The 72,089-nt window shown below is 39.2% G+C and overlaps 1 protein-coding gene across 6 annotated transcripts; it reads right to left on the bottom strand.

The window, feature by feature from the left end:
• Positions 1-25,534: 25,534 nt before the first annotated feature.
• On the bottom strand, positions 25,535-70,581 carry SS18 (SS18, nBAF chromatin remodeling complex subunit). 6 transcript variants are annotated; one of them, XM_017833220.1, is made up of 11 exons: positions 70,563-70,581; positions 66,643-66,719; positions 65,263-65,347; positions 51,314-51,467; positions 45,565-45,786; positions 36,482-36,649; positions 35,665-35,769; positions 33,405-33,497; positions 32,556-32,678; positions 29,790-29,923; positions 25,535-27,634 (listed from the first exon to the last, which is right to left on the bottom strand). In XM_017833220.1, exons 2-11 carry the CDS (start codon positions 66,717-66,719, stop codon positions 27,608-27,610), a joined length of 1,188 nt encoding a protein of 395 aa, XP_017688709.1. In that variant the 5' UTR covers positions 70,563-70,581; the 3' UTR covers positions 25,535-27,607. The 6 variants fall into 6 exon arrangements, with proteins under 6 accessions (XP_017688709.1, XP_017688700.1, XP_017688719.1 ...); XM_017833211.1 differs by lacking the exon at positions 70,563-70,581 and adding an exon at positions 70,174-70,317; XM_017833230.1 differs by lacking the exons at positions 33,405-33,497; positions 70,563-70,581 and adding an exon at positions 70,174-70,314.
• Between the last annotated feature and the right edge of the window lie 1,508 nt (positions 70,582-72,089).

Here is a 72,089-nt window from a genome sequence, read left to right as displayed (position 1 = left end):
CATAAATTTGCTGTTTCTAAAACCACAAGGCTTGCTCTTCTTCCCTGGAAGAGGAGAAGGGATATGAAGGCCAGTCCACTCCTTTTGGAAACACCTGTGTGAAACTTGTCTATTTTCTTCCAGTCTTGTTGGGCTCAATTCATTCATTGAACATCAGCCATGCAACAGAAAGGTAGGAAAATTCTATTAAAGAGTTTATTAATAATATATAAGAATATTTTCTTATGAAGGTAGAATAATCTTTCTTCCTTCCAGGAGAAGCACAGTTCTGAAAAATGCTGAGAACATTTTGGTGTCTTCATTAAAAAATGTGAAGGTAAGTATGTAAGTTCCTCACCATAGTGAGTTTTCTTAAGAAGTGAAAGGGAATTGAAACTGTTTTTCAGAAGACAGTTATTCAATATGTCTTATGGTAACGGTTTGCTGTTCCAGAGGAAGTCTTTGGAGAAAAGAGTGGAGCAAAAAGACCAACAGCAGAGGCACCAGCAGCAACAGGCTCCTTATGTCTAACTGACAGTTTTGGCAAAGCAGAAGACCGACTGGGGTTAGATGTCATCAGCTATTTTAGGGGATTTGTGTGTTTATTTATTTCATTTTTGCATTTTGAAGGGGGAGAGCCGTGCTGCTGCTCTATTAATGGCAGTATGCACTTTTTAAAAAGCCCTGGCAAATTTTAATACCCACAACCCAAGCTAACAATTAATAGGAGCCACATGCATAAATTCTTATCCTCATTCCCCATTCAGATTCCTTCCTTCCCACAAGAAATGTGATTGCTGAGAGGTAAGTACTTATCTTTCCAGGGAACAGAAAAGAAATCGCCTGACCTGCCGGTTGACTGGCATTGCCTGACCTCTCATTGACCTCGCTGCAATTGCATACCCACAGCTTAGACAAACAAAGCCACCTTTCAAAACAGGCCACTTTAACACTGTGCTTGCGGAAGGCGGTGGGGAAGGGAAGCACTACCTGTTCAGTTTTAACATTTTAATAACTTGACAAAATACACAGAGAGAAGAGACAAAGTTCTGGGAATGACATGGGCTGTTTTCTCTCCATTGCCAACATTCTTTCTCTTGTTCTTCCATGAGTCTCTCATCCACCTATTCCAAAAGTAAGAATAAACACAAGAAAATAGGAGAATTCTCTAGCTGTTGTCTATTTGATCACTTTCAGAAAGTACAGAGAAAACTCTTAAGATAAGTCATTAACATTTTTCATAATGAAGTTTGCAAAATCAGATGCCTTTAGGAAACGTCTGGGCAGGTGGGTCACACAGACCAAGCTCTTCAGACAGCAAAAGACAAATTCCTTTGGACCTCCTTTGTTCACTGGAGCTCTGTCAGGATTAATTTAGCTCTCTGGATCTTGATGCTTCTTTTCCTCTCTTCCGTTAGTAGTAGAGCGGCACTCTCCAGTTGTCTATATTTCAACGCCATTTCCAGAGAAGGCAATATGAACAATACGATCTTGTGGTACCTCTGATGGGTTCCCCCACCTTCTCCATTCACAGACCCATGGGCCCTCTTTCGGGTAGCCAGGGACAAATGCACGGGGTGTATGTAAGCCCAGGAAATAGTTTCTATAGCAACAGCAACTACATTTAAGCATTTTCAAATTTCTTCCTACTCATCAAGCTTTAAGGTTTCAAATATTGTAGGGACTCTGATCAGGCAATTGCTATTTCCTTTCCAGTGATCTCTACCCTGCTCTCATCAAAACAAGTTTTGTGTTGAGGGGAATTCTACTTGGGACATTCAAAAAAAGATGTAGCACAACAGCAATAAATAAGCAGTTGAGAACAATGTTCACTGGCCAGGGGAGGAGTGGACTAGGATGACCCAGTAGATTTAGGCCACTTTTAGGATCTCTGGTTCACCTGTATTTTGCTTTTTAAAAACTCATGTTACATGCAAGTGCTTCCTCCTGTAGTCTTCAAAGAAGAGAGAGTTTGTGTAACTTAATGTCTTATATTTCATTACATTGTTCCTTATTTAAATGTTGCCTTGTTCTGTCTGCTTAGTAGCTACACTGTGTGAAGGACTAATAAACGCAAAATAATACAAAAATGGGTATTTTATGTGGTATCTTCCTCCTTCAAAATCTTGCAGATGTTTGGGTCCCAGTGATATTTCTTAGAAGATGGAGTTTGCAACTGCTATAATTAAGCAATACAGTACCATTAAGTCACTTGAGAGGAAATTAGGAACTAAACTAGCGCTATGTGCCAAGGAAGCCAAAATTGTGAGCTGAGATCTTTATTCAGTGCATGAAAGTCTGCCTTTTTTCTAGTTTACTTTAAAAGAGGTGTTATTCCTATTATACACCGTCAGAAGATGTAAAAAGCGAATTAAATCTGTATTCAATGTTTATTTTACATGTAAACTGGGATTTCAAATTGTGGGAAAAATATGTTTTTGTCACCAGTGTTTTCTGTTTTGGTAGTACTGTATTATTTTTTAATGAGAAGGAGAAATGTGCCGATTTGGAGGCTTTCCAGGGGTTTGGCAGTATTCCACTGTGTCAGCACTGAGTAAAAAAGATGTTATTCCTTCTTGTTACAATAAGAACTGGGTAAAGGTAATGTCACTTCACTGAGCCATCCTGGCAGAGTTCCACCTACGGAGAGGCGGTGAGACCAAAACAACTGCAGTGTGAGACAGGGAAATGCTATGTGGTAGGATAACCTATAACCTGTTTGGAACTGTGCTTATACACATTGGCTTCTGCTGCAAATAGTCCAGTGGAGTCAGGAGTGTCGTATTTAATGGAGGAGACAACTGTCTCCCAGACAACACTGAAGGGTTAGAGCATGGATAATCCATTTTCGCAAGAGCCTTACATCAGAGGTCCTGTTAGCTCATACAGAGATTTACAAAGCAAAGGAAATCTCTTCTGATTGCATTCTAAGACATTGATTTTAAGACACGCAACGTGGCCCATCTTCATGCAGCTTGGTTTGGGCACTCACCTCTGCTTCCTACTAGCAGATCTGCATCTCTGCCAGATCACCATCTTCTTGGTTATCTGCTATGTGCATCCCCACAAGAAGTGTTGTTTTGTATTTGACAGGCAACTTCTCAACTGGATTCTTGACTTTGAAGATCTGACTGTCCCCCAAAGCACCACAGCATTTGCCTGTATCAAAGTCTTTGTAGACCCTGAACTTGTCAAAAAGTATTGTCCTTTCTCTTCCCTTTTCAGGTAATGTGCTTTTACTCAGCTATATATAGAAAGACCAACAAGATATTGATGTACATTTTCACTTTAGTTCTTGGACTGATACTTCTGCCCCTAAATTGCCACTTCAACAAATTGCTCTTCTCACTGGTCTTGACATACATCTCCCCTGATCTTGCACTAGTCTAGAGTTTGACAGCTTTCATAGATACTGTTATCTATTCCTCTTTTGTTTTCCAGGCCCACAGACACTCTTCATTCCTCTCTACTTACCTACCTTTCCTGAATGGGATTTAAGTAAAGGGAAGCTCTTTGTTTGCATACAAGCAAATAAATAATTCCACCATAGCCTAAGTGATACCAAAGTCTTGCTGCTCTCTCACAAGGCCATTCATGAATGTGTCAAAAGAAGCCGTCAATGTGCCACTTCCCTGTCACGCCAAGGTAAAAGCATCCTGAGGTCAGATTTCAAGCTTGGCCACTCTGGAGTGAGCTATTAACTTCATTGCAGCAGCAATATCCAGTGATGACAAATATTACCCTGTTGTGTACACCGTTGTGCAAAAACAGAAAACGTAAAGAGGGAGTCCTCTTCTGCAGTGCCTGGCAAAGAAGTTTTATACAGTGGTTGAACCCACAAACAGGGTAACATTTATTCTGCCCTGTTTTTCCTCAGTGTGAGGCAGCACTGTCATTTTGATGTGCTACAGTGGCATAATACTCAATCATATTAATTATCCCCCTTTTGTGGTTGGAAAAGTAAGGAAAGGCTTCAGAAGGAGAGGGGAAGGACCCTAACCTATCTCCAAAAGATATTCCTGTGAGGTCCCTCTGCAGTCCTCCAGATGTACATCTTATTTTAAAAGATGCTGCTCCTGCTCAGGGGTGTACAAGCCCTCCTTGGGTTCTTTAGAGGTGCCAGGGAATGAGCTTAGCTCAGACCCATGGCTCTTCACTAGCTTTACTGAAAGACAAATCTCACCGTGTGTGACTTGAGAGCAAGTCTGTGGCAGTGCTGGAAATGAGTCTTTTCTGAGCCCTTGTGTCCTAGGAGGACATGTTCATTTCTCTAGAAGGAAATAAGTCTCTGAGGGTTATATATAAGGTATGGCAGGATACAAAATACCCCGTTACTTGGTGAATTCAAGTTTATCATGCTAGTTATTGGAATGCCAGACATTGCTCAAAGAGTTTTGAAAGGTGAAAATCGGCTTTGTCTTATACCAAGTCTCTACATAACAAGAAAAAAAAACCTGTTTGTCAGCTGCCTCCTTGATTATGTTCAATAAGAATACACAGGGCTGTTTTTATTTTCACTTGGCAATTTCTGTGTTGCTATGACTTCACTAATCTCCAGTCCATAAATCATTTGAGTAAACAACACACCAACAAGCTCAAATCCAGAGGAAATTTCTGCAAGGCAAGTCTTTATTCATCTTTCTGTTTTAAAGGGAGAACTTGAGAGATTCTGCCTACATGGGATGCCACCATGAGAAAAAAACTCCTGACATTCCTGAGGTTTAGCTTTAAAGCATATCATTACATGTAGGTATTAAAGTGAATAGAGAATAGCACAGTATGGTCAGCTGAATTTTTTCTCTTTCTGAGTTCTGCTCCCTCTTGACCCTTACATGAAGATCCTTCTGTTGACTAGAGGGTCTCTGCTTCTCCTCCCACTTCAAAACCCTTCCTCCTAGCAACAGAAAAACCATCGATGTGTGGAGGCTTTCAAGGCAGCCCATAGCTGTGCTCCCTTGAATGTCAAAAGGGGATGGTCTCACAGCTACAAATCAAATGTCGTTTTACTTAATAATATATTTCGTAGTGGTCTGTATCTCATCTGAGTTGTTTAGTTGCACATCTACCCTTTGAGTTTTCTCTATAGCCGAAACCCAGTGCAAATAACCTGGGGTTAGGGGAAACGTGCATCAGCTTTATAACACAACTTAAAATATAATTCCACAGGGAAAAAGCACTTTATAGGAATCAGAGGCAGAAAAAGCAACATGCAGAGATGCACTTACATGAACAGGTTGGTCTAAGTCTCTGCTGCCTTGTATCTTGCTATTAACACAGTGTAAAATGAGTTCAAAACACAAGGAAAACAGTGAAAGATCCAGAAAGTAATATTCCCTCCATTGCCCACTTTGTGCAAACATTAGTAGCCACACAATGTGAAAAGCAAAAACAGATGGTATACCCACAGTTTCCTTCATGAGGGGGGATACAAAACAAGATAACTCTGGGATACAAACAGAATTTTTAAAATCTCTTTTGCAGGCTGTGAATAAAGACTTCACATGGCAGACTTTGGGAAGTCCTTGCCTAGATAGACTGATGTTGCCATCAACCGGCTAGAGAAGGATGCCATGGGTGCCTTGCAGTCATCTTTGGCAGAGTGAATTGTACAGTCCTTCATTGTAATCAAAGTATTTGCTTAGAAGCTGACACACAAATTGACAGGTGAATGACCTGATCCATGCCTAGGTATGAGTCAGATATATTGTGTGATGACAGCAAGAAAATTGATTCACTTGGCAATTACTTTACCTCTCTGTAAAATGGTACTATTATTTTTCTCATAGTAATGAAGAAGCCTAAGGAGTTCTAGACACATACTATATTTCCTTTCTGCTCACACAAATTAAATAGCTTTTATTTCTAGAGTAGGTACCCTGGCCTTTACTTTTATTCTCAGTCCTTTCAGTAGAAATATATCTGTGCATTATCATGTCAGGATTGGTATTTTCTTTCTGATCACCAGCTCACCTAATCCTCTTCCAATTAAGTATCTATCCTGAATTTTCCAGTGTATCATAATTTTTCTTAGCCATTTTTTGCCTCTTTGCTGCCACGAGAGACAGATACTGAAACAATATTTGAGAGGCTTTGTTTTTTGCTCATCTGCCCACATGTGTGGTTCGATTTCCTCCATTCTCTGGCTCTTGGCTCTCTTCAACATTGCTCCAGGTTCACCACCCACAGGAGCCATAGAGGCTTTCTGGTCTGTCAGTTTTTGAGAGTTTGCTCACACATATCCTTGTGAGAGTCTTCACTCGCATAACAGTAAGAAATCCCCAGTATGGAGCAATTTAAAGGATGGTAAGAGGGGAGAGACCTGCATCATAGAAGTCCTGGCACAGAAAAGAAAGTCCCAAGACACAAATCTCTCTTCTGTTCCTGTTAGGCGTATTTCCTCTTTGCTTCCACATTCCTTCTTTCACATGAGAAGATCTGCCAGAAAATATTTCAACTATCTTCAAATGTTCATCTTCTTTTGACTACCCCAAGGGCAAACTCAGTCCCTGTTTTATTTTCACCTTTTTTTTTTTTTTTTGCCACAGAGCCAGCATAGAGCAATCTCCAAATAAAAGCACTCTTTTTTTCATCCAAAGTTGTCAAAGTATTTTACAAAGGTTAACAGGCAATGAGGGTCCCTCTGCCTAGCAAGGCTAAGTGACCAGCCTGAGGCCACATAAAGGGATGTGGCATAGCTCACATTCAACTTGTGATTACCTCATCTCTGTCCCGTCAGAAAATGCTATTAAATCCATATATTAAGTAAGCATAAAGAGGATATCTAAGTAGTAAGGTGGAACCTGCCTGGGCAGATCACTTCAGAAAGTCCCCTAGGAAAAAACCCCAATGGTAATTAAGGAAGAGAAGTTCTCTCTAACAAATGTAAAACTGTCCAGAATGAGTTGTTTCTTCTGACTTTTAGAAAGAGATTACATTGATTTTTTTTTCCCCCTTTTCATGCCATCATCATATTTATCTGAAGACTCTCAGCAGCATCACCTATTTTCTGTATGGGGAGTCTTTATTTGTTTGTGCTTTATGCAGCTACTCTGTGCTACCTGCACCAGTAAAGCAAAAGGAGAAATTAAGTTATCAATGAAAACACCACATGTTATCATTTCTTTCTGATATTTTCTCCCCTTTTCTTTGAAAAGTTTCCCCTGCACACTCCTAGTCCTCTTACTCACCTGTCTCCCTCAATCCTCTGTCTCCCACCCATCAAAAAATCCACACCAAAAAACAGCTTATTACAAAAACAAAACAAAAAAAGTCAGGTATATAAAATTATTTGTTCTTTTAATGTAAGTGGGATGTGATTCTTCTTCCCAAAAGTTCTCTACTGGATGGAATTTCATTTCACTGAAAATTTTTGAGCATCACGAGAACTGTTAATAAAACATTTATTGATCTGCTGAGATAACATATTTTTAAGGTAAAATACATGTGGGAGGGTCATTCTTAAAAGAAAAATAACAAAACAAACATACACCAAAGTAATATATCCCTTTTTAATATTTAAAAAAAGAAACTATGGTAAATTAAATTTTTTTAAAGACAATTTTACAATTTGAAGTTTGCAAAATTTCAAAGATGTTCGTAGTGAAAATTCTTAATTAAAAAGACATCCTTTTGGCCAATTAGTCAAGTAGCATGACTGCTGACAGTGTGTATAACTGAAAAGTGCTAGTATATGAGTATGTCTGAGTCTTAAACATACTGCTGCTCACCATTTCTGTTTTCACTTGCAGTTTATTTGTGTTCATCTTGTACCTGTGGCTGCTTGGAATGTGCAAGAATTTAATACAGTCAAATGTTCCTGCAAAGAAGACGCCTGGTTGAAGTAGCTCACACATTGAGACCCAGAACCTCTTACTACCCAACAGCCACTATCAATTGTAGTTGCTCCTAAAACTAGTGAGTACTAATTTTAGTGGAGTCACCCAGAATAATAAGGTGTGGTGGGATCGTGGAGGTGGTGCCTCCACAGATGCAGCAGGGCGACCATTGCAGCAGCAACCACCACCTCCACATTAAGTGGGGCTGGGACCCTCACCCAGGCTCGGGGACCAGGAAGGATGCCCAGGCAGCCAGGGGGCAAAGGAAAGCTGGGACCCCATCCCAGTACCAGGGCAGTGGGGGAGAGGGACGATGGAGACTGAAAAAGAAAATGTTGCATTGGACAATTAATTGCCAGTTTTTAAAGTAACCAAATGTTGTATAATCACCAGCTAATTTAGATATTTGTGCAGTTGATTGAAAATATGCAAAGAAAGTGGCATTATTTAAAATTATTTTTAAATGTTTGGAACTTATTAGAGTTGACTATGGAAAAGAGATAATTAAGGATTCTAAATATAATTAATGTGCTGAATTATAAAAAGCACCGCTTAGGTTAGGGGTTTTCCAGCAGTTAGTGAGATGGTTGACACTGTAATGACAACTTTACATTTAAAGATGCTTGCAGTTCACATAAATATGTATTGAAAAATAATTTCGTGGTGCATAAAGAATATACTTCCGTCTTCATATTGGAACCATTACACAGGAGCAAGTATAGGGGAGAGATGAGGCTGTTGTAGAGAACAAAGTCCAAACTGCTGCATGATATGGATTTCCCTTGTCTTCAGCGTGTGCAGACTCCCTGCTTGAGCAGGCAAGGCGAGGTGCTAATTTCTGGATGTGTTAAATGTTGAGTTTTCAAATTACGTTGATGCACAGACAATGCAAAAGAAGGTGAGAAATGGTAAAGAATACAAAGGCACTTTTTTTTTTTTAATAATCTAACGACTGGAGTGGGGGAGGGCAGCCTTTTCACCTCGATTCTCTTGAGAGAATTTAGCTCATAGTTTTTGATTGCTGAAGGTTTACAGTCCTAGAGGCAAGGAGGGCATCCTTTAGCAAGAGGAGGTCCCGTTTGATGGCAGGTCCAAGCAAGATGGCAAAAGTCTACCTCTGAAGAAGTTTTGTTTCTGTGCCCACCATTGTAAAGAATAGTTGGTTTTCAGATCTTTTGTCAGCTTTACCTGTGCGTTACCCCAGTGTAACCAAAGTGGAAGGCTGAAACACTGGAATGTGAAGGAGATGGGGTTCTGGGAGGGGACAGCTCATGCTGCAGGGAGCTAACATCAATCCCAAGGGATCTATAGCAGTTTACCTGCAAAGCCCCTTTGCGAAGCCAATGCCAGGATGCATTGCAGGGAGCCCAAGAAGTGTGGGTGCTGTGGGTCACTCACACCCAGGGCATCAGCCTGAGGAGTGGTCCAGGCACTCAGACACAGAGGAGAAAGACATCCAAACTGCGTGACACACTGTATCAAACCATCACACACAAGCACCAGACATTATGGATCTTCTAGAAGGCTGTGAAGCTCAGCTGAAGGACTGCTGCAGATGAAAACAGCTTTAAGCTGGGCTTCCATGTCACCTGTTGGCAAAACAAACACTTAAAAAACAATTTTAAAAATGCCCAAAGAACTACAAGTTTTAAAATTGTATGGAAAGGCCAGACTTCTCTAACTAGGAGCTTGAGATTTAGCATGAAGAGACTTAGACACTTACTGATTCCCAATAAGTTATAGATGCTTGAAACTCTGTGCCACCATTTAAACTGGCATTTAACATCTAAATCTATCAAAATATGGAGTTTGCTGTTAGGTACAGTGAGATGTCATACTTCACCCAGCAGGAGGATGAGGCTTGCCAGATTCCCCTGCACTGTGCTATTTGATCTTTGTGCTCATTGATCCTTAGGAAGAGTAAATTCAGACTGTGCAAGGAAAAGCAAAGTGCAGATGACAAGATGGAGTCTGTAGAAGGAAATTCATAAAATCATAGAATGGCCTGAGTTGGAAGGGACCTTAAAGATCATCTCATTCCAACCCCCCTGCCATGGGCAGGGACACCTTCCACTAGACCAGGTTGCGAGAGCCTTGTTCAATCTGGCCTTGAAAACTGCCAGGGATGGGCAAACTTGCCTGGGCGAACTGGTCCAGTTCCTTACCACCATCACAGTATAGAATTTCTTCCTAACATCTACTCTAAACCTGTTCTCCCTAAGTGTGAAGGCTGTCACTCCAGGCTCTTGTAAATAGTCTCTCTCCATCTTTCCTGTAGGCTCCCTTTAGGTACTTCATTTGTCTCTGAAGGACAAATGATAGTATGGAAAACATTATTTCCACACATCAGGTCAGATAAAAGATAAAGTCTTATTTCTGGACAGGCCAGGACTGTGTTTCTTTGGGTTTTGTTTGTCTGTGTTTTAAGATCCTTACTGTATCTTTGCTATCTATCCTGAGTGGCTGCTGCACCTGGAGAGCCTCCCTCACATTTAAGATAAGCACTTAGCCTCCTGGAGAACAAGAGCAGTCAGGGTGAGACTTGTGTAACCTCAACAAACTGAAGCCAATCCCTCCTGTAACAGCTTTCCCAGCTTTTTGCTTTTGTTTTTCTTCAAGCCAAGGAGTATGTCTGAAACCAGTGAAAGAGGATATGATACACAGTTCCCCTCCATGGGCATTTCATTACTACCTTTAAAACTAAAACTTACAGTCACTATTTGAAAGTCAGATTTCCTTTTCTTTGGTGCTTTACATGTGAATTTGAGGCCATAACTTGGCATGGGCTTTAAATGAACTCGAGAGCACTCGATGCTCTGTGTTCAGTTTCAATGAACAGTTGAAACTGTGTGTTCAGTTTCTGTCCTCAGTCTAAAGTACTGAGGACAGAAAGTTCTTTGAATTGGTGTTTTCCACAGATATCTCAGACTTAAATACTATTACAAGCCAGTTATTGCATAAACTTCTACTGATTATAGCAACGTTCAGTGCCTGCTGTCTGCTGCCAAGCACTGTTACTCAGCTCCCTGCTGTAGGGAATCTTGACTTTGCATGGGCATAACGGCAGAAATCCCTCTGACACCCCAAAATGAGTTGAACATTGTGGGTATTTATTACTGAGCTATGTAAATGCCCCCTCCCTACTCTCTAAGATCCTAAAAAAAAAGTATTTGTCGCGTTGTGAGCAAATATAGAGCTGAGGCTGGAGAGCTCAGTGTCACCTGTCTTCTTTAATGTCATTTCCCCTCACTGAAAACAGGGTTTCTCGAGGGGACAGACCATGCTTACCTGTCTTTCTGCACAGTAGGATACTCATAAAATGAAAACACATCCCTAAAACATTATTACTACTAATGGAAGATAATACTGTGGAAAGGAGGAAAATAAAACTCCCAGATACATGTTGCCTGGTTTTAGGGCTTTAATGGGAAAGAAGAGACATCCTGAGGGGTTCATGATACTCAGCTTATTCTCCAGCTGCAGTCACATTCTCATTTAGGGTCCTGGTATTTGGCAGAGAAAATCCTTTTTCCAGAGATAGTGTCTCCCCCACTAGAATCTAATGAGATGCTGTTTTTAGAATAAAACATGGAGATCTAAGGGGTAACCACAGATCTCAAGAGGTCAGCTCTGGGATTGCTCCTGAGCCACCAGGGGAGCAGCAAGCACTGTCGAAGCCCATGGCTGAGCAGCCAGGGTGTGAGGACATCACAGCAAGCAGCTGCCAGCCCTGGGCAGGGCCTCCTTTCACCTGCCAGGTCTCCAGGACCCATGAGCAACTCGAGGGCTCCACTTCCCCATGTGCCATTCCATCAGTAGAAGACCACTACCCCGCTTTGCTCTTCAGCAGTGGATTGTGTGGTGGAATTTCCCTGGGCGCAAAGTGCTGCCGGCGCTGGCATGCTGTGCTTGGCGGCTGCCAGCCCTGCCACAGCAATGCCAGCAGCCCTGCTCGGGGAGGAGATGGGAGATGAGAACGCAAACCTTGAACGTCGTGCTCTTCCATTTCCCACAGAAGTGAGGAGTGTCTACACCGAGGGGAGAGCGAATGGCACTGGCACGACCCCACCAACCCTCCCTCCGCCACTCTCCCCACGTACACAGTTACTGGAATGCTTTGCTTTCCCAGGTCATAAACTGGTGTTTTTGCAGGGAAGGAGGTTCTGAGCTCAGCTGGGCTTTCTGTACTCCCCTGGCTTTGCTTTCCATCCTGATCGCTGCTATGATGTTACCTGTTTCCTCTCCCACATCTGATCAGACTAAAAATAACCCACAAAAAAACATGACAGCTCAGTTGGAAACAAAACAAGTTATTGTACCTCTTTGGAGCAGCTGTTCCTCTCTGCCTGCAAACCCCAGCTGGCAACTAAGCCCCATGCAGCCTCTCACTCAGTCCCCCTGTGGGATGGGGGGAAAAAATTGGGATGGTACAAGTGAGAAAACTCGTTGGTTGAGATAAAAGCAGTTTCATAGGTAAAGCAAAAGCCATGCACACAAGCAAAGCAACACAAGGAACTCATTCAGCACTTCCCATGGGCAGGCAGGTGTTCAGCCATTCCTAGGAAAGCCGGGCTCCATCACACCTAATAGTGACTCGGGAAGACAAACTGCATCACTCTGAACATCTTCCCTTTCTCCTACTTTCCCCAGCTCTACATGCTGACCATGATGCCATATGGTCTGGGATACCCTTCTGGTCAGCTGGCTGTGTCCCCTCCCAACTACTTGAGCACCCCCAGTCTGCTCACTGGTGGGTTGGGGTGAGAGGCAGAAAAGGCCTTGATTCTGTGTAAGAGCTCATCAATAGCTAAAACATCCCTGAGTTATCAACACTGTTTACAGCACAAATCCAAACCATAGCCCCTCACCAGCTACTGTGAAGAAAATTAACTCTACCCCAGCCAAAACCAGCACAGTGATTCATCAGACTGAAATGAAAACCTTGGAAGGTGGGGAGGGGAGCTGTTGTGAAACTCAATGCCACTGAAGAAAGGATGTGACAGGTCACACAGATATACCTGCTCCTTGGCTAGGGTTGGGGGCAGCTGAGTCTTAAAATGATAGATGTCTGGGCTTTTAAACCTGCCCAGCTCTATACTAGACAGGTTTCAGACATATGCCTCTGGCTTCCTAATTAAGGGAGAAGTCACTAGCCTGGCAGAGTCAATCTCTCGGACAGTTTCCCTCTTCTGCGGTTGCTTCTGTCAAAGGGAATGATTAAGATAACTATAAATGATATTAATGTTGTCCTTAAAAAGTCATAAGGAAATCTGCTGTGAGACAGGCTGCTGTTCACCTGGAATACGGAAATATGCCTGTTTGTTTCCCAAACAGTCATTTGCCACAGACAAACAGAGACTAAATGGAAATATATAGCGCCGTATGGTGATTTGAAAGATAGGAATGCTGGGAAGCACTACTGGAGCAGTATAGCCAGGGCTCTCCTGCAGTTCGATGTCCAATATCAGAGTGCACTAGGTGATTCTTGGATTTGTCATTTTGGAAAGATTTGGAAGAGTCACAACAAAATTTTCAGTTTAGAAATTATTTTGTTCCCATATCATATTAGCTCCATTTCCCTTCTGTCATTGTCATTTACAAGAATATTGACATATAAACCAATGTTTGTTTTGTTAAGCTCATTTTCTCTTCCTACCTATTTCCCCTCTGAAATCATGAGGTGAACTATTTGCAGAAACAATATATTTGATAAATAAACTCCTTTTCCTTTTCACAAATTATCTGGGAACAGACATTGATTTTTTTATTACTTTGTTCATTATCTAAAGTATTTGTCAAATTCTTTCCAATAAAATTCCAAACCATGCATTGCTGTCATAGCTATCATTAACAATTTGACTTTGTGATTTACTTTCTGGAGCCGAATCTTGAATAATTCTTCGTGTCATTTCCAAATCCCAAAGACACTGTTAATTTGCTTTGCAAGAGCATCTTCTAGTTCCTGCCATGCATCAGGATGACACTGTGCTAGGTGCTGCATAAAAGCAGATCAAAAAAATTCTTATTCCAATACCCAGTCTAAGTCAAGAAACAGCTGGATATTATAAAGAAAGCCAGAGCACAACAACAGGTGGGTAGGACAGACATTGGGCAGCATGCAAGCAGTCGGAGTTGTCAAATATTTTGCAGGCATTATAGCAAAAAAGCAGACTTTGGAAAAGCAATTAGGTACTTTACATAAATACTGAAATAAATTTGGTTTATTCATTGATCTGACAGTTATGGTGTCCTATATTATTTAATATTGCTTGAGTTCTTCCCAGACTTGGTAGGCTAGCTGCAGAAATGACTCTGGTATCAAAATGTCTAGAAAAACAGTATTTGTAAAGATATTTGTAATCTCCATTACCATTTCTTGTAATTACATTTTCAGAGAGTAAGAGCAAACATAGGAAAATGCACTTTCTCAACCTTTAGTTTAAAAGTCAATTTCCTAAGTTCAATAAGAATTTTCCCCATAATATTCCACAAGAAGCTCGCTTCTCTTTAAAACTAATAATCGCCATTTCATTATATAAAATCAAGCTTAAGCAGAATGAGGCAAGAGTATATCATATATGGCTGCTGGGATTATATAATGGGAAAGTTCTCATTGATTTTTATAAAGCGTTGGATCCCAGAGATTTTAAAATTAGGCATGGAAGCTGACCCAGTTTGGGTGGAAAAAGCTTACAGAATCCCAGGGAAGACCACAGCCCAGGGAAAAGTCTCAGGAGGTACAGTTATTTTTAACCTTTTGGACCTGCATGACAAAGAATGAATTCTGAAAACTCTAGGTAGAAAAGAAGTATTTAGTTTTGGAATTTTAGAATCCTCTACCCCCTCCCCTAGATCTTGACCCTGGCAGAAAACTTGCACAGCAAACTTCTTTTTAGATTAAGAAAAAATTTTGGAGTAGACTGAAGCTGCCATTTCACTCATGTCTCCACAAGCATGGAAGACAAAAGGAAAATATTTTCTAGGATGTGGTTCAATGGAAAGAACAGAATACGCAAGGTTAGACTGCCAAGACAGAAAGTGTTTTTGTTTTAGCTGAAATCAAGAAAGTTAAATTTGTAACCAAATATGGCATAGATATATTGTTGAGTATAAAGATGCACTTACACTCAGAATTAATATTTGAAAATTGCTCTAGGAAATGCTGCAATTTCCCAGCGATTAAGTGGGCCTCATTAGATGATTCAAAAAAACTTTGATCTGGACAAGTATTCTTTTGAAATTGTAATTGAATTTTCTTTCAACCTACTGCGGGTTTCAGCCCTTCTTATGAATATGATGGTACCATTAGCTGAATAATTTTATTATATGTGCTGAACAGCATTTCAGATATAAATTTATTTGCAGTGTAGTAAAATTAAACTGGTATTTGTGTTTCAAATCAGGTGAGGATAAGATGCTTGTATTGGTACCTGGTCTTATCATACCAGTGCATATATTTTTAGTTGCTCTGAGATGGGAAGAGGACCAAGTAGACATTATTTTGACAATCTAGTTATATAGTACTTGCCATTCATGGATTGAAAACCTCACTACTGCTTCAACTTCTTTATACCATATAAAAAGGCTAGCTTAGGTCTTTAACACACTCCCATTCCCATATCCCTAAGGAGAGAAAGGTAAGGATGTGCAAACAACAGAAGAAGCAGAACAAGGATGGATACTCTGGGTCTAATTTCCAAAGACCCTTCTAAACCCTTGGGGCACAAATTGGATGGGGAACCATCAGTGAGGCAGGGGAGTCCAAGATGGCTGGACATAGACTTGCTGGTTTATGACTTCTGTAGCATCCTTTTAAGGATGCCTTTTATTAGTCAGTATGGAAATTTTACATCATGGGACTTTGGAGAAGCTCACGAAACCAATGGTGTGATCAGCAACAGTCAGGAGAACATGTGGACACAGAGCTCACTCCTCCCTGATTCTTTCCAGTCCTGCCCACACTGGGATCTTCCCCAGGCAACCCCAGCATGCCGGGCCTTGCCCCACACAGGCAGGGCAGGCAGCTCCAGCCCCGTGAACCACCAGGCTCCAGCCCCAGCTGTTTGCTGCTGGCACTCGGGGAGCAGCAGCAGCTCAGCAAATAGGCAGTTTTGGGCAATCCTGTCTGGGTTACCCTTTACTGCTGCTCTCTCTCATTCCTGCCATTCTGTGCCTGTCAGGACAATACTTCTGGGACAGTGCTGGGAATAGCTTGGGGGATTTATCTTGTTGCTTTGTTTTGATTTGTTTTGGTTTTTTTAATGTTTTCTTATTTTTCTGCTCGAGCCAGATCAAATTCCAGATCATGTCCAAGCCTTGGCACAAATGTGAAGGCAATGCACTGCGGCACTGGCAGAAGGTGGCAATGCCTTAAGCTGGTATTGCCAGTGAGGACACGGGCAATTTCTCAGATGGAAATCACTGGCCTCACAGCCCTATTTTGTTAACAGAGCTGAACGTTTCTCATTCATTGCAAGCTGGCTTTGTTTGAGTCCTACTTCCAATTTTCAGTGTAAGAAAAATAATTCCAAGTCAGTGCCTTAGAAATTAATTTTTTATATATATATAATAATCTTCCCTAGCTCTTACAAACTTTTCCTTTTTCACTCACAAATTTCAGTGTTGTCACCTTAGCCCAGAAGTCAGCAGTGCAGTCCTGCCCTGTTGATCCTCAGCCATCTGCTGTTACAGACATAACACAAAAGCACACGACCACAGAAAAGAGCTTGGACAAACTTCATTCTAAGGCAAAGAAAGACTCAGATTTCATTGATCTACAATTTGACATTCAGTTCCTGCAACTGAATAGAAAAAAGGCATTTATAACCTATTAAAAACCCAAGGATGATTTTAGTCTTTTTTTTTTTTCTTGTTGTAGAAATCGGTCTTTGAGAATAGCCTGGGAGTTGTGAATAAAAAAGAACTTTGCTGTGTTTATTTAGAGAACCTAACCCCTTGGAGCCAGCATTTTCACTAATGCATTTTACATTAGTGTGCTGCATCAGGAAAGCCTGACTTTTGGTGCCAGGGGGGTAATTAATATCAGATCATGTTTGCAAAATGGTTGTGTTTATGTGGGAATGAGGACTGAGCTCTAACTGGTAGGGTTTGAAGTACTCAACTTTTGCTACGAAGTTTCAACAACTTGCTAGGGTGGGATGTTGAAATTAAAGGACTAGCTCTTGGTAACTTAGTAGAGCTGCAGCTGCTGAAGAGAGCTGCAGCCCTTAGGATTCTGTTCAGAAACCTTTAAGGAGAGTCTGAAGAGTTTTAAAAATGTGAGGAGATTGGAGGTAACATAGAAATAGTTGTTTTGCTCCTGCGGTCTCAGATGTTCCAGGAAGGGCCGAAATACACACAATGGGGTTGTCGTTCCCCAGTACATACACCCACCTCCATCACTCCCAAGTCCCTGTGCTTACTAGCTAGGAAATATCCCTAAGTGATGTAAAAGTATTTTTTCAGCACTCCTCAGTAAAGGTGCTTGCTTTAGTATACACATCAGATAGCATGGTCTAAAGCAGTAGGTGCAGGTCAATTAAGTAACACTGAAAACCAGTTTCTGGTGAGGTCTATGTCTTGCAGGGGCTCTACAGTGCCACTCCAATGCTCCCTACCATAGGAAGTGCATTCCCCCTGTACTTGGCACCAAGCTGCTCAGCAGACCTGCTTCTTCCTCCAGAGAAAGAGGAAGCATACAAGATCTTTATGTCCTCTTCCTTCGAACTCAAGCAAGGGTGTTTAGGGAATGGGAACTCCACTCGTGATGGTGATACAGCCTCATTCCCTTGCACAGGCACTGTCTGCAGCTCCAGCTGGGACATCTCCAGCTCTGCTGAAGGTGATGATGGAAGGATATCCTGAGCATCATTAAGTTCTCAGTATCAAAAAGAGAAGCAAATCATAAAAGATGGTTTGAGCAACCTGATCTAGCGGAAGGTGTCCCTGCCCACGGCAAGGGGCTTAGAACTAGATGATCTTTAAGGTCCCTTCCAACCCAAGCTATTCTTTAATTGTAAGGTGGTGCCTAAGAACAGCCTATTTAGTAGATGTTGTGGATTCTCATCTCCCCAAAAGCCACAGTTTCTTAGCATCAGTTAGGAAACCTGGAATGCTGCTTAATAATGTTGAAAATCACTCAGGAGCATGGGACCCACTGAATCATAACATCATGAATTGTAGGCAAAGTTTAAAATTAAAGGATGTTTTCTGAAGTTAAAAAGAGTAAGAGTGCAACCAAACAGCAGCAACAACTAATGTTCAAAATGAGAGTTTTACCGACTGGTTTCCCAGCATCCATTTCCATGAGATGTGGCAGCTGGCAAGTTCTCTGCAAGACCATTTATTTACTCCCTCCCCATCAGATCCTTTGTTGGAAGTTCATGACTCCCTCAGTGCTGGTGGGGATTAAAAGTAAAGGTGTAATCTATGTTAGAGCTAATATATGTTTTGTACTATAATGAGCCAATATACTATTATGGATCTTGTGGTCAGCTCACTGTGTTTGATAAATACGATCAATACATGTTATTCCCCTCTGAGATCCCCCCACCATCATCTTTTCATACTCACCTCTTGCCAGTAGTCATTTGGGGATAATTATCCCCGCCAAGAGCCTACCTCTAATGTGCCCACTGTCTTTGGTTCTGTCATAAATTGGTCTGATATGGGCACTAAGATAACAAACCTGAACTGTATTGCTATTATTGCTGTTATTTTACTAGTTCCTTGATCCTAGAATAGGGCTAGCAATCTAATAATTTGTATATATAATTTACTGTAGTAAAATTCTATGTACCTAACAAATTTCTCCTCATCAGATATTTGCGTAACCGATTATTCCTACCTAAGTTGAGGAACGATGTCCTAAGCTAGAATACTCGTCAGCAACACTGTCCACAGCTTTTGTTCTCTGTGAAGTAATGGACCACCTCTTCATTTTCTTTCCTATCAGTATCTCTGAATAATTATAGCTCATTTGGTGGCTTGCCTTAATTTAATTTCAATGTGTTCTACTATTATTTTAAGCTTTTTCCTAACAATGAGAGCTTTCAGTGCACTTTCTCCTTTGTTTGAAGGCACTGATGAGCTCTTGACCATCCACTGGGGTAATTTGTACATATACCATAGTATAATTTCTTTATAATAGTATAATTTTCTTTATAATTTCTTTAAGGACTTGCCAACTCTCCTGAAGTTCTTTTTTATCCTTTTTTTCCCACGTGAAAGTTTTTATTTTCTGAGATTACAGATGTCTTTTTTTTTTTTTGTGGAAGTTTGTTGTTTGTTAGGTTTCCTGAGGAAAAGTGAACTCCTTGACAAAATTCAGCCAAATTTGACAAATTTCATGTAACTCTGAGAGAGATGTTTCAAGACATTATACTCCTACTATCACCACGAAAGAACCCAGCTAGGAAAGAAATGAGATTTTATAAATACTTCAGTTCAGCAGAGTGTTGTTAGAGCTCAACCTGTTAGGCATCAGAGAATCCAAACATATATTTACTCTTGATAATACAATGCAAAAATGGCAAGGTTGTCTCTGGTTGTTCAAAACATTATTTGCTCCTCTCCTTCCTTCCTTTTCTAAAAGTAAAATCGTTCCACCTCATGATCCCTTACTTGAGGTGCCATTAAGCCCTGCATGGAGAGATGATTATTCACTGATGAAGGAACACAGAAGGCACCTTCCATGTGGCTCCTTTCCTCATGCCTTCTGTATCAAAACTCTCCTAGGAACCTGCCTGCATTCTGCTGCATCCTTTTCCCAAGACATGTTTCAGAGCTACCATTCCCCATTATCCTCAGCTCCTGCATTTCAGATGAGTCGGCTTGGTCAGTCAGAGAATGGCCATGTACATCTTAGGCAGATCTAAATTAGAGCCTATAATGAAATCTCACCACAATGACTGTATTTGCTCTCTTCCTACTTGGGAAGACCATTCAATTGGTCAACTTTTCATACCTCAGAGAAGACGTACTGCCTTATTCACTGACAAAGCATCTCCCCTCTTCAATTTGAAAAAAAGATGTGCATATGTTAATGTTCAAGACCAGTAAATAAATAAATAGAACTGTGTTTCTATTATGCCAATGCAGTTACAGCTTCAATCATACACTTAAGAATCTTTCTGTACATTTCTGTACTTACTGCACTTACACATAAACATCTGGAGTTTTAAGCTTATTGATTCAGTATCCTCATTCCTGTTCCTCCTCTGATCTTACAATATAAACCACCTCCTTTTATATAATCTTCAGTTCCTGACACTTTCTGTTTCTGGGCACTGACATCTTCAACTGGGGGGGGGACTGCCTGTACATCGGAAGTCGTGTGGACTTTGCAGTACTGTGTCCAGCCTTATCCCACCCCTCAGCAAAGAACCCGATGAACTGGAGCAAATTCAGTGGAGGGCCACCAGGCTGAAGCGCTTGCCCTTCCATGGAGAGGAGATTGTGAGCACAGGGCTTGTTCAGCTCAGATGAGATGGTTTGGGGTGGGACCTAAGAGCAGCCTCTAAGCATACAAAGGTAGGTCAGCAAGAAGACAAAGCCAGGTACTTCATGGCAGTGAACGGCTGGAGAACAAGAGCTAACAGGCATGGGCTGAAGCAAAAGAGGTTCAGACTTGCTAATAGAAGAAACTTTTTCATGTGGAGGAAAGTCAGGCAGGGGAACATGGTTCCAGAGAGGTTGTGCAGTCTCCATCCTTGGAGGATGATCAGCAACCTGAATCTGACCCAGTTTTGACCAGGAGGTTGGAGTAGAGACCTCCTTAGGTCCCTTCCAATGTGTATTAGTTTATTATCTGAATTGTTGCCTTCTGAAAATGCCATCAGTCATCAAAGTTGTTGTAAACCATCGAGTTTGTCCCTCTCCCCCCTGTGTTGCCACTGGTGCTACAGACCCTCACTTGTCCTTGCAAGTCTCCTGGGTTACATTAAAGAAGCCTTTATGCTTATTGATGTTTCTACGTTTCACCATCTATTCTTACTCCTAGTTATCTACACCCTCCCTTTACTCAAACATGATTTTTTTGCTTTGAAAGGTTACATTGCTCTCAGATTCATCAGTGTACAGTATGGTGGATAGATGGACCCTTTATACTCTCAGGCCCACAGATCTCAGGCCTGCCACATTTTAAACTCCAAATTTCTAAAGAGTCAAAGGAACTACTGAAGCAGGCAAATCAATCAGTCTCCATGTTCCTTGTCAGCAGAATCGGTGTCATATAAGATTCCTGCTTTTCTGCCTTCCCTGTTTCCTGCCAGAGAGCCAGAAAACCTGAAGCAATGAGAAACTGAAGAACACAGTAGAGGCAATTTAGAACTAAGCTTTTGAGGTAATAAAGTATCAGTGCTGTCTTTATAGCAAGACCACAGCAACAGTCGTAACAAGCACCAATGAACACCAGGCTCCATTAGACATGTTAGCATGCACGCCAGGTACTTGTAGTGGTGATAGATACCCTAGTACTCACCAAGCATCTATTTACGGTCCTAAGATCATCCACTTGCCATCAACCAAAAATATTCTGCGGGATACAACAGAAACCTTCATACCTGCCTCAGTTTTGCTATGTGCTTACCTTTCCTGAGCCTATGTGGACACAGGCTGATGATAAATCTGAAGCCAGTGTCACACTAGCAAATACTTCATCATACTCCGTTGGGCAGGCTCTCTGTGCTTATGAAATTAGAAACTCTGGCATTTATAGGCAGAATCCTTTTTACACAACAGTAAGTTTCTAAAGAAGGTTTTCCATGGTAGAAGGCAAACATTTTTTTCCGAGTTGGAAACAGCTTTGTGAGCATATCGTTATCTAGGTGCTCAAATAAGAAAAGCTAGCTCTGAAATGATCTGTACCTTTGCTGGGGTTAAAAAGAGAAAAAAAAAAAAAAGGAGAGATACCTTTTGAGATTGACACAGTATCAACTTAGCAAGCAACTATCTTAACAAGCAAAGCCATAATCAGCATTTAGAAATAAATTCTAAGAATTGTGGCACTTGTTTACTTTGTAGCCCTGTGGAAACAAAGTCTAAAGGCTCTATGCTGAGAAAAGCTACATCTGCAAAAATGTAAAGGTGGCAACTGGAGACTGAAAATGCTTCACTTGAAGTTTGCAAAAAAAGTCAAGAGGTACAACTGATGTAACTTAATTTCATGAAAACAAAATGTGTATTTCTATCAAGCCTGCCCTCACAAATGGCATTTTTCTACAAAAAATATCTGTAATGAACCTGTGTCAAGATGCCAACGCACTTCTGGCAACACCAACTGCAGTAGGTGATTAGAATTTATGCTGTGTAAAATTAACTTTTAGATTAAATGAAAATTATGAACCAAAATGCAAAAGCATTTATATGGCAATTCACCTAGGCCATTTGTTTAAAAAGTGTCACAGCAAGTGAAAATAACGCAGTGGTCCGAAGACTTCACAGACTATTAGCTCTGGCTGTTCCAGCATCTTCCTTTCCAGCCCCAAAGCTCTTCCCACCAGAAACCCAAGGTGTACATCTGTAAAACCACTGACATACTGAACTGCCTTCATTTCATAAGACCAAGTGGAGAATGGTAAGAGAAAATTAGAAAAAATCTATAGAAAACTGAAAAATCTTTCCATTGAAGAATCAGATCTCAAGAAGGGAAACTAGACGTTCCGCTAGATTAGCCAGAATTTTTCTTGAAAAATTGTGTCATGGAAAGCTTAGCACAGTTGAGTGGAAGTACCCATCATCTTACAAGATTGAAATCTAAGTATTTCATTACTGACATTATTTTGGAGATATATTTAGCCATAGTGAAAAAATAGTTTTCTGAACAGAACATTTCAGCTCTACAGTTCAGTTTAATTCTGGAACGTACACCAACAGTCTGCTGCTAGTAATGTCTACTTCCAGATTTTGCAGAGTGACATTCTAAATGTTATGATTAAAAAAAAAATCTAAATATACTCTGAACATTTACTGTCGAGGCACCAACAGAAGTATATTCCACACTCTAGAATACTGCTTGTTGCATAAAGCTGTGAAACATGAGGTTCTATATTCTTTCAAAGTAAGCTTTTTGTCTCCTCTAAGTTAAATGTGCTCATGAAAGGAGGTTGCAGCAAGGTACCGTTTGGGCTCTTCTCCCAAGTAATAATGATAGGGCAAGAGAAAATGGCCTCAAATTGTGCCAGGAGAGATTTAGACTGGGTATTAGGAAAAATTTTCTCCTCCAAAAGGGTTGTCAAGCATTGGAAAAGGCTGCCCAGGAAGCAGTGGAGTCACCATCCCTGGAGGTGTTTAAAAGATGTGTAACTGTGGCAGCTGGAGACATGGTTTACTGGTGGACTTGGCACTGCCGGGTTAATGCCCTTAGAGGTCTTTCCCAACCTACACAATTCTACATTCTTATGTTTCCGTCCAACTCATTTTTTTTTTAATCCTACAGAGCCCCTGGAGACTGAGTTTGCAGTTGTCCATGTCGTAAGAAGCACTTCCTCTTACCATTTTCAAAGGTGTTGCCTTTAATTTTCATCATGTCAGTATCCTTACAAAAATTACACTGTTATGTGCTGCTGGTTTATACATATACATCTGAAACAACCCCAAACATACCAGACTTGTTCTTGACCACTTGTTACCTACTTATCTTTTACCTGAGCTATCTTTTTGATATGGGAGAGACAAGCTTGAGCATAGTAATTCCGAGCTGAAAAAACTCCAATCAGTGTTACAGTGTTTTGTTAGGTGTTCCATATCACTGCTTTTGGAATATTTTGGTGGCACTGTGACTTCTGACACCCACTGAATGGAAGTTTTACTGTGCTATCCACTGGACTGCTCCTGACAGCTGATTAGCCATGTATGAATAAACTGGAATTATCCCACCCAGTACTCTGATTGTAAACACCAGTAACTTCTGAAGATCTGCAATGTATGCTCCATTGCATTTCTACAGTTTTAAGTCCCGCATAATCTCCTTTCCAGTGCTTTGCAGTCCACCTTACTGCATGCTTTATTTTCATGGTAGTAGCTTCTCAGACAACTTCAGGCTTTGTGAACATAAAGATCAGTTTCATCAGACTGTGCTACGATTTTGTACTATAATTCTAGCAGACTGAGTGTCAGCTTTTATTATCCTTTTTGTTTGTTTGTTTTTGTTTGGGTTTTTTGTTGTTTTTTTTTTGTTAATGAACATCTCATTTAGCATAGTACTTAATTTTTTTAAAAAACTTACTATTTTATTCAGGTATCTATTTGCTTTAAAAGGTTTTTTTGGGGTTCATTTTACAGGATTTCTTCCTTATGCTTCTGCAACTGCTGCCCACGTAGGGAAAACCCGCTACTTTCTTTTTGAACTTCTTCAGGGCTTCTGGCAGAATTCCACCTAGACTTGCTGAAGTAACATTTTCTCTTAATTTTGTAAATTTAAGTATTCTATCCTTTTTTGAATCTAAAATCTGATCTTTTTTAAAAAATCACATTGAAGTGTTTCAGCATCCTCTGTGGTGAGAACTGTAGAAGTACAATGATATTTTTGCATTTAAGTCCTTGCTCCCCTTTAATCAGGTGCATTTTCTCAAAAAAAAAATCAATTACTTTAAACGTTTTGAAGTAATTTAGGTATGAAAATGGAAGTGGGACTATTTGCAAAAAGATACATTTATCCTGCTCTATAAAGCAAATGCTTACTTATGTTACAACATTGTGAAGTCAATTTCAATTGAAACAGTGAGCCAGCCCTTTTGTGAGTTATTCACAGAGCAGAAAAGGAAATAAAACCATATGAAAAGAGCAAAACACAATGGCAAAAATCACGGCCCTACAATAACTAAAAGTCACTGAATGCATTAACCCCTCCTCTTTATTCTTTGAACATCTGTGTCATTTTTGTTCACATACTTGATTTGCTGTGCCAGTCCCCTCCTTATTTTCTACATTCTACATGTGAAGTGCCAATTCCAATACCGTTTTTACTAGTTCACTATTGGGTGGATTTTATTTCATAAGGAAGACTTACTAAAACGAACCTTGTATCTTGCCATTTCATGCTGGTCCTCTTGTGCGTTCCTGCTTCTTTCATTTAGGGAAAACTGGTTCCTTTTTAATATATCATTTTAGTAGAAATACTTTTGCGTGGAGCTATCTCCTCTCAAGTTGTTCTTCTGGCATAGTATCAGAGGAATAAGGTAATTTTTGTCACCACCAATTAAAAAGTTTTACGAAACAGGACCGTTATAAAACAATTAAACCTTGCAAATGCAGTAGTCTCTAGGAGGGAAACCCTGGAGGAAATTCTGCTTATTAAAATTGCAATTTTACTTTCCATTAAAAAGGAGAATAAGACAACAGAAGATGGGTTGGCAAGACAAATTATTTCTTAATGTCAGTTGAGCTTATTTCAAATGAGATAACATATCTACACCAGGTTGGGTTCAACATATTTTTGTCTCCTCAACTCATTTATCTAATTCAGTCATCTTGATTATAGCCTCATGGACCTTCATTTTCACAGGAAGAATTTCTTAACAAACAACCTACACAACATGCTGATTACTGAACAGTTAATTCTAATTAACTTGGCTATGGCAAGAGAATTTTGATAAAGTCCTAGACTGCAAGTACAGTTTGGTTATTCTAGCCAAACTTCTATAAAATCAAAACCCACAGCAGAGTCTCCAGACGAGACATCAAAGTGATAGGGATCTAATTTAAAGAAACAAATGAGAAAATTAAAATCACAAATAATTTATTCTTCCGTTAGAATTCATGGAGTACAGTTTTAAATAGCAATGAAGTACACAGTGGTAGAAAATTGGCACAGAACCTACAAGCTTTTCATTCATAATGTTCCTTATCCCGTATCTGTTCAAATCTTGATGTGTATTTTCTACTGACTTTAAGAAAACTGTTTTCCCTTTAAAAAGGATGAACAAATTGAAAATCTTGTCTTTCATGTATAATGCCATACATATTAGGAACACCAGTTGACTTTCTTTTTTTTTTCCCGAACATTGATTGCCAACTGAAAAAAACCAAAATATTATTTTACTCTTGGACTAATTTTAACTTTTATCCTTTATAAATGTTGCCAGGAATTCCTGAATGCAGATATTTCTGCAGAACAGAATATCCTTTTACTTATCTGATACACAGTTGCAGTACAGTCTCAAAACCAATTTTTTGTGTACTATGCTATTGATCAAGGTGCTGCCTCTATCTCACATGCAACACTAGAAGCATTAATGCAACTCAAAACAAAATTTGGCATTTACCTCACCAACAGGTTTTATATTTGATGTTATAAAACATCCCCTTGGTCTCATGTTAACCAATAAGAAAAACAGACACACACAAAAAATGCCCCCTTTTTAAAATTATTAACTCCCTGTTAGAAAAGTTGTCCCGGTTCCGGCCAGGACAGGGTTAATTGTTGCAGTAGCCAGGAGGGGCATGGCTGGGACCCGGAGGTTATTCTGCACCACCTCAGGTCATTTAGCCTGGGGTGGTTCACTAATTGCTGGGCTCCACGGGGTGAGCAACTGTGTGTGACTCATTTGCCTCTTTTTTGTACCCTCTGTCATTAGTATTGTTGCTGTTACTGTTTGTTTCCTGTTTTCTTATCTCATTGCTGTTTACAGTAAACTACTCTTATGTCAACATGTGATCTTTACCTTTTGTGCCTCTAATTCTCCTCTCCAGCCACCCCAGCAGAGGTGGAGGGGGAAGCAGGCATGTGGTTTGGAGTGTGTCAGTGGGAACACAAAATTGGGGAATACCATTCCTAAACCACAACAAAAGTTTAGATAGGTTTTACAAAGTCCTCTAGGCTATTTTGATACATAAAAATTATTCAACTAAAGGTTAAAATACACTTATACAATACAGTCCTGTTCTCCATATTCTTTTTCAAGTTCTTTGCATATTCAAGCCAAGTAAAATTAACACTTGTCATTTTCTTTGTTATTGCAATTAATAAGAGGGATTACAGCTTGCTTATGCAAAGCTCTGACAAAACACTTGAGAAATAAAACCCAAACGTTTGTTACCCAAAAAACGTTGCAGAAAATTGTCAAACTGTTAGAAACAATTTTTACAAAACCGCTTCACTCAGAAAAATTGGAAAGCTTAAAAAATTAATCTTTGCACAAGACTATATTACACTGTCTTTAATTATGTTCCCATTTAGATAACTGGGATTCTCTACCTTTGTACGTGAACCTGTCAGTGATGTAGGATGCTCTCCATCTTTTTTCACTCTTATCTTGATCGTACACCATTTCAAGACTAATACAATCAAGCACTTACCATGTCCTACCCATTTTAACAGTAGATTTGTTATCCTGCCCAGCGAGTAGTGTACTGTCTTGCATATTCACCCCATGAAAAACATTATATACAAAATATTGCTGCTGTAAAAAGTGTGCATTTCCCCTTTCCCCCCTACAAAAAAAATCCATGGAAAAAAATATTAAATTCCCATAACCTTCATAAACATACAAAGCTGGTTCACACCTTTCAGTCAGTAACAGTCTATTTGACATACAGTCCTCAACTCACTGCAAATTGTTATGTCACAGATTTTCTGTCCAATATTGCCATCTAGAGTAGAGATGTGAAATCAGTTTCTGAGAATCTACAGTCTTTAATAATTAACCCATAAAGACTGTATACCGTAACACAGCCACAAGATTTTTCCAAAAGCTAGGTGGAATGGGAGGTTCTCATCTTGGGAAGATGTCCACAGTGCTGAGGAGACAATATGGCTGCTAACAAATATTGCCTACCGGAATGTGAGTACTTTTTCACTGTTGATAATTTCCATATTGACCCTAAAAAAAATTTCAAAATATATAATTAGACCACAAGGCACATTTTCCTGTATTAAAAGCTGAAATCAGAAGACCATCCAAATAAATTGTGATGTTAAAAGGTGGAAACAAATAACAATAAATGATAAACTGATATAAGTAACTGGTATAGTTTCATCTCACTAAAAATCCTTTGTGCTTTGATGTAAAAGTAAAACCAATGACACGGATTTAAATCCAGGAACCTGGATCAAAAGAGTATACCTTTACATTCAAAAGACTGCTGTGAAATTTGCAGAACATCAGCAAAAAATAAAAGATGGGGATTACTTCCCACCTGAACTTTGAAAATTATTTCAAAAGGACAAGGTCACCTAAATTCAAAGTAATTTGGGAAACTAACCATGACACAGAGATACCTAAAAATATCCACCTATCAAGCATTACAGAATTGTACATGTATCTCAAAAACCAAGGCACATCCCAGTGAACATGAAGAACTAGTCCACATATCCTATGGGAAGCAATTATTCCACAGATCCAATACACAGAGTTATTACCCTTATTGATATTCTCCTTCTTTTGAAAGAATGTCATGTACTGCAGAGGTGGGCAGAGGTGAAAGCATCAATGCTACAAGCTTACCATGATCCTTCACCACAGGGTTCAAGGCTTGCAGAAGAAAGCACTGTGCTAGGAAGTGAACGTGTCCCGAACTGCAGTCCTGCCACCATTCTGTGTTAAGTACCATCACGGTAAGGTGGTATTTTAAATTTCAGTTTTATGTTGCAATGTTAGTTTTGTTACCTTGTAATATAACAATCAGTCATGAAGAAGAGTTTCACAACAGCTGCTAGATGAGAATTTAAGCAGCGCAATTCCTATGGGAATGGCTAGTATGAAAGAGAGGTCTTCTATAATTGAGTTTCCCAGTGGAACTTAAACTGCACAAACTAGAGGAGCAGAGCCTATCTACAGAGAAGGTTATCCACTCCTACTGTAAGAAAAACTGAAAGAAACTCAGCAAATTATGATTAAGTTTCCTTGACCCAATATTTGTCAAAACCAAAGAATTTTGCTGTAGCTTATTGTTTGCAGAGGAAGTTACCAGTTCCGTGCACAAACATTTTGTTTATCTGATAAATAATTAGAAGTAACTGCATCTCTAAACTACCACACTGAAAGACTTTGTTCCCTCTTGTCTTTTTTACTTTCTGTAGAAAGCAAGCCAACTGTTCTCCTTTAAAAATGTGGGCAACTGTGACTATTCTCACTTCCAAGGGAAAGTTTTTCTTGAAAGTTCAACTGATCTTCTACTGACATATCAGGATTTTATTTAAATGCTAGAACCTCAACTTGATCATTTAGTTGATCTTCATTTTATTTATGCCAAGGAAAGTAACAGTGTATGTTTTTATGACATTTCTGAATGATTCATACTGCAAAGATTAGGTTTTTTATAGTTTAGTACCTTCTACAGGAATAAAACTTCTGCTTCATCCTGTAATTCTAAGACAGATTTTTCTACAGGAGTCCCTCACTACAACTCCAGCCTGAAGTTACGGTGGGTTGTTGTGTTTTAAACTTATCTTAGCAGTGGTAGGAAGGAAGCAGTTGATTTTTGGGACACTGCTTTCCCATGTTCGGTGCCCCCTGATACTGCTCAGAGAAAATCTATGCACAAAGAGGTTTCATGTCTTCCCGTACAGCTCTACAGCTAAAAGACCTCAGTTGCGCACCTGAGATGCTTTTGCAACTGGAGAGGAAGATTAGGATTAGGATTTGTGTTTGCGGAAAATCAATTCAACTATTTCTACTGCAAAGCAGTGATGAAAAATGATCCACCATTAGATTTAGGAACCTTATCTTTCATTTTATTTATTCATCATGAGGTTATGAAACCTTATACTTAATTTTTAAAGTCAAAAAAGATTGTCTGGAGGGCCTCACTTTGCCAAATTGCATTAAAACTTAGCAAACTCGGGAGAAAATGACTAGTCACAACTCCAGACAAATGATTCTGGGTAAATCACCAAGAAATAAAACCCGGGAGAACTGTATATACATACCTGAGACATCATGTCCTCAAATTCATTACTTTAAATGTCCATAAGAATCTTAAGATTATTAAATGAGTGTGTAAGAACCACAATTTTCTCATCAAACGAAAGAATACCTGGTCATATCCATAAGGCCTCTGCTGGGGTGGCTGGGGTGGCCCAGGCTGCGTGGGTCTGTATCCCCCATACTGCTGGCCTTGTCCTTGTGGATAATTGGGATACTGAGGTCCTGGACCACTCTGGGAGGGGCCTGGAGATCATGCAAATGAGAAAAAAAAAAAAATTAAATTAAAAAAAAAGACTATTTAAGGTGTTGGAAAGAAGAGAACAGTAAAAGCATTGAATTTTACAGCTGAGCAGGGTTAAGAAATATCACTACTGTGTAGTTAGGTCTTTTGAGTGGCCCTCCTTTCTCCCTGGAAAGCACCTTTGCTGACAGGGCCTGTGCTCCACCCACAGAAACATTTACCTTTATTTATATATTCATTGTGTAATACCAATGCATTCAAGTTCCACAGACAAGGTCATAGGACAGAGGAGAACAAGGCAAGAAATGATGAATGATAAACATGAACCCTTTCCAGGATTTAGGGAAGCAGTCTCCTCCTGCTGTGTGCTGCTCCAGTTACAGAAGTTTATAGTGCCAGGAGCAGCCAGATGATCAGCATTTGGACCTTCTGAAGAGACCAGCAGCACCTCACTGCCAGAGAGTGAGTTCTCACACCACAGCAGGCAATCATAAATGGGACGTCAGGCAAGCAAGTTCTATGCATACAATGTGGGATGTGACAACCAGTAAAAACTATTGTGGGATGGAAAAAAAGCACCATCTACTCCATACTCCTCTGGTAATATTAGCTTTCCAGAAAAAGGCTAGGAAAAAATCCAAAACTTTGACTCCAGTCTTTTTTGGCTGTAAAAAGAAGTTGGTTTTTTTGTCAGTACAAACTCTTTCTGTTACTATTCACAGGGACTCAGCCTGTCTAGCACTGGAAGCTGCCATAAGACAGTGTAGCCTCCAACACTGGGAGAGATGGTGTACTGTGTATTTCAGTGGCACTCCATATGAATCCTTTGCAGTGGATCTGTTAGATTTTTCAACACTATCCCTGAAAACTGTCTCTCCATTTTTAAGAGCTGAAGACGTGCAGCTTTTCAGAAGTGCTTTCTTTTAAACAAACCAACACTTTTTTTCCCTCCCCTCAGAAGAAACAGATGTGTTGATATGGTGCTCGAGAGGGCTAGTTTTAGATACAGGCACTGGACATTTAGATGACATCAGCTGGTAACTCTTTCAGTAGTATCTAAGATAGTCAAAAAGTTGACTTGGAGAAAAAAAAGCTCCATAAGCTATTACCATTCTCCTCAGGCCTCAAATCCCCTTGAACTATGCAGTTTCAGCTTTCTACAGTGAAACAAAACCTTAAAGATTGATAATAATGACTGAGATATTGATTTTTTTTTGCAAATTAGAAAGCAATTAAATATTAAATTGAGCAAGAATACGACATCCGAAAAACTGCTGTGTTCATCTGACAAATGAACATGGGTTTATTTATTCATGGTAACCCTTTATAACTGAACTCTAAATATATTCACTGACAGATTTTATAAAATAAAAATGGAACTTCAATAACTATTTCTGCTAAAACCCAGTAATTTAAAAGTATGCTATTTTTTTTTTTACGAATTACATTGGGTAAGTCCCTCCATCAGTTTTCCTTATCCCTTTTCTTCTAGTATTTCTTAACCTAAATTTTCTGAATAGGTCAGATTTTATTTCTTTAATTCCATATTCAGAGCAGTGAGCTACATGGACCTCCACTCTGGTCTTCATTCTATTCCTATGTTATGTTTAGAAGAAAAGAAGCACCTGAGTATTATTTTAGAACTATCAATTCAACCATAACCTCCAAAAGGAAAACACCTCCTAAATCTCAGTAGATCCTCTTAAAACTTAACTCTGTCTCAACATAACTAGACTTAATGTGAATCTGGCATTTATCTACATGGCAAACAAATCATCCCTGCACTTCCTCACATACCTACAACGCTGATAGTTTTAGCAGTTAAACCTACAAAAAAACTAAAGTTAAAATATATATAGAATGTATGGAATTTCAGAGAAAATTGTAATTATGGAACTTCAGAGATTTTTTTCTTCTGTGACAAATATTTACAACTTTACAATGTGCAAGCATGTAAAACTTAAAAGAGCAGTATTTTCAGTATACTCTTCTGACCTCAAGTTTTCAGAAGTAATGCACAAACATTACATACTACCACTTTCAATTTCCTGTTTGGGAGGTTTTCCTTGAATCCAGGGACTACACTATCTTACTCGTGGCAGAGGGTTTCTCGCTCCTGCCATGTATCAGAAGGTGTGCACTACTAGTGAAATTTGTAAGACAAACTCTTGTGAAAGTTGCATTTCTGTACTGATCACTAAAAGAATTTTCAAAGAATGATTCATGTACGTTGGACAAAGTTTTAAACTAGTTTTTAAATAATTTTGTTCTAACTGGCAAATTCACAGGTGAAAAGGTATAAAAGGCTCTTTGTCATCTTTCTGACTGTGTTCACCTACAGAGGACAGAAAAAAGCAGAGTCTTTCTGGGTCCTTCTAAATTAAAGACACCCATTATAATACTTTTTAGTCACCTCCAGTTTTCTGTGCTACTGCACTCTCCTAGACTGCCAAGAGACCTAATTCCCAAAAGAATCTGTCTTCTAAGCTTTCTTGTTTTGGCCCAGTGAAAGGGCAGGCATACAGCTGTTCTGCACAGGGCTGGCCTCTGGACCCAGTAAAACAGGGATAGAATAATATATAACAAGGGTCTCAGTCGTTTCTGTGACTGCTGTCTGTGTCTTTAGGTTCTTACCATAACCCTGCTGTTGTCCTGGATAGCCTTGTTGGCCAGGATATTGCTGCTGTTGTGGTGGGTAACCCTGCTGTTGGGGTGGTCCTTGATATGCATCTTGCTGCTGACCATATTGCGAGTTTCCTGTAAGATGATTGCAAGAAAGCAAAAACTTATAAAGATACCTATTTTATTTTTTTTTTCCTTCTAAGATGCACAGCCAACAACACAAGAACAAAATGAAAATGCAATATTGATTTCAAAAACTGAACAAAACAAAGAAAACTCAAACCAAACAGAAGGAACTCGGCCAAACAAACTGCAGTTAAAGCCAATTTTGCAAAGTTGAACTGCAGCACTTTCAGCATCTCTGCCAAACGAGCATTACATTTACTGGAACATCACAGTCATAAGATCATGACTACGCTAAATAAAATAAAACAAAAAAAAAGACAAAATTAAAGACAGCTACAAGAGCACAGACTAGCTACACAAGATCAGCAAGCTGTTTCCTAACAGCACTATAATTATACAAAATATATACACACACAAAAAGATATACAACTGAACCAACAAATTTATGTTTAAATAAAAATTTCCACTGAGGTAAAAAAAAAAAAAATCTCTAGAGTGTTTTAGTCATTTTACTGTTGTTAGAAATGGCAAATTGTGGTTATATATTTTTAGGTGTTTGCAAGAAATTATTCTGAAGGCTTCAAGTTCCCTGCAATTTTCAAGACAGCCAGCAACTAGTATTCTACAAGAGCTTTGCATGGGTATAAGTTGTGTTGTGTGAGAATTTTTGTTCCCGTTGCGGGTGGGGGAGGAAAGGGAATGTATGTGCGTATGTGTGTGAAGGTATATAGATACCTCCTTCGTAGTAATGTTGTGAGGAATCCTCATAAGGCCTATCGTAGCCTTGTTCAGGATACGACGGTTGCTGATAACCGTAATCATTATGACCTACATCAATTCGACAAGAGACAGGAAGAAACGTTAATGGTCTCTGAGTGAAAACCCTAAAAATATTTCATTTCTCAGAAAAATGAAAAAAAAAAAATAAAAATTTCAACTGGATATACATGAAGAAGAATTTTCAATTGCACTAGCCAAAGACTTATTAATATGATTTTCTTTCATATGAATTAACATGTGACAGGGGGAAAAAAAAAGCTTAATGCAGTAGTTCTAGCAACATCACAGCAAGGGATGGTCTTAACCTTCTGATAATCCTTGTTGGGGGAGTAGGGGGGGAAGTACTTTATCTTTCACTCAGAAAAAAATGAAAGCATTTAGGCCTTTCACATGTAAATAACCTGAATTAAATTAGAATGAACAAAGAAAGCAATTATCATACTTTGTCTAACACCTGTTCTGCTGATCTCCAATTCAAAAGCATATGCTAAAAGCAGTGTGAAATATAACAAATAAAGCTCAATAAAGTTATGAACCATAGTCTACATTAAATTCAGCTTTTAAGTGACAGAAAAATAACATTCTCAAGGTTTTCCCTACAAACAGAATTCCTACTTTAAGTCTTAAAAAACTTTTCCTATTATATTCCAGTCTTGAGTAGATTCATTACAAACAATCCTTCCTATTCAGAGACTACAGGCATCTCTGATTAAGAAAGCAATATATGCAGTAAGCACCCCACCTGTTGTTGGTTTTCATACAAACATATTTTGTCTTACAAATGATCGAAATATATCTTATTGATAATTGGGTCAAGAAAACAAGCCAAAACTTTGTTTACATTTGAAATTTAATAATACGAATTTGGAATAAAATTTTGAAATAAGGAAAGGAGAAAACAGTTCTAAAACTCAGTTGGCCTTTGTTATTAGTTCTGCAATTGTACCATACGTCACCGATTGAATCTTATATGAATACTTAACCATTAAAACAATTCTTAAAACATATTGTCTTTGCATTCTATATAAGAGTGATAATGAGGTGATGCCAAAGATTACTCTTTGGAAGGAACAGGTCTTAAAAGCAATCTGTGTTGTCACAGAGCTGTTGATGGTAACACCAAATTGCCCTTACTAGAGTAAATTGCTGTAACCATTTAGTGTTCATGTGTGTAACATAAATGTTCCAAAATGAAAGCCTTAATGAATTAATGCAACTTGTAAAATAACTCTGCACATAGATCTCCAAAAATTAACACATGTAAGCTTAGACAGATGTGTCTTGATGTATCTTAAAATCAATTTAATGGATATTAAATTCAAACAACTAACTTGTATCCCTCTATTTGCAATGAGTAGTTGCTTTGGCAATGACACAGCTTTACTTTGTATATATTTTTAAAACATTAACATATACCACACTCCCTGAATTTAGTAAGATACCATTAAGTTGCACACATGGTTATCACAGTAGTCATGAGTCAGCATCCTTGTTCTCCCAGTCTCTGCTCAGCCTGAAAACAAGTTAATTTCAACTTTTCTAACTTATAACACAATCCAATAACCTTCAGCACTCTGTATTCCAAGAGGTAGGAAGACAGATTTATGAAATTCAAAGTTTCGGTCTTGTCTTGAAAGCAATGATGGGACACAATCTCTTCAGGGCAGGGACCATTTCATTCCTATATACAAATTAAACTAAAGGCCCACACCATAGCAGCAATAACACATTTGTACGACTTACATGAAAACTAAACACTAAGTAAAAAAAATATAATATTTACAGAAAAGCCACATATTTTTAGCAAGTTTTTTCAGTTCAATAAAATTTTTAATAAAAGGATATCGCCCCCTCTCTTATTGATAATAAAGTAATGACTGTTTTCATTCATCTCAATCATACTAGATATGCTAAGGAACTCTCCATACTTTTAGATAAACCAATTATTCCAATTCATTTTTAAATACTAAAACTGTTGTTAAGAGTTTCAAATGGGAGTAATACCAATTACATGCTTAAAGTTGCAAATTTAACTAGTCACAGTAAGTCACAGTAATTTAAACTGTAGTAACAATTCTGAATTTGGACGGTTTTGTAAATGTGAGGTATGATATCCAATTACTATTCTTGCCTCATCCTCTAATTTTGGGCATATGACTACATTAGTATTGGGCAGGTATAGAAAATGGGAAAGTTAACATTTATGAGAGATTACCATCAGGGTAATATTGCTGGTTCATGCCTTCTGGAGGACCTTGTCCACCATGACTGTATTGGTCCCCATAATAGTCTTCCTGGCCTGAGTACTGCTGTGGTGGGCCTGAAAAACCACAACCAGTCAATACGTAAATAACTTGTTTTCTCTGTTATAAAGCTGCTAATTTCTGATTTTAGTATGAGAAATATTTCTCAAATGTATTCCCCACCCATATTGTTGCATTACAGACAACATATGTAATCCGGTTTAATTAAAAAAAGAAACAAATGTATCCATCCATATATATACACACACAGTTGTTTGACTGGACTAGACTGAGAACATACATATCAAACCAGGTTTGAGCTCATTTTAGGAATGCATATAGCATACTAAGGTGTTAAAAATAAAACTATTCCTTGGCAAAAAGGACTGGAAAGAAAAAAAAAAAAGAGAAGCAATACTGTGGAACATTGTTCCTTTTTTTGTAACTGAGTGAATTCAGAACCAAGCAGGTACTCTGTTCCTTTTCTGTACCTATCATTTAAATATCAAAACAGAATTCTGCATCAGCATATCTGAGACGCATAATTTCAGAATGCATAATCTCAGAGAGAACCAAAAAAAAAAAATAGAATATCTGTCTTCGTGTTTCATGGTGATACCAGTAGTCTCTTGCTGCAAGAACCACCCTTAAAAAGTAATAAAAAGAGTGTGCAAACAAAGTCTGTGACACCAAGTGATTTGATCAAAATTTGGTGTAGGCAAGTGATGTACAATAGTTTTAAAAATGGTTATTTAAAATCGATGTAAGTGCACCAAAGTGAATTTCTACCTTGCTGTGGTGGCCTGTATGGAGGGATCTGTCTCTGACCCATCATGTGATTTCCTTGGTTAACTTGGCCCATCATTCCCATCGGCGGCTGCTGCCCCTGGTAGTGCTGGCCACCTGCCTGCGGCATGTTGTACTGCTGGGAGGGAGGCTGCTGGTGCATCATTGGGCCTGCAAAAGGACAAGCAGCAAAAATGTCAAACATGCAAAAGTTATTTTAGGTTAAATCTTTCCAAAAGAACATGGAAAACCCAACCTTTAAATATGGACCAAAGAAGGCTCTGTATTTCTAGTGCTCTCATAAGGATTTGTTGTTTCTATGCACATGCAGGTGATCACTTCAGTAACCAAACTACAAAACAGAAGTCAGCCTAAATAAGGTTGCTTTTTAGGTGATTTTTCTTTAAAATCACAGAAATTAGTTTAGACATGCACAAACATATGGAAACACTTTTACCATTTTTGATTGGTTTGTTTCAAAAGCATCTTCAAAAAAAGTTCAGGTGAAAACCTGATGGTGAAACTCTGGTAAGTCATAGAAAAATTATTTAACATTTGTGAAATCCTCAGGGCATAGTTTTAATGCACACACAGTTGTTGTTATAGTCCACCAAAAAGCCACTGAGCTGTTATCACAAAATACATAATTTTATTTAGCCTGTAAAGACAAACCACATGTACCAGTCAGGCAATCTCGCAACAGGCATATGCAGAAAAACTAAACCCAAAAAATATTCTTTCATATCAAGCTGCACAAAGTTTCTGTGACCCATGGAAAGAGACCAGGAGAGATCAAGTACTGTCCATATTTTATCAACTGAGAAAATCTGATTAAGGTTGTACTTGGAGAAATGCAAATTTCAGTAATGAAAACAGACAGTTAAAGAGCACCCTACTGACACCAAACGGCAATGAAAATGATGATTACGCCATTTCATTATATGAGATTGCAGGTTAGATTGATACAACATTTAACAAAGCACAGATTCTGTGCTTCTTCTGCAGTACCACCTCAGAAAAGAGTTACTCCAGTATTAAAAATATGAGGAGGAAAGAATTGTGACAAGGAGCTAAACTTTTTAAACAGCATGTTAATTCCAACCACTTAAGAGATACTACACGCTTTGTAAAGGTGAAATCCTAAGCTTTTTTTTTGCCTTTTTAAAAAATAATTTATTTTATAAACTCCAAAGACAGCAAGTCTAACTAGCCTCACTAAAACCCAAAACAAACTATGACACCAAACTAGCAGAGCCACTCCTAAGCGTCATCCCAGGAGAAAAAGGAAGATATCACCTACTTTTCTGTATGCTCGATTTTGCCATTCCATTCAGTATTTTTAAATAAGTAGGTGCTGGAGCACAAGAAGGAAGTCCTGTGTGAAACCACAGCACTGGAAAATTACCTAGATCCAGTCAATAGTGACAATGGATTTATATAAGTAAAGGAATACACAGTCAGATCCTGTCTATGTGGGGTTATGAAGGAAAGTTAAGACAAATAATTAATGTCTGAATTAATTTGTATGAATTCAAAGTGCTTTAGTTAAATCCCATTAAACCCCTGTGTGGGATCTCTCAGTGAGAAGTGGCGTAAGCTTCATTTTACTCTGAAGATAAATATTGGCCACACTTAAAAAGATCCAGTTATGCTTCTATCCTTCAGAATGGCAAGTTTCTGTTTTAAAGGTTTCTAATTTAAAGTGTAAAAAAATTGCTTAAATTGAGATGTGATTATTTTTCACTTGGCAAAAATGTTTCATTTTTTGATATTCTAAATGAGTTCGTAATTTAGATCATTCCATTTCACTGCTCCTCTGTTTGGAGGTACTGAGAATCATTAGGCAGCCTTGAAAAAAAATAAAAACTTGTTGCCATAATATTCCTAGATCTCAAGAAAGCTTGTTAATTAACAATATTAATATTAGTCACAATACAATGTGATAAAATGTGTTGGGTCCCCATGGTGCAATGTAGAGGTTTTCTGTTTGCTTTTTAAATTAGAACTTCATTAACGCTTTGTAGAGCCACAATGAGAATTCACTACCCTGTATCAGGCTGTGTTGTGTTCATAACAGAAAGCCTGGCTTCCTTCCAGTTTGGTTCACATCTCCCTCTTATTAAGAAGACACCTAAAAGAAGCACCACAGTCTCTATGGTCTCATGGAACATAACCCTTTTATGCAGTAGTTTTGAGGGGTGAGGGAACTTTGAATTTGTATTTCCTTTCGAAAAATCAAGCCTACAAGAAAGCTACATATATTCATTGCGTAATACTTAATATGACATAAAATCTCAATACCTAATTAAAAACGTAGACTACTAGCTCATGATCTAATTGGACCTGGACAAACTTGATAGGTGGGCCCAAGAGAACACCAGGAATTTCAGTAAGTCCAAGTGCAAGGTGCTGCATCCTAGGTCAGGGCAGTCCCATACCTGAGCACAGACTGGGAAACTTACTGAGAGCAGCCCTGTGGAGAAGAACTTCAGGGTTCTCATGGTTGAAAGCTGGACATGAGCTGGCATTAGGTGCTCTCAGCCCAGAAAGCCAACCATGCTCTGGGCTGCACCAAAAGAAGTATGACCAGCAGGTCAAGGAGGTGATTCTGCCCCTTCTCCGCTCTGGAGACCCTGCCTGGAGCACTGCATCCAGCTCTGAGGTCCCCAACACAGGAAAAACATGGACCTGTTCAACCAAATCCAGAGGAGGGCCACCAAGATGATCAGAGAGATGGAGCATCTCTCCTACAAAGACAGGTTGAAGGAGCGTGGAGAAGAGAAGGCTTCAAAAGACCCTATTGTGGCCTCCAGTACCTGAAAGGGGCTTATAAAAAGAAGGGAAGACAGTGAAAGGACAAGAAGTAATGGATTTAAATTGAAAAAGGGTAGGTTTAGACTAGACGTTAGAAAGAAATTCTTTACTGTGAGAGTGATGAAGCACTGGAACAGGTTTCCCAGAGAAGCTGTGGATGCCCCATCCCTGGAAGTGTTCAAGGCCAGGCTGGATGAGGTTTGAGCAAGCCGGGCTAGTTGCAGAAGTACATGGCAGGGGGGTTGGAACTAGATGATCTTTCAGGTCCCTTCCAACTCTCATCATTCTATGATTGTGTAATACTTTCTAATATTTGTAGCAATTGTTTCTACAACCCCCTTAAAACGCAGCTGTTGAATCTCTAATCAGGTCACAAAAAGCTACACTTGGTGGAAGTCATGATCTCTTCCAGACTTGGAGATATCACATACAAAGTTCACAAAACTGTGCACTGCAAGAGAATGCTCGTTGCTTTCAAAAACTCTGCATAGGAACTCTTTTTTTGTCAATTTCGAGAACTATTTATTTCAGAGAGGACAAAGTATCTCATTTGTACACAGCTAAAAACGAGTCCGAGAAAATATTGTGTAGGATTATCTCTGTAAAATATGCAAGTACACAAGTAGACTATTTATTGGATTTACAAGAAACTATTTAAACTTAGGTAGTACAAAAGTCCTGTAAATGTTCCTGTATGTTCAGAAGGCAGTTTTCACATGTCAGTATACTGGAAGTATTCCTGGGATAAAAGTCTGAAGATGCTAACTAGTAATACTGTAGGTCCTGTGAGGAGCGCAGGCAATTTTTGCAGTCATTAAACAGGCGTTTGAAAATTGCATGATGTAGATCCAAATCAGTCTTATGCAGTCAGTGAATGTATAAAGCAAGCCAGATAACAGATGAAAACTGAACTGCTCTTTGTTCAATATAACTAGTCTACATTATCAAGAATACACCACATTTCTGTTTAGTAGGTGTAGACAACTTTGAAATGAGCAGCTGAGGGGAAAAAAACCCTCCCTGTGCTCCAGACAGTATCTCATAAGGAGGCCTCATGTACAGGGAAGAAAAGGTTATGTGGATTTAAGCAAAAATGGGCTTCTACCTAATCTTCCTGTAAGTGCAGTGACCCAGTGGCAGCCTCCTGACAAGAGAGCACTTCAGAAAAGTGACAACCTAGTCTTCACAAATATAAGATAAATAGAAAGAAACAGAAATGCAAACTAAAAGTAGGTCCCAGAGAAAGCTAACAAATCGGAGAGCAGAAATGCATTGAGGATGAAAAGAGCTGCAGAAAAGTTTAGTGGTTTAAAAATGTCTCTTAGCATTGTCCCTTCTGCTGAAACTCAGGTACTGGCAGTAAATGCTATGAGAGGACAAGATAACTGCTGACGTGGTTGAAACTTCTGAAGAAGCAGAGGAAGCACATACAAATGAACGGGTGACTCTGCTGTTCTGACTGGGAACAGGCAGGTATGACCAAAAAGCAGCAGTACAAGGTATTATTTCTTCAGTCTTCAAAATTATGTTGATCTTGTTGCTCAGAAGATCAATAGACAGATCAGTAGACACTCCTCCACACTTGCTTACTCCACAAAGTTCTCATCTCAAACTCAACTGTAATTTCAGAGATCATTTAAAAAACAGTATATAAAATGTCATACAAAAAAATTCCTTAGTTACCAATGTTGTCTTTCATGTTTTACACCAGGAAAGAAAGATGAAAGAACAAGCTCTGTGGTAGCTGTTTATATCTTGTTTTTTCATGACAAAACTACAGTGTCTTCTACAGCTAGATATCCTACAAATCCAGCTATAGCATGATGGCATTTCAGAATGGGTGGCAATTTTATTTCCCTTTAATAGGTTAGATGTCAAAAAAAATTGAGACTTCCCCGCTTTCTCCATGACATCTTGACTACGCTAAGAAGTCAAGGTATTGAAACGTAACAGTCTCTGCTTACATGGGAATGAACAGATGGCAAGACATTCACAAAAGGTACTGAACCTCAGAAATCACTTTATTCTGGTCTGTCATACCCTGAATACATTTATATTTCAGCTAACATTAGATGTTCCTATCTTTATGCTCCTTTTTTATGTGGACAACAAAAGCACAGGAATCTGCACTGGTCTCATCTCTGATGTTTCCATGATCTCCTCATATTTGCTTGTAAGTAAAAGAGCTCTCAAATTTTGATGGAATTTTTTTAAGTTTATATAAATGAAATTCACTAAAAACAATCTCAGCACCAGATTTGATAACTGGTCTCCTGGAAATTATCAAGTCAAGATAATATTCTCTTATAGAGTTCACCTGTTAAAAGTAACCTGGTTCCCCTCCCTTACCCCAAGCAACATATAATGCTCATTAAATACCGGCTGGGAGTTTGGTAACTTCGCTTCAAGCACTTCTGGCAAGGGAACGGAATCCTAGCAGAAGAATCCAAGAAACACAAGTCTCTGAGACGGCCAAGCTTAGCAGAAGGATCTGAGAAACAGTTTCTGAGATGACCAAGCTATAATTTCCTGGTCCTTACTTTTAAAGTGTATTAATTCTACTGTTTAATATTATTATTGTTATTCTCTGACTGTGAAAGATCTGGTCAACATAAGTAAGAGGAATTTTCACGTAAGTTTCAGGTTTCAATAAAACCATGCTTACACCTCCCCTCGGAAAAGTCAAAAAACTGACAACTTGAAATTTTTTATTCAACCTAAGTAGCTTCCCATAAAAGAAAGAAAAGATACATCCATAAGAATGGAGTTTCTTCCACAGTCACCCAGTTCCTGCTGCTTCCTATCTTTTCCAAAAAGGTAGCCAATATTCCTTGCAGATATCCCAGGCTGCTAAAATAGTTTTTTAATCAAGAGTCATCTACAGAATCTTCCACTTGAAACATTCTGCTTCCTAAATCAAAAATTACTAGAATTCCTCTTTTAGCTAGACTGACTATATAAAATCAATACCACGACAACTTTGCTTCTCATTTAAGGTATTCCTCTGGCTAGCATTTGATAAACTAGTGCAAATCAATAATGACTTCACAATGGAGACAGAAAGTAAATCCAACAATGAGTTCTGCTACTACACAGTTTATTTCTTAATTAGCATTTTTTCATTTTTTTTTCTTACTAACACCATCTGCCTCCCAAGGTGTATATACAGCAAGATGTTTTGCTAGCAAACGCACATAAAAAGTTATGCTAAAACCACCCAAGTGTTAGATCAAACCTTGCTGCGTGTTACGGTGTCTTTATCTATTATATAACACTATGCTTTTTTTCTTCCCTCTAAAAGTATTGGCTTCAATCAGCACACATAAGCAGATATCACTCACTGAAAAACTACTTCAATATTTTGTTTCCTCCTAATTGTTCATGTGAGATGCCATGCCTAGCAAACACTGAAGACAGAATTATTAATTTACTTATCGGTTTTCTTATGGTACCCATAAGTAAAATGTCCAAATCTTCATAATGAATATACTTTCACAACACCCCTGTGAAATCAGATGGTATCATAATCTTACCATCAGATTCATTCCTCTATAGATGAGGAACCCATGTAGGGGAAGATTAAGGTCAAAAACATCTACTAATTTTTAACAGCCAAATTGAGATGCTAAGACCTCATCTTGAGGGATATTTATAATTATATTTAGCTAGTGCTGTTATTAATTGACAGATGTAGTAGGATCTCTCATTCTCAGTATGGATCACTCCTTCAAGACAAAGAAACAAAGCATGCTTTGGGGTTCACAAATGTCTCCTGACAACAATGCTGAGATTCGGAAATTTTGTTCATTTCTGTTTCTGAATTGCAGCACATGCTACCAGTTAAGAAACTTTTGTGTCACAATCCATTTATTCCCTTTTAATTAAACTGCACTAAGCGCATTTCCCAGCTGCTCATTCTTGATTCTTCACTTAGATGAGAACCATGCAGTGTCAATGCTTGGCTGAGACCTCTGCCCAGCCAGACTGAAGCTCGGCTACCTACCTAAATCTCACGGTCTCACAGATTTCTCTGTCGTTCTCTGCCCTGCTGTCTTGTCAAGAGAGTGAAGATACAAAAATACTACCTCTAATTTGTCACCAAATTTCAATACACATGTAAAAACTAAGAGTAGAAAACAGAGAAAATGTACTAAGCAGACCTGATTGGGAATAATCTTAGGTTAAAAATCTCAGCTACCAATACATAACAAACATGCGAATCTTCAGGCTTGGACTTCCTCCCTCACAGGTATCCAGAACAGTATTTTCATTTAACAGTAAATAGCACCTTGCTTGCATCACAGACAAGTTTCAAAGCTTTCACTCTAAAGCAAGGGGCACCCGCACTCCAACATTTATATACGAAGTGCTCTATTTACTAATGTTTTTGGGAGATAATGAAACATATTGAAGAATGCAATTTTTCATGCCACTGTCAGAAACGACTCTCTATTTCTGTGAAGCCTCTGCAAAAAAGGAGAATCAGCCTTGTAGCAGACACTTGGAATAGAAAAAGTCTCAGCCTAAAGGGTCAAAATTCAGCAGAAACAGAGGTATGAAACGTGAAAGCTTACCATGGCCGTAAGTACAGGCAATAGTACCAGTTGTTCTAACTAGAGATTTTGCTCTTGTTCTTGAACCTATAATTTGGTTATTTTTTCAGAACAGAAACCTTTTAAGTATCTTTCTGCCTAATTTCTAATGAGCAATTTTCAAGTTTGACACAGCACTGAAAACACAGAAGAGGAGTATTACAAGGAGGAGTAAAGAGCACTACTTTGAGACATAATAATCACTAGTCCTAAATTTTAAGCCAGTCGTACAAAATCATTTGCTGTAGAGCAACTTAGTAGGTGGCTCCCTCACACATACTGCTACATAATTATTGCTAACTCTGCAACTAAGAAATCTGAACTGAGCAGGCACAGGACTTCTCTCAATCATCTTACGTTTACAAAATTACTCCTTTGTGCACTGCCCAGAATACACAGATAACTTGTCAGCTCAGAGAGACAGTCAAAAATATTCCCACTTATGATGATTTCCTCTGCTATGTACCTATTTTTTGTCCTCTGCTGCATTTTTTTAAGAAAAATGCTATTAACAATGTGGATGACAGACTCAGACTTCCCACTTTCTCTACTGGTTAGAAAAGTGCAGAAACAGTTGTTTCATCATGACTTAGATTTGGTCTCTCATTAAGTTAGTCTTTTATCTGTTTTGAACCTTCCTGTGATCTAATAATCAAACCAATCAGTATGACCTGTTCTGTTTGTACACCTTAGGAACAGATGGTATCTATGTATATAAAAAAAATGGAGTTTTGGTCTTCAAAGAGAGTACACTGCAGTAAGAACTACCTATGCACTGGTGGATTATTTTTTCTAAAATGACCAAGGAGAGAGAGCCTTAGAAAAAAAAAGTACATTCTTCAGCATCAGAAAAGAGATTAAAACCTCGATCCGAGCCATATTTTTCAGCTAATATATCCATAAGAGTTCATATATATCGGGGGAAAAAACATATTTGCTGCAAACATGGCAGAAGCATTTTTTAAAAAAAATTCTGCTGCAGGTGCTATGTCCAGATCCAATGTAGTAACAGACTTAAAAGGTAAGCTGAAAATACTGCTTGTTGACTTGTAAAGCATATTTCTAAGAATATGCAGTACATATTTTAACTTCACAATTTCCTTGCACTTCAACAAGGACATCAACAAATCATCATCAGTTTATGCAATGGAAATATCTTAGATACAAAATTAGTTTTGGGTTTTACAATGTACACAAGGCCATCTCATGAAAAGAGTAAGCAGTAGCAGATTTGTTCCTGGAACTGAATTTTACTTCTCCAAGATTAACAGACATTCCATGCTAAAACAGCATGCAGCAGAAAACCAAGATTAACAAGGTATAAAAATCTGAGGGCTATCTGACTTTAATTTTTAATTTTACCCCTGAGACTTAAAAGTACAGATATATTTTATCAATTTGAACAATAACAACACTTAGCTAGAAGTGTAAAGACTGAAAAAGATAAACAGTAGTTCAAACTTATAACTGATGTAAGCAGATCCATTCCCAGATTCTCACACAATACCCGAAAACAGTTCAATGTCTGCAAATAAATAAAAAGTCACAGATATATGGGAGAAAAGAGAATCCTCTTTTGTACATAGGTACAAATGCATTTAGAGAAGGAAATTTACAAGATTAGACCTTTTAAAAATGCCTGAGACGTTTTGTTTTTACAGAAATTAGCACCTCTCTTACCTTGGTTTGGTTGCATATTCATGTTTGGTCTGGGACCGTAGTTGCCCATCGGCTGTCCCTGGCTCATAGTCATCTGATTCTGCACTGGCATACTCTGTGAGGATGGAACGGAGTGATTATAGCCACCCATCGACCCATGGCTACTTGAAGGCATGTTCATGGAACTGTTTGTCATATTGAGTTGGTTAGGTCCAGGTCCTTGCATAGGCATGTGGTTAGGTCCTTCAGAAGGAAAAACAGGGAAAAAGGATCTGCATTAAGCATCGTAAAGCAAACAAATACAGTCACACTGAATCACAAAACTAAATAAAAGTCATTAAATGCAATTACATTAAAAAAAATTAAAACACAGTTTACATGATTTCCCCACTTGAAAAAAATAAACAACAAAGTTCAGCTCTACTATGCAATGCATTTTCTTTTGTTGAGCAGCTGAAAGGTGTAAATTATAACACAGTTCATCTTCTATCTATATCACATACAAAATTAGTCTATTTAGTACTCACACAACACCTCCTGAATTTCAACCAGAATTGCACAAGACCAGTAAAAGAGCCAGCTTGCTATCTCCACCACAGCTGCAATTACTACAACAGCTGTAACATTTCTGTGTAGTCGAACACCTACATTAGACACTTTTCTGAAAGTAACAGTTATTTATTATTATTATTTTTAAACTCAGGCAATATTAACATTGACATGGTACAACTACATAGAATCATAGAAACATTTTGGTTGGAAAAGACCACTAAGATCACCAAGTCCAACCACAAATTTAACACTACCAAGTCCATCACTAAATGCTAACTTAGGCTGTGACTTTCACTCAAATGACTATACAGTCACCCATAAAAGATAAAGAAGGTGACAAACACTCCGTGGAGTCACTGATACAACAGCAAAGGCTTTTATGGAAAGCCTTTGCTTTCAATAGTCAAACTCATTCTTCTATAGAGCTGTTTTAATGCCCTGTAGATAAAAATCTAACCAAAAGTTATTTATTACAAGAACAGGACTCCTGAGTTTATCTCCTGAGAAGGGAATGAGAACAAATGATAGTGGTAAGACACTAAGATTTTTTTCCCCTGGATGCTTCAATGAGGATTTTTTTAAAAGAATTACTTGTAAATGGAAAGCATTAAGTGACCTTTATTGGCAAACACTGTCATCAGCTTTCCTGTGCATTAGTAAAAGAACAACCTTGGAAAATGGAGAAAGGTGTGAAGAAAAGAACAAAGCAAAAATGTTAAAGACAGTGTGCTGCATTTTTCCTACTTCTAAGTAAGGTGGAAAATTTCAACACAACAGAAAATCACCAACACTTTCGATTTGTAATTGTACTGGCATTGCAGTGATTCAGTTCATATGTGACCACCCCTATGTATAATAAAAATGGCTGAAGGCATATTTAACATTTCTGAACATACAGTCTATAGCCAATATTCTGCAACTGTATTTAGAGATTAGTAGGGTGGGAGATGATTACTGGAAGGACAGACACCAAATTATCAGCTCAACTTGTGAAGATGCAAAGGAAAAGCAACCTGTTCATAAACCCATGAGGCCAACAGCATCTTTTCACCTTTTGTTTCCCCTCTTCCTGATAACACAGGTTGGATTTGGATTGTTCTCTGAATTAAAGCTACTCTCAATGGGTAATTTAACAAGTACAAACATTTCAATACCATGTGGTCAGTTTATTCATTACTTTACTTGGGATAGGTGAATAGGTACTAGGACCACAATTAGTAAGAGGTGTGACTGGATGTAACTACGACAAGTGAAAAAAGTAAATGAAATGGCAGGATTATGCCTATGACAAGCACCACATGAAGAGCTTCTGAAGATATGAACAACCAGAGTATGTGACAGACTAGGTCAACTGTAAACAAGGCAAATGTTGGTATGTACTGATTTCACCAAGGACATGCTACTGTCGCTAAACATGCCACAGGTTTTCTGTTAAGCTACAAAACCCTAAGAAAAGGAATCTAAAAGAAACTATGCCAGTAGAGTTGTAGGAAAACAGTGATTTGTTTACATATTTCACAGTGGAAATTTAAAAAAAAACTCAAAACCAACCAACCAACAAACAAACAAAAAGCACACCAAAAAAACCCCCAAACCAAACCAAACCAAACCAAAAAACCAACCGAACACCAAAAAAACCAACAACCACCCACACACCTGCATCTTCAGATGTGAACAGCTCCCCAAGTCCTGCCCTGGCTTAAGAAATAACTGCACTAATCTAGGGTAGAATGAAGGCTGAAATAAGGACATAGAGAGCTGTACACAAGGTCAGAGAGACAATACAAACGGACCTGCAAACACAAAGATGCAGAGGAGCAAGGTAACAATGATTAATGAACACAGCTACTAAAGCCAACGTGAAGAAACAGAGAATAAGTTTAAAAACACATTTATCCTCTCGCCCTTTTCAAGACACCTTACTGAAATGAACACATAAACTTATTTGGTCAAGAGAAGTGAAAAAGTTGAAGCTAGAATACAAGGAAAAGGGAAAAGCTAAGACCAAAATATCAAAAAGCCTTGCAAATGAAAAATAATAAAAACACACTTCACAAATAATTTTTTTTTATCATTTGCCAAAATGCTTCATGGGGTTCTCCTGCATGTAAGGAAAAAACAATTGATTTTAATTTTTTGTATGAAGAAATGAAATAGAAAGAAGAGAATATGAATGAAGTATCTGCACTTTAACGTAACTGCTTTAAATGTAGTACAAATTAGATTTTGTGTTATAATAGTTAGCAGAGTAAGTATCTATCTTGACTATAAACAGAAGTCCTTCTTCCTCTTACCCACTTATAGACAGCACCTTAGCTCTGAGAAGCTGTAAGCCAGACTAAGTGCATATAAGCCTGCAGGAGAGGAAGGCTTAGAAGGAAAGAAGACTTTGAGAAAACTTGCTGGTAACACACAAGCACCTGTTATTCAGGAAGGTCACTTACCAATGTAAGGACAAAGGTCAGAGAACCCTGAGGCTAGTCTTAACTTTCAACTTTTTACATACAATAAAATCAGGAAAATAACTTGCCAGCGGCACAGCTAATTTCATCATCTCCTTCCAAATCCGGACCACTCTTACTTTGCATCACACAAACTCTCCAAGTAACTCTTCAAACAGCAATTTTTTCATCTACAAACCACAATCTGTCACAGGTACAGAAAACTCTCAATTGTACCACAGGCTGAAAAAGGTTTGCCGTAACTGTCCTCCCTGTCACGAGGATACAGACATTCACTTGTCAGTGGATGCAATTAATGGCCTCAGCAGCACTTCAGGTTCTGCACTAACAGAACATAAGTATGAGAAAAATCATCCTTTAAAGTAATGGGACAGATCTAAAGAAGAACTTTAAGTTGACTCATGTCCTGACCATCACTAGACAGTTCTTTTAATCAACCCTTCCACGCATACTCAGGTCTGCGGAAGCCCCAGGTCAGGTAAGGCCTCCCAGAAATTCTTAGCTAGCACTTTTTAAGAGCTTGCATTTTATTTATTCCAGGCTGGTCAGGTTGCTGTCAACCCTGGATTCTCTCAGTTTACATATTAGGGACTTTATTCTCCTTAGACAGATCATCTCCTCAGATATTTGTGGGTTTGTATCTGTTTTCTATTACAAAGGGTCTATGTAACTTCAGAGTAAATGCCTTAAAAGAAGAAAGCAAATCCATACTCTGCAGAAATTACTAGAAATATGTCTCTGTGAAATATAGAAAGGCTCACATGCAGGTAAACTAACAAACACTTAAAAAATAGGTGTAATTCAGCTATACAATTACCAAGATGATTCCGTTTCCCTTTTTCTAACGCCTACCCATGAAATGATTTTAGCATGCCTTTCTGATATTAGAGATGCCCTCATCCTAAGCCGTTTATCTTCACATCCTCAGAGACAACTTCAAACTGAGAAGGAAAGAACAGACCTTCAAAAAAGGGAATATGTCGGAAAGGCTAAATTAAAGCTTAGTTGGAATCTGTATTTAAGTATCTGTCTAGGTGAATACCAAAACAAACCTATTTACCTTTCACGTATTTTCATAAGAGCTCTTTTCTTATTCTATCTAATTACAAAATATGTATGTTTAAGGAGTGACTTTTCTCCCTTGTGGCTCTGCAGTGAAGTCATTATGCTCACATTGTGACTTAGTAATCCTTCTCCTTGGAAAAGATCAGTATAATAACAATAATATGATTACACTCGAGGGTCAAAGAGACTGATTTTTGAGAGGCAAAGCTATTCTCCATGGGTACTGATGGATTTTAGATGGATAAAGGACTCCACAATCAAAATATCTCTGCCCTAATTAGGGAGCAGCATATATTGCTCTTTACACTTCCAGATGCAGATCATGACCAACATGTATGATGAAACTAACTTCTTCTCTAGATCTTTTATTACACTTCTTACACGCGGCCTCTGCAGGTTATTCAGCTACTCTTTCAGAAAAGCTGCCACTATCAGGGGGCACTATCAAGATTTGCTCAGAAATGAGGGACTACAGCAATCGTATTTTTTACCTTATATTAAGTTTTGCAAAGTTATTTACTGTGTTTCCTGTCATGAAAGTTTATCCTTGTCACCAGTGAGAGATGAAATTAGTTCAGTTGGTTAGATCATGGTGCTGGTAACACTCAAGGTTGTGGGTTTGATCCCTGTATGGGCCATTCACTTAAAGAGTTGGACTTGGTGATCCTTGTGGGTTCCTTCCAACTCAGAATATTCTGTGAAATCTGTGAATTTTCAAGGATCTTTTGATGGTAGTTTCCTTTCTTGGAAGTATCAATACCGTGAAGAGCTTTTGTATGAAAACTTTCTCCATACAAAAAAGAAAAGAAAAAAAAAAAAGGGGTCCTGAACAAAAGCAATCCTGGGAATGCAATTTTAAGCTGAAAGCCATTTCACGTGAAATAGGTAGTATGACTTTATGAGTGGAAATTCTGGAATACAGCCTCTATATAAAGCAGTAAGTTTTTCCATGGCTTACTCCATGACTGCTAAAGGGAGCAGTTACCCCAAAGCCAGTAGTGGTAGGTAAAACGTAGATTTTTATCATCTTCTTTTGCTGCTTTGTTTCTGCCTTCCAAAGCACTTTTCTTTTTATTACAAAACAGGATGGCACAGAAACTGACTTAGAATTTACACCTAGAACAATAATCTGGAGGCCATTCCTTTACAAATCCCTTACAATTCAACACATCTTCAGTAATAAAGAACACAGAGGATTAGTGGAAGCTGGACAATTTTCTGTACGAAAACAATCTCTAAAAAACAAAAAAGACAAATCAACAAAAACATTTACCTAAATTAGAAACACCCACTTTCAGATGTATCTATTTTATTATTATCTAATTATTTAGCTACGATAATTTCACATTATCTTTATATGGAAGGATTTGTGTTCACTCAGCCACAGGCCAATACCTTTCCCCAATAAGCCTTCTAAAGCCAGCTGTACTGCACGGTTTCAAACAGACTAAATTTAGCCAGTTCTGTTCATCAGAGGAATGCTGTGTGTCAGCTACATCAAAGCCCAAGGGCAGCCTGATAAACACTGAATACAGGTCACGTAGCTCTGTAGCTAACAAACTCTAAGAGAGCTTGTACTCGGGGGCATTCAAAGCAGTTTTGTCATCAACAATCTAGTATCCCTTGAGCCCCCATGTCGTTTCAGTTGCCAGGCAACGCTGGTGTTAATGTCTTAGAGGAGAAAAACTTACCAGGCATCTGGCCGTTCATCTGGTTCTGCATGTGTGGTGCAGGAGGGCCCCCACCTACCATACCATCTGAAGACATGTTGTGCGAGCGCGGAGGTGGGGGAGGGCCGCTCTGACTCATCCCTCCCGGACCCATAGGCATATTCTGTGTGGGTGGCTGAAAGGAGACAGTTTAGTCAAACACGAGAAGCAGTTAGCCTGACAAATATATTATATGTACATATGGTACAGCAGTTGCCTATATTGTTCAGCGGGCTATGAAAGCAAGAACTGAAATGCATATCTTGCTCTTTCTGATACATTTTAACTCCCCCCAACATTACTTTTGGCAAAACATTTAACATTTCAATCAATTTTACATGAAGTATTACACACAAACAACACCACAGCACCTTCGAGCATCGCTTTAAAATAAAAAAACACAAATCAATGTCTCATTAAAAAATTACATCTGAACAGTTCAAGACTGCTGGAGTCACTCCCTCACACACACACAAAAGCTTTCCTTCAACAGAGAAATAAGTCTTCACTGTAATTCTCTCACATCAACAATTTGTTGCTGTTAACAGACCTTGCACAGGGACAAAACAGGTACAACATGAGATGAAAGCCTCTGAATGCTCATAGACTGGCAAAAAATTTGCACCTGGGTGTGGTAAAACACTAGCGATCTCTTCCCCGCTCTCCCCCAAAGCGCTGAAGGCCTAGTTCATAATTCCGTGCCAAACACCCCCTACAGACTGGAAGCACATTAGTGCTGGCCTCCAAAGGTCCAGAGACAGCTGCCTAGAAAGGATGTTTTTGGCAAATTTCCTAATGAAATTGTGAGGAAAATAACTGAATAACCTTGAGAGTTCAAAGAGGGAGAGCAAAAAAAAACAATAAATACAAGGGGGAATTTACTGGTAGGTTCTATTCACGGCAATGTAAGGAGACGCAGAAACTGCTAGTAGCCACCTTCATTTTCCTACTAAAAACAATTGTGAGACTCTACAATCCTCCTCACATACCTTAGCCAAACACTTTCAGGGGAATAAAAGTCATCTCTGTGAGAGCGAACACCTGGCTCTCTGGCTTTTGAGGATTCTCTCTACAGGCCATAACTATTCATGAAAAACTCTTCCCATGACACAACCACATGTGCATTTTTCAGTGTTTCTCTTCTTCAGAAAGAACCAAGGATGTGAACCCTAAGTTCCTGTCTAGCCCCAGTGCCCTCTTATGCCTATACCTACTCATCAGGAGATTCATAAAGACAAGAAACAATACAGTGGTAAAAAGTAAGGCTTTCCCAATGAGTGTGAGGCAGGACCCCTTCTTACCCTTGGAGACAGTAACATCAGCGTAACACAGATACACACATATTTGCTTGCCAGGGGAGGGGAGTGAATGGTACGGATTTATTGTCTTAATGTTTCTTCACATAGCTCAAGTGGGTATCATTTTCCCTGCAATACTTTTAAGAATTCCTCAAGAACACAGTAAAAGCTATTTTTCGGAAGGAAGAAGGAAGGAGATGAAGAAAAATGCAAGCAAGCAGGCGAATTCTCTTACTAAATTCCTTTCATTCATCCACAATGAAGAGAATGACATTTTATAAGCAAGTTCCTTCCTCATCCGACAGCAGAAGTGGCAGAAGGTAGAGAAGGTAAGAGTGAAAAAGGCAGCTCTACTCTCGGAACTGCTTCATTTGGTTGTTTTTCCTCCGCTAGTGAGCAATCAAAGCAAGGCCGCTTCACCTCAGTTAAATCTTCCTTCACTTTCAAAACTCACTATGGTGGTAATTTGCATGTAACAGAAGTTATCTAAAACTGATATACAGAGAAACAAACAAAAAAAGAAAACAAACAGACTATTTTTAGTTTCTATTTAGAAAGTATGCTTAGGAATATCAGCAAAACCAACACACTTGGTACCTCCACATGAGCAGCCAGAGCTCAGAGCCTAACAGCAGTCCCATGTCAGCAAACTGAGAGCAAAGTCAGAAACCACTCAAGCTGAAATGTTTTCAGAATTAAAATTAACTTCTTAGATTCCAAGCATAAAACATTAGCAAATCCAATGTTCATATAACATGCTGATAATGAAAAATACTATAAAGTACTAAAAAAAGATTAGACCCTACCTAGGTTTTAGCTATCCTGCAGGTGATACTGCACAAACACAGGCATGCCTTTACGCATGGAAAGAGGGAAAAAAACCCTCCAAAGGTTATGTGAGAAAAACTACATTCCAACTCTAAAATTTAAGTCTGGAAGTTTTCAAAGCAACTCTCCTTTAAGACAAACACTGCGGTTTGTCTTAAAAAACAGCATAAGAATGCAAACATGCAAGGACAGGGGAAAAAAAGTATTAAGGACTTTAAAAATCCCATTAGATACAAAAACCTGCAAGAGACTTCACAAACCACAGGGAATTAAGAGAACTGAGGGAGCAATTAAAAACACTCAAAAAGGTACTACCAGAAAATAACTCAGCAAAAGGAGTTCCTGGATATAGAAACAGCCCAAAGACCTGTGTGAACCCACTTCACATTCTTGAAAATAATGCAAGAAAAAGGACCAAACTGCAAAAAAAATCTAATCTTCCATTACAATAAACTACCCTATAAGATGACTAGAAGGTAGATGAACCCTGTACCTCTATTTATAAAAAAGTAGTGGGACCAGTTCTAGGAATTATGTGAGGCTTGCTCCCTGGGCTACAGATAAAATTATGAAAATAATTAGAGTATCATAAAATACCAATGGTAAAAAGTTAGTAAAGTGTCAATACAGTAAAGTCTAATCTTTCTAATCTATTAGAATTTTTTAAAAATATAAATATAAATTAAACCACCTAGATGCATATTTAACAAAATCTTCTTAATACAAGTTTTTTGACAAAGCCTTTTGGAGAAATATATTGTTCAGGAGTACTCACTTGCACTGATCAAAAACTGCCCAAAGAAGTTGAAAGAATAAAGGAACATATAGAGGTCTCCTGAAAATATTTCTCAGTAAATATCAACATCTGAAGATACTGCACCATTACTGAACAGAAGGTGCCAAGTAAAATTCAACAGGGATAAATATATGGCAAATACACTGAACTGTGAACTATTCTTTCTTCAGAAAGAGGAAACTTCTATTGCCATTAACCCAGAGAAAAAATAAATGACCACAACCCAGACAGTTTGCTGGGGGAAAAAAAAAATCAAATAAAACCCCCAAAAAACAAATAGAAAATTCCAAAACTCATAAAAACTATTGATAATACCCATGGTCACTTTCTGATTATCGTCAGTACTTGATATATCAAAAGTGACCCGATATATCAAAAGTGACGTACAGTGTGAAAGAAAAAAAGGTCAAGGCATTTGTGATCATGATACACGTTCAGTTTGGGGAAAGCAATCACCAAAAGATACTGTAAAAACAGAAGGATTCTGAAGACAGGCAACAGTGATTAAAAATTTTGAATGTTATCACCTGAAATAAGTCAAAAAGGGCAGGGTTTTTTTTTTATATAAAAAGGAACTTAAGAGGATATGACAGAAATACAATTTAATGTATGATACATACAAAAAGTAGATCCTTCAGTTTACGGTTTAACAACAAAAAAAACCTCAGGAGAACAGTCAGTAAATGGAGGAACATCATTAAACATACAGGGCACCACATAAATCATATAAACCTGAGGAATTCATCAACACAAGACACTAGAACAAAGTTTAAATAAGGTTCAGAGATAATTACACATACAAATGCGACAGAAACAGTTATACAGAATATTATATAGGATATTTTAAAAGTGTATTACAAGCCTTCATGTCAGATCATAAACCAATCACTACCTGATAGTAATTAAAACGAAATGTCTCCTGCAGATATAATTATTCCCCAGTGAGAATCCTCCAGAGTACTTTTCTACTGGACGCAGACAGAAGAAAACAAGAAAAAACTGTTTTAAAATGGCAACTTCCCTATTTCTATTGGAGTTGATCCAGGCTTTTACAGATGATAAACTTCTTTAAATCAGATTTAATTAAAATACCCCCGAACAATAATCAAACAAAAAACCCAACCCCACAGCCTAGGTTATTTAACATTTTTGTTCTTTACAGAAGGAAATTCACTATTCCCAGTAACGTGCTCTACACGGGGTGAAGATCCTTTAAAATACAAAAGGATCACACACAGTACTCAAAAAAACCCAACCCACCCATTGTGAAAGGAAAGCTACCCAACATGAACCCTACCCATTAAGTCTAGTTCTGAAAGGTGAAATGACATACAAACGTAGTAAGGTTAACAGAACCAAAGGAAAGGCTACTTCCCTCCTGCTGGATGCATGACACAAAGGAATGAAAATTAAAATCGCTGATGATTTTATTCCAATTATGAAGTAGAAAATGTTAAATATTTTGCTATCAGTAAAAAGTAAATTAAAGAATTAGAAGATGTTAGACATAGCTTCACTTGCTAACCACTAATTTTTGGCTCATTTCCCCAAACACACAGATTACATTTATAGCTGCTATGAGCATTTAAAATTTATCAGAGCATGAAAAACAATAATTATAAGCTATTTAGTCCAATTCTGCAAATCTGAACTGGAAAAAGACTGAAACTGACCCAATAGCTGCAACCAAAAAAAAGAGACAAGAAAAACAAGAGACAAAAAAAAAGAGACAAGATTTTAACTGACAACTTTCAGCAAACAAAATCCTAGTAAATCCAAAAGTTATTTGAAAGCATGCACTGAAAACAATAGCCACACTGCATTTTTTTAGAGCTTTTCCTTTAAATAATAAATTAGATCAAATGAAAGACAGTAACAATAAAATCTGCCACGGTAGAATTGTACACCTGGAATTTTCAAAGATTTGTTTATGGAACTTCTATTGCTATAAAAACTGAGGTGGAATACCAACTCATCAATAAAATGTAAAAAACAGGAACTACTGTTACACACATTAAAACACAATATAGCTAATCAATACAACTGGCAGCAGATATTTAAACTACACTATCAAAAATACTATTTTCCTGAAATTCTTTCAGAATAACAATTAAAAGCTACATGGAATACAAACATAAAAGCCTTCTGATCTTTCCAAGAGAAGCCTTAAATGAGGATTTAATCAATCATTTTTGTTTTCAATTCTCAAATACCATTTTCTGCAAAGTAAAATGCCCCGTCCCAGGAGGTACTCTGCCCTGCACACATCGCATTGCTAATATAACAGGACCTGTCTTGGTCTCAGAGAGCAGTGCTCTGTTGATAGGTGGTGATGGCACCTGCAGAGTACTTACTGAGGTGTCAGATTGAGAAGTAAGACCATAAAGGATACATTTCTGAGAACTGAAAGAGCAGGATTTATTTAATCGGGTTATGACTCTTCTTTTACAAGGTACAGGGTATTCTAGAACTGAATGTCTTAAAAGAAGAAAATAAAGAATGTGTATCAATTCTCAGCAAGTGTAAATTTAGGGATAGAAAGGATTTCTACAGGAAAAGCATTATCAATCATATCTAAATAGTAAAGTCAAATACAAATGTAATTTGTGCTCTCACTGTTGGAGTACGAGTTGTGATACTAGGAGTAAGGAAATCTAAATTTAGAATGACATCCAGTTTATACATCTTGATTTACACATCAGTATCTTCAAAAATCAGAGACATTCTGACTTAAGATTTGAACAAAATTTTAAAATAGTGCATAATGTAATACTTAAAACACTCTGTTTGAAGAGGAAATTGGAATTTTTAATTGTTTCAAACTGCATATGTCACTGTATAAAAATATTTCACCATACCAATATTCTTAAACAACATTTTAACAAACAGAAAATTTAACTCTAAAATATCTGATAACCTCATTGCAATCAATAGTTATTCTGATACTTTAAAAATAATCACAAATAATTCATAACTCTTGATATAACTAGAAAATATTTAAATCAAAAATTAAACAATCCGGTATGAATTCAGAAGAGTTTATTATAAGTGACTATGAATAAATAAACTGTGGATATTAGCTTGGGGCACACTGAGTTATTGAAACTAGAGAACTTCAGAGCTGCTCTGTAATTCCCCAGTAATATGCAGTTCCTATCTGCCCCCAAAAGCAGGAGTTTTGTGTTCCACAGCCTCTTGCCTCTTTCACTTTTAAGATGGATTATTATCTGGTCTAATATTTACAGGTTTTGCTTGCATTTAGTAACCTAAGATAAAAAATCCAACTCTCTTCTAGCTGAAAGGCCCTATGTAAACTCAATTAAAGCAGAAAGAATCCTGCAGAACCCTTAAAGCACGGCACTGGGGAAACAGCAAAACCATAGAGGCTGAAGGATTGGCACCTATGTTACCAGACTGCCTGGTACAGCTCTCAGCAAACTGCCTACGGTTCAAACAGGTATTTATTGTGCAGATACTGTACCACGGAGAGGCAAATCACATCTTCAAGTATGAAAGAACTACACCTTAGAGCATACTCCTATTTCAAACTGCTAGCTATTTTTACTGATTTCTAAATCAGCCACAGAAGTTAGGAGGCAACAGAAGTAGTTTTTTGTGTACAGTGCACTAGCTCCCCGTGTGGACACACCTCATTAGCAACACATGCAAACTAGCTTACAGAACTTAAACAACCCTCTGATTTAAAGTGGTAGCTAGTAGTCTCTAAATTCACCTAACATCCCAACCACTGAAATTCCCATATTCTGATTTTAATTATTTCTTTTTTTTAAGTGGAGTTGCTGGCTTAAGAAGCTCCTTCCAGCAGCTCTCTATTTCCAACAGCACTCATTCAGTTGTGCCAACATAGCCACTTACACGGTCCCAAAGTTAGTCTGTAGTAATACAGAATGAAAATATTGCCCTTTCCACCTAATTAATTTGGACTCCAGATTTTTCATCATACAACAACTTTAAAACATCACACAGCAGAACTGCAGCTGATGAGATGTTAGCTCTAGTGATGTTAACATAACCATCACCATCAAAATGAAATCTTGTTAAACAGCCACCAAACTTCTTTCCAACATTTAAAAGCCTCTCTGGACTAAAATGAACAACCTGGAAAAGGAATTTTTATTATGAGGCCATGGCATACATGGATCAACTGAGGATCCACAACCTGAAAATTCTTTTAAAAACAAACATACACAATTTGCTTTTGCTAAAACAGGGTGGCATTACTAGCCCTAGAAGATGTGTATCTAACAAGGACTGTTAGAGATTCAACAAAAAAGACTAGGGAAGAAACAGTCCACAAAACTTAAATCATAGTAAATTTGGTTGTTTTGCTTTTAAGGCTTCTAAAAAGCTTGTACTACTGACAATTCTCCAGGACTTCCTTCCCATTAGCAGGTTTTCAGTTTGATGGTATAAGCAATGGATGTGTTTCTTTTCATGCTCTACCCAAAATAAATAAAAATCTGTGTCCCTATTTGCAAAACTAGTTCTCTTTTGATTAATATCTCATAACCACGTTTTTACATACAATGAACATGCAGACAATCAGCATGTCCACTGAGAGGTCAGAAGTCAAATAGCACGCAAAGCCTCAAAGAAAGCAAATGGATAGAGAGAATCACACGCTGGCCTTAAAGTAAAGCCAATTAATTAAGTGATACAGACACACCGGACCTCTCTGCAAGCACTGAAACTGCTAGATCGTAATGCATTGCTTTTATGACTGGTTACTGCAGTCATACCTAAGACCTAGGCTACGGACAGCAACAAGGAATTAAAACTCGTCTCTAACAGACCTGGAATACTGTACAAGTCCAAGAAAAGTCTTATTTACCGTTTTGTTCAGACTGCTGAGTCTCCAAGATCACTAACACAGGGGTAATGCTGACTTTTAAGAGTATTGTGGCAATACAACATGAATCTTGATGTCCCACATTTCCCATTCATTGCTGACAAAGCCTAACTAACTGGGGGCTGGAGACTATTTTCAAAAGATCCTTACCCCATGTGCCTCTTGTTCACAAAACACAGGACATCTTTTTTGTTATGCAAAACCAACATAGCAAATAAAAACGTAAGAGCTTGAAGAGTTGGAGGAAGGAATAATTTAAGAAACTAAGTTTTTCATGGAGGATGCAAGCACAAATAAATTAGCTTTTATCAATTATGGATTTGCACTGGCTTGAGTTTCTAATAACAGGACAGGAATATGGAGCTTAATTTCTTTTACCCATCAAATCATAGTGGCTCTACTTGTCCCTTGTTTGAAGGGCAGCAGAGTGTAGCATTAGAGTGTAGCCACATAATATGGTAGGTATGAACGCTACATCTTTCCTCCCTTTCCCAAGAAATCTACTACCAAATGTATCTCTTTTAGAAACTCTTAAGAAATTATTATGATTTTTTAAAAACTATTTAACAAACATTTAATCAGAGCAACTATTCTTCAAAATCCAAGCTCCAAGCTCCCTTGCCTCTTGACAGGAAACATCTGACCTTCCTTTTGCTCTGTTCTCTATTAAGTCAGTTTACAAATAGTTGAACTTCAATTGGGCATGGACTTGTGTTCTGAAAAGCTAATGCAGAATTATGCACCATACTGCTCTGTGTATCTGCTTTAAAACTAATTTAATCAATACACTAACATTAAATATACACTGAATTAATCTAGAGGTTTAAAGATTGATGCCAGCTGTGATGAGCAGGAAAGCATACACCACAAACAGACTTTCTGCTATACTACCTATCTTGGTTTCCCGTGGGATAGAGTTGATTTTCTTCCTAATAGCTGGTACAGTGCTGTGTTTTGGACTCAGCAGGAGACTAACCTTGATAACACACTGATGTTTTAGTTGTTGCTAACCAGTGCTTACTCTTAAGTCAAGGACTTTTCAGTTTCCCATGCCCTGTCAGCGAGCAGGTGTGCAAGAAGCCAGGAGGGAGCACAGCCAGGACAGCAGACCCAAAGTGACCAAAGGGATATTTCCACACCATAGAATATCGCACTCAGGCTGGGCACTGGTTTCAGCAAAAGCTGACTCAGTTTAATTACAGTTACATTATTCTGTGGTGATCAGTGACACGACCCAAGCAAATGGCCTGAAGTTGTGTCAGGGGAGGTTTAGGTCAGATATCAGCAAAAGGTTCTTCACCCAGAGGGTGGTTGGGCACTGGAACAGGCTCCCCAGGGAAGTGGTCACAGCACCAAGCCTGACAGAGTTCAAGAGGTGTTTGGATGATAGTCTCAGGCACACGGTGTGACTCCTGGGGATGGTCCTGTGCAGGGCTAACGGTTGGACTCGATGATCCTTGTGGATCCCTTCCAACTCAGCATATTCTGTGATTATTATTATAGTATTTTATTTAAATTATTAAACTGTTCTTATCTCAACCCATAGGTTTTAGCTTTTCTTCTGATTCTCCTGCCCATCCCACCATGAGGAGAGGGAAGGTGTGTGGGGTGAGTGAGCAGCTGCATGGTACTTAGTTGCCAGCTGAAGTTAAACCATAACACTACCACAGACATCAGCCTTTCCCAGGCATTTAGTACATAACTGGACAAGAATCTCGTAAATTTAAGATTCCTCTCATCATCAGTAACAAGTACTTTATTTCAAAATTTTAAGTTATTAAAACTGAGCCATATTTTTATTTTCTGGATCCCATCTTGCTTTTTTCAAGAAAAATAGTTATCAAGGTAATTCAATTAACATATATTTTAGACAACTTTTATGTTCAAATAAAGGCTACCAAAGAAGCAGAGTGCACTGTTCAGTTCCTAAGACTCCAATTTTTTTCTAGAAACATCACAAGTTCATTAAAACCATAGATTAAACACTACCCTTTTGAAAAATAATGTGTTTAAGATCATAAGAGACTTTCCACTGTTTGAGTGAAACCATGCTTACGTCAAAGATTCCTATTTAGCCTGCAGAACTCCACAACTTAGGAAAAAAAAGACAATCACCACCCACATACGAAACAAATAAAAAAAAACTCCCAATAAGGAAGATGAAGGCAAGTTTTCATCAAGTGCTAGTAATTATGTTTAGTGGTTCTATCTCTTGCAGCAGTTGTTTTGGAAATAAACAGCATTTCAGTGCCTGCTGATGTTGGGTGTTTATAAAAAGCAATTACCATTTTATGTAGAAGTATTTTGTAACTAAAGACTCTGCTCTAATCTGTGTGACAAGTTTGGAAACAACACACAATAAGGGATTCCACAAGTCCTACAAAAAGCTTTATTTTTGAAATAAATATCTCAAGCAAGAAAAGAAAAAATCACTTTTTTATTAGTTTATTATAATCTTTCCAGTATTGTGAAATTTAGAAAAATAATTTAATGTGATGCCCAGATTTTTTCTACAACTTGGACACAACAAGTTTTCTTGGAAACTTTAGCTTGCTACTGAAAGAAACTGGCACTTTCAACATAAAATAAAACTGGTATGTTACACAAGTGAGTAATAGTCATTTATTTTCATCACCTTCTTGAAATACACACTGAAATCTCATGCTGAAATCTCATTCTGACATAAGGCAAGATGCATTACGTAATAAAAACACTGAAAAAAATAAATTTCTGTGTTTAAAAAAACCCCAAACAAATAATCAAAAACCCCAATCAAATAATTCCTGTAGACCTCAATATCTGCCCATTATAAAATGGAAAGTTCCCCTTTACATATCAAATAAAGTGATGGTCACAGGTTGTTTCCTTATAAATATCTGGCAAAATTAAGACATAAGGGAGAGAAAATGCCCAAGTAGAAAAGCTGGGGGTTTTTTATTCAATAGATGGCAATGCCTTTTTAAGGCCACTAAAACATTGTCAAGAAAACAAAAAAAAATAAAAGTCGGGGAGGACAAGATGCCTGTTCTGCAGTTTGAGATTGAATGTGTTTAGGAACACACGCATACAATACTTTACTACTGCTTTAATTGCACCTTTGCTCTCTATAGTTCAAGGACACCAATACTTTGTTACAGCCTCCCTCAAAAGCAGCACTAACGAAATATCACAAGACTTCAACAGTGTTGTTTTCCTCATGGTACAAGCCCTTTTTGGTAAGCTGACTTATCTAATAAGGTGGTGGTAAAGAGATTTTCAACTGCTATCCAAGAAAGAAATACCTGCCACAACTTTAAGAGAGGAAACAGGAAGTTCTATCAACTTCACAGGTGAACTTAGTCAGTGCTCTTGTCCAGATAGGAAGACATTTCAAAACAGCCCTGCCCTTAAAAATGTTGCGGTTCACACAGCTGAGGAAAGACTGGCTGACTCCAGAATAACCTCACACTCTTTTTGTCTTTTAATGTGAAAGAAGGTCTCTCATCCCAAAAGTCATAATTTAATACTCTAGCACGCACACAAAGACAACAGGAGCTTTGTTATGACACTGGAGTTTCAAAGTTTTTCTAGTTCCCTTCACCCCAGACTCTGCAGTGCTTCCTTAATCTGTTTCATCACCTTTTCCTCACTTCCAGGTCCCCCTTACAGAAACACTTCTCTGCACAACACTGTTGGCTCACTACACTTCTTGTTCTCTACAGGCAATACCAGAGTTTCAGAGAGGAGGTCAGACATTTCATTAGAATAGTGCATTCTAAAAGACGAGGACAGAGGCACAGCAGCTGAGTACGAACCATTTTCCCAGCAATGCTTTATGCATTAAGTCTAAGGAATATTGTTAGAGAATACAATGAAGTTATCATCAGGTTAGAATCATTTTAGCTTGTATTAAAAACTTCAGTGAACCTGGTCATTCATCCCTTTTCTTCAGTGTGAATGCTATCTTAACAGCAGTATTCTCTTTTCAACCTCACTTTACTACACAACTATTAGTTTCTACAAAATACCTTAAGTTGAGAAATTTCTTTAGAGTTTATTTAGCTGATTAAAACAGCAACAAGATAAAATTTAAACAAAAAAGAAAATACAGTTTACTAGGGGAACAATCTCCCAGAGATGGATAGATGAGATAGAACCCACCTTCAGAAGCCATCCAGACTCAATCCCTCCTAAGTTACCTGGAAAGTTACTGCATTAGGAGTATCATAATTGATGTATTTAGTATCAAAAATAGTAGATGTCTATACACACAGTATCTTTCTCCATATTCAGCTGTTGCCACGCACAACCCTTGAATTTAGTAAACTGCTCAACAGCTGATAGAGAAGCATAGTGACTCAACTTAATACTTCCAAGTCAACTTGAGCCTCATCAGTTCTTAAATGGAAAACCAATAGAGGAAAACAGTCTGAAGTAGTTTATCCTGCATTGTAGAAAGCAGTAGCTCACATGTTCCCAATGTCTTCTAACTAAAATTTACTGGGAAGACAGAAAGAACTTAAAGAATATTTTTCTATAAACCCCAACAAAAATCACCTTATCTGATTATGCTACCACATTTCAGGGAAATCTTCCAAGATTTTACTTGGTAGGTCAGAGGGTCTACATTTAGATAACACTCAAGATCGAAATTTCACTTTGTATTTTAGTTTGTAAGAAAAACAAAGAAGCTACTTTTTTTATTCCCTTCCTCAGCTGTCCAAAGGGGACTCCCTCTCCCTCCAACAAACACTATGCTATTTTTCTCAGTAGTGTGGAATATTCCTTCCATTCAGGATCAGAAAGGCACTTCAGTCTAGATCTGCAAAAGCCTTTCCCAGCCCTATCTTCATTTTCTTTTAAGAAGAGAATGTCATCACATTCAACTTTAACAGCAGGGCTGTTCGCCAGGGATTAGGATAAGGTCAAATTCATTTCCAGTTGTCATCAGAACCAGGATATGAATTAAGCCTCAAAAAACATATTAGTTGAGGAACACACACAGCCCTCTTAAAGGTTTCTCTCCCTCCCCCTCAGCTACAAGCATGGATTTATAAAAAGAGAAGCCTCTACAGGCACAACAGGTTGGACATAATGAAGCACTGTTTCTATAGTCCTCTAGGTACCAACTTGAAAGGATGCTTTGCTAGTAGCAATGATTGGAGAACACTTCTCCAGAGACCAAAGAAAAAGTAATTCAATTTCAGTTGGTGAAAACTAGTATCTAGGAATGGCTGTTTTACAGACATTCTTTTTAGCTTCATATTACAGAAATGAATCAAGACTATATTAATTCAAGAAAAGTCTTATTACCAAAAAACAAAGAACTTCCTTGTGTTACTCACAATGAACTCCCCAAGCTTTCTGATTAACGCAGAAAGCAAACAGATAGCAAGCTATTTTAATGTTTGCTGTTTCTTTCCTTACTGCTCCATAAACAATGGAACATGGGAAAAATTTCATGGATCTTATAAAACACAGAGTTCAGGAAGACAGACTCAGAAAAATTCAGATTAAAAAGATAGCAAGTAATATCCAAGAAATGTAAAGCAATGCAGTGTCTCAAGTGAAGCCTGCGAGCCCTTATTTTTTTCATGTTATCACTACCCACCTTAAAAAAAGATTGCTTTCCAAAACAGGAGAGAGGCAAAGAATTTGAAACTCAACTACAGTATAGAAAAGCAGACAAAAATTTACCCAGCCTCATTCCACCGAGGCAAGAGAATGGATTATATTCCAGTAAAAAAAAATATAATAATAATATTTTAAAAAACCAAACTCATTCCCCCACCTTTCCCTAATGTAAGAGGAAAAAGAGTACTGCTGTAGTTGTTGACTAAGAGCCATATCACTACAGTTCTCAGCTAAGGGGGGGGGGGAAATCTATCCATGAAGGAGGCCACATAATCTGTGCACTGCACACCTGATTCACAGTAACAGTCTCCAGTTAAACAGGTCAGGTTTTAAGCAAGACCTAAGTAGTGAGATTACTCCAAATACAGCATGAAGACACACTGCATCATGTATTCGATATACAGTAAATCAGAGGCAAAGTGTTTGGTCATTACCTCAAACACTTGTTTGGTTGTTTTGTTTTGGTTTTTTCCTCCAGGAATCCAAATGACATCTATTCCCTACTTTTGCACTATTTTGTACTTACTGCTGGTAGTAGAGACTGCATGTTCTGGTTGGAGTCAGCTATAGTGGCTAGGTAAACCAAGTTTGTATGCAGCATCTGCTGGTATCTATCAAAATAAACAAAGCAAAACAGATCTTAATTCACAAATACAGTAACATCAGAATTTACTTTAACTCTACACATGTCAAAAAAGCTACCTGTGTAAATCAAGATTCAAGAGACTTACAAGAGCACCATTATTAGGAATCTTAAGCTTTTTCCCCCTCACACTTATCTATTGTCCAGTCTTTCCCAATGTCTCCACCAAAGCTGTGCCTGTATATTCTCTACCTGTCTTGCTGTGAAAAAATCTAAAGCTGGGTGACACTCTTCTCACCTATTTCACTTCCTGCCCTAAACTAAATCACCAGAAGACTTAGAGCTCTCTCATGTGTTTGTGCCTGTTCAGTGTAATTTTCATCACAAACACTAGAGAATAAGAGGTCTTTCTATTATGTCCCAATATACAAGATACCATAGAATTATGTGAATCATAACCAAGACCAGTGCACACATTTCATTAGGACCTTAAGCTTTGGAAGTCTGCTATGGAATGATTTTCCTGCTACAGAACCACAGTCCTGCGTCCCAACATCTAGTCCAGTCACAAAAATAACCTTAAAATCAGAACAGAGCACAAGTACATAACTACAGGCTTTCAAACAGCTTAATACACTAACTGTGCTAGAACAAAAGTATTCCCTTAAACAAAAAATACCTACTATTTATGATTCCCCTCCTACTCCCACACTACTGATTCTCTTGGCAAGGGACTTGAGCTATACTATGATGCTCTGTCTGTCCCATGACTCCATATTTGATTACATGGGTGCCGTGATCATCTTGTGCCAGAAAAGGGTAATGAGAAAATAACATTCCTCAACAATTGACTCCTTCTACAGTTCTCATTAGACAGCAAGTCCACATGGGATATTTTGGCAGGCCAAACATTTAAGACAAGCCTATTTGTTCTTGGGCAAGTGAAAAGCAGGCAGTTTTCAAACATGCCATCATGAAGAAGAAAGGTCCATTTTCCTACATGATTTAGAAATGTTTGAGAAGAAAGCTACCTCTTTCCCAAAGTGTAATTATGATACAGAGGGAAAAGATCTTTGTTATACAGTCCCAATTTTTATGAGCGTTGTCATCATGACATCAACTTGCAGTAGGCAACTTGAAACATTTCAGTGACAAAAGTCATACTCATACAGCAAATAAAAAAACCCACATAAATTTTATCTGTAGCATAACTTATTTGTTCTTCAGCGCACAGTTCTCCTACAAGGTGAGCTAAACAAATCTATAACGCTGATCTAGATGGAAATTCACCCAGTCCACAGAAGATATGGATTAAGGTCTTACTGAGAGCATTCAGAAGTCTTTCCTTTGTTCTGATAGTCCATTATACACTGAATAAGATGGTTATTTTCATCCAACATCTGAAACAATAAAGAAGAAGTTTGGAGTAAGTTTCACATTCTTTGCTGAAAGACTGGAAATAAGTTTTGAGTCTTGCTCCTCTTCTCAGAGGTTTTAAAAACAACAACAAAAAAGTAGTAATCCAGAAAGCTCTACTTCACCAATAATTTATAAAACACTCTTTTGCTCCCACTTTTCCCCTCCAATTAGTATTACTGGTTTCAGTTTAAGGGTTTCATAGCACTACCATAGCTACATTTGTGAAGCATTCTGTTCCAATACTTGCCTGATCCGCATCATGTTCTTATAAATTTTAGAAGTTTTCTGCATTCCTTCGTTTGATTGCTAAGAACAAACTTGCTTAAAAGTTTACACCCCAAGTTTCCCTTCTCCTTCAAAAGCCTGCAACTGTTTATAAATTTAGTAACAAAAGGCACTGAAATTGTTATTGATGAGAAGCGAGCTGACCAGTCAGATTTGTTTCAAGGAAATGTGCTGGAAAGCTAGGCCGTATTTACATGAAGAATCTCTAACTAAACTGCATTTTATAGATATTTGGTTTAATGGTGTTGTGCTTGAGGAATGGTATTCCCCAATTTATTGTTCCCACTGAAACACTCCAAACCACCTGCCCCTTGCTTACTTCCCCCTCTGCCCCGTTGGTGGCTGGACAGGAGAACTGGAGGCACAAAAGGTAAAGATCACACGTTGAGATAAGAACAATTTGCTGGAAACAGCAATGAAATAAGAAAAAAACCAGTAACAGAAACAACATTAACAACACAGCGTACAAGAGTGGTGAACAATTCACATGTGAGTGCTCAGCACCCAGGACTCTGAAAATACCTGACCCCACCAGGCTATTCGATCCGGAAGGGACTCCTTCCCACATCCCTGATGTAAGGTGGTACAGAACAGCCTCCGAGTCCCAGCCATGCCCCTCCCAGCTACTGGAAAAATTAACTGTGTTCTGGCCAGAATCAGGACAAATGGGCACAATAGTTCTGTTATACTTCAGAAGTGTCCACAAAAATGAACACATATGAATTAGATTTTTCTGACCAAAAAAAAAAAAAAAAAAAAGTAGCTCTAAAAATCACGGGAAATGGTCAATCTCACAGCTTTCTTCAGAAAGTTCACAAAGTCACATAAACAGGAAAAAAAACCAGCCTGCTTTACTGGAGCTGTACATCCCCACACTCTTATCTTTTTAACCCCCATCCCACATTCTGATCAGACAATACTCAGCAGAACCATGGATAATCTGAGGTACAAGCCAAGTTACCCAAGTCAACTGAACAAAACAGAAAATTTACTGCCAAATGGGAAATTTTGCATCAATTTATTCCTTTGCTTTCTTTTACTGGAAAGCTAGTTTAGATCCCTTTACCCAGTTGCTGAATTTCACAAAACTAATAGAATCTTAACCAATTCTAATACTCTCTCCTTCCAAACGTGTTTGAAACTAGCCATGACTAGGCTCATGCTTTTACAAGGAAAGCACAACATTACATGATCTTCACTTCCTTAGAAATCCAACCTACAAAAATTCTACAGAGAGGAAAAAAAAAAAAGAAAGAAGTACTGACTTTTTTTTTCCCCCCTGACTAATCCACCTCTACTATGAAAAGTGTATGGAGTCAGAAACCTTATGCAGTCCACTCAGGCCTTCTATCCACATAAGAATGACCCAGCCAGCCAAGTTTTCTTAAATGCTAACCAGGAATCCACCAGAACGGACTAGAATGATCCCAGCACAAGTATTTTGCCTGAAACTGCTGGATCTGGAAACACATTTAAGCACTAAACACAGACATGACTGCAGTATTTTCAGCTGCTGTGTGAGCCTCAGAAACTAGGTAAAGCTGAAGCTGCACTCCTCAAAGAGGATCACAAACCCACTGCTACACAGACACATGACACACATACTAACTTCAACTTTTATAAGAAACACAGTGGCCACTTTCATCAGAAAAAAAAAATAAGTAAAACAGGAGATAATACCTTTAATACTGAAGTCTAATAGAGGACTCGCAAAGGAAGCCTTGAATCAAGGCTCTCCTCAGAACGTCTCGCACAGGAGAGGCTTAGCAGACAGGCAACCTTGAGACTGCCGGTTTGACGGCTGCATCCTTCACTGCAGCCATGTAAGCTGGACCTCTTGGGGAAGAAGGGCTGGGGGGGGGGGAAATGATAGGGCCAAGAGGAAAGGCAACAAGCAGTATAACTGTATCCTAGATGGGGCTGCAGACAACTATTTTATACAAGTTTAATTGAGCCTTTGCTGATAGAAAATTGAAATAGTTATAAACACCTACCATCAAAAGAGAATTTAGTTACCAGGTGGATGAAGGTACCTCCAGGGCTTCTGACACCTTATGTACATTACAAAGATTCTTCAGCTTTAACTACACTAGGATTTTGCCAGCACACCACCAACAGATTAGTGGTTTGACTACAGCACAAGAAAAACTTGTCTACGTTTTCTGTAAGCACCTCCGTGACCTGAAGTCTCTACAGACTACCTCTGAGCAGCTTTCCACCTAGTGGGTACATATTTTTCATCTACAATTCTCAAGCACCAACTTCTCCTGGAGGACTCCATTATAATTCTGGGGTCTCCTTTGAGGTCCATATCCCTGAAACACCTACTTTTTGACGCTCTAATTCTTTATTAAATCAGAGGTTAGCTGTATTTACCCAAAAGGCTCCTACTACGCAAGGAGCTTGTAGCAATCTGAGATGTGTTTGATTCACTGCTATCCACACCAACAACAGTGCGAGTCTTCAGCACAGTTTCCAAATACCACCCACTTACTAGGGAACTTGAACATACTCCTTTATTTCTGCTGATAGAAAACACTGTGGATTCTCACAAATCCTTTACGTGCTTTTCTTTGAGATCTTTAACGAGTTAACTTGCTCACTCCCACAAAAGCTGAAATGGAGTCGTCCGGAGCCGCTGTCATTGGCTCCGGCAACGATGTTCTTCTTTAATCACACCTCAGGTTCTGGGGGAGGGAGCATTAAGTTGGCCGACCAAGTTTGGGAGCTGGATCCGCCGCTTACCCCGCAGGGCCCGAAGTCAGGCAAAGACTCTGGAACAGCCCGTCTGCGGTCCCACCGTCAGGCCCCCCTCGCAGGAAGGGACTTATTCGACTCCTCCGCGTCCAGGCCGAGTTCTTTCGGGTTAATTCAGGCCCGCGGGGTCGATCAGGGCAGCCGAGGTGGAGGAAGTAGGGCGGAGTGGGGGGCTCAGGGACATCGCCCGCCCCCGGTCCGCGGATCCAACAAGTGCCCCGCTGGGCCCGACCCCGGGCACAGCGAGCCCGGCCCGGCCCCCTCCCTTTTCCCTGCCGGGGCCTCGGCGCTCCGGGCGCCGCCGCCCCCGTTCCCCGCGAGGCAGGAAGCGGCAGCTGCAGCCCCCAGGGCGGCCCGGGCCGGGCCGGGCCCGCCCCTCCTCGCCCTCCTCACCTTCTGGATGGCGGCCGGCGTGATCTCGCCCTTGCCCCGCTGCCTCGGGGCCGCGAACGCCACCGACATGTCTGGCGGGTGCCGGGAGACTCCGCGCCCGCCCCCGCTCCCGCCTGCCTGCGCGCGCGCCCCGCGAATCCAACAGCGGCGCCGATCCGGGAAGAACGCGGCGCGCGGGGGGGCGGGGGCGCGCGCCTGGCGGGACGGCCCATCCCCGTCCCGCCGGGGGAAGGTGTTAAGGAGGACCAGCGGCTCCTTCCCGCTTTTCCAGCCGGCGAGGGACAGCTCCGACGAGACCGCGGCTGCCCCGCACGGCCCGGCCAAAACAACGAGACCGAGAGCCGGCGCTGCGCCGTTTCGAACGGGAGCCCCCACCCCTTGTCACGCACCCTCTTGTCTACCCCCTTTCCCTCGGCCGCGTTGGTACGATCCTGCCCGACGCGCCTCAGAGCCGGACAGGCAGGGAAGTGGTACGGCCGGCGGGGGGGGTGGGAGCGCCGTGGTGCGCATGTTACAGGGGACGCTCTCGGGCTGTGCCGGGCGGCGCTCTCTCCTTCCCCCCTCCGCTCAGCGCCGCCGTTGGTTGCAGCCGGGCAGCCCGCGCGGGCGGCCGGGCGGGGCGGGGCGGGAGGCGCGGCAGGGGAGCGGGAGCGGGGGCGGCGTTCTGTGTTGGCCTGGGCCGGCCCGTCCGTGGGGGGACCGGCGGTCGGGAAGCGCGGAGGAGGTGCCGCTGCCGCTGTGACGCTCCTGCCACGTGCGATGCAAGAGGATGGTGCAAGACTCTTTTCATTGGTGCCCAGCGACAGGATGAGGAGCAATGGCCCTAAAATAAAACACAAGAAGTTCCATCTCAACATGAGGAAGAACTTCTTTACGCTGAGGGTGGCAGCGCACTGGAACAGGCTGCCCAGGGAGGCCCAGGGAGTCTCCCGCTCTGGAGACATTCCAAACCCACCTGGACGCGTTCCTGTGTCACCTGCTGTCGGTGACCCTGCCTTGGCAGGGGGTTGGACTGGAGGATCTCCAGCTCGCTGACCTGGGGCTGCTTTTCCCTGCCGAGCTGAGCGGCCGCAGGGAGTGGGAGCGAAACGAAGCAAGGAAAAGCAGCTCCTGCTGCAGTTTTGAATATAAATGGCAGACGCAGGCAGTGCTGAAACCAGCCTTGGTTTGTTTCAGTGCAGCCACTGGAGGGAATCTCGGTTTTGCCAAAGAGCCTCATGAGCAAGTTTGCAAAGTCTAAGACAATTCTTCAGAAGAATGAGGAGTTTCATAGAATAGAGGGTACAGGGACGTTGAAAGACCCCAACTAAAGCATTTTAAACCTGCTTTTTCCTGATCACATGCCCTGCTTAGCCACACTGTAGGCTGTGGGTAGAATTCCCTGCCTTTTGCAGACTGATCCCTGCTCTTGTGGCTGGCAGACGTGTGTGCTGCTGTGGCTGACAGGACACTCACTACTCAGTGACAGGACACTACAACACAAAATGTGCATCTTGGTCCTTACTCGGTGCATTGCTTGCTCTATTCCTCAGCTGTTGCTGGCTGAAGGCCCTGGCTCTTCCCTGCAGCCCTAGCCAGCCCTTTGGGTTACAGCACACATTTGTCAGTGGCGTCCATGGCCACCCCGTGGCTGTACAGCTGCTTCCCAACTGGCATGCTCTCTCCTCAGACTGTTCCTAGGCTGGCTCCTTTCCCCAGCCCCATGAAGATTACTCTTCCTGGCTCTGCTGTCCAAGGGTGTACTGCAGCTGCCCATCACCCCCTGCTTTTTTCCCTTGACAACCAGTTCCCAGGCTGCTGGCTCCAAGCTGTTCTTGCATTCCTACAGCATCAGGCTCTCCAAGGGCCCACTGCCTGGGCCTTATGCTCTCTGTTACCAGAATGGCACTTCTTCTGCCCTGTCTCTTCAGATTATA

This window comes from Lepidothrix coronata, unplaced genomic scaffold (assembly GCF_001604755.1).
Source record: "Lepidothrix coronata isolate B3197 unplaced genomic scaffold, Lepidothrix_coronata-1.0 Scaffold6, whole genome shotgun sequence".
Taxonomy (NCBI): domain Eukaryota; kingdom Metazoa; phylum Chordata; class Aves; order Passeriformes; family Pipridae; genus Lepidothrix; species Lepidothrix coronata.
The sequence above is the reverse complement of the archived record's forward strand: the minus strand, read 5'-3'. Positions and strand labels throughout refer to the sequence as shown.

Excerpts from the sequence above, each read along its gene's own strand:
- SS18 (XM_017833211.1), bottom strand. The coding sequence starts at position 70,242 with ATGTCGGTGGCGTTCGCGGCCCCGAGGCAGCGGGGCAAGGGCGAGATC. Across the intron at positions 45,787-51,313 it reads GATGAACGGCCAGATGCCTG|GACCTAACCACATGCCTATG; the intron begins GTAAGTTTTTCT and ends TTCCTTCTGAAG. Across the intron at positions 32,679-33,404 it reads ACAACATTACTACGAAGGAG|GAAACTCGCAATATGGTCAG; the intron begins GTATCTATATAC and ends ATCATCTTACAG.